Source organism: Rhipicephalus microplus, chromosome 10, assembly GCF_043290135.1.
Source record: "Rhipicephalus microplus isolate Deutch F79 chromosome 10, USDA_Rmic, whole genome shotgun sequence".
Lineage (NCBI taxonomy): Eukaryota > Metazoa > Arthropoda > Arachnida > Ixodida > Ixodidae > Rhipicephalus > Rhipicephalus microplus.
This window is the reverse complement of record NC_134709.1, coordinates 52654047-52707047: the sequence shown is the minus strand read 5'-3', so window position 1 is coordinate 52707047 and position 53001 is coordinate 52654047. Positions and strand designations below refer to the sequence as shown.

At 45.4% G+C, this 53001-nt stretch overlaps 3 protein-coding genes across 4 annotated transcripts; 1 reads left to right on the top strand and 2 right to left on the bottom strand.

Moving 5' to 3' along the window:
- Nucleotides 1-6078: 6078 nt before the first annotated feature.
- LOC119180865 (RNA-binding region-containing protein 3) lies at nt 6079-9055 on the bottom strand. Its single transcript, XM_037432004.2, has one exon. It carries the CDS (start codon nt 8396-8398, stop codon nt 6953-6955), a length of 1446 nt encoding a protein of 481 aa, XP_037287901.2. The 5' UTR covers nt 8399-9055; the 3' UTR covers nt 6079-6952.
- A 94-nt stretch (nt 9056-9149) lies between these two features.
- LOC119181415 (E3 ubiquitin-protein ligase Topors) lies at nt 9150-33934 on the top strand. Of its 2 annotated transcripts, none has more exons than XM_075875655.1 (4): nt 9150-9305; nt 12777-13057; nt 15651-15955; nt 30538-33934. In XM_075875655.1, exons 2-4 carry the CDS (start codon nt 12794-12796, stop codon nt 31700-31702), a joined length of 1734 nt encoding a protein of 577 aa, XP_075731770.1. In that variant the 5' UTR covers nt 9150-9305; nt 12777-12793; the 3' UTR covers nt 31703-33934. The 2 variants fall into 2 exon arrangements, with proteins under 2 accessions (XP_075731770.1, XP_037288543.2); XM_037432646.2 differs by having other exon boundaries at nt 9151-9305; nt 12773-13057.
- Nucleotides 33935-38331: 4397 nt separating this feature from the next.
- LOC119180629 (protein LZIC-like) lies at nt 38332-45360 on the bottom strand. The gene is made up of 2 exons (XM_037431740.2): nt 44842-45360; nt 38332-42207 (listed from the first exon to the last, which is right to left on the bottom strand). Exons 1-2 carry the CDS (start codon nt 45085-45087, stop codon nt 41878-41880), a joined length of 576 nt encoding a protein of 191 aa, XP_037287637.2. The 5' UTR covers nt 45088-45360; the 3' UTR covers nt 38332-41877.
- Nucleotides 45361-53001: the final 7641 nt, after the last annotated feature.

Below are 53001 nucleotides of genomic sequence, written 5' to 3'. Positions count from 1 at the left end.
AAGGAAAGTAAAGGGGAAGTTATTAGACCAAATTGTGATGTAAATCTGAAAAATAAAAGTGGGTGAAAAGATAACTTGCCGTGGGCAGGAACCGAACCTGCGACCTATATCTCGGCTGACGAGTGAGGTAAGCTAGCCCCCCCCCCCCCCCCCCCCACTCGCAAAAGAGTTGGTACGCCACTGGCAACTGCACTCCTATCTCAGGTGAAAATTCCTAACTGGGGATCCAACTGGTTTCAACTGGTCCCAGTTCAACTAGGAACACATTTCCAGTTGCGAATGCATTCCCAGCTAGCAACTGTGACCGGTTGCCAATGCCGAGCTGGCTACTGGGACTTGGGAATGAATTAAAATATTCCGAGTTGGCAGCACATCAGCCTATAGCATGATTACAAGATTCGGTTCGAATGCCGATGCCGGACCACTCGTTAAAACGCGTGATGAAGGAATCATTAAAAAAAGGTCTGGGGTGCGGCCTAACTGCAGACTACCTGCCAGTAATCCGCTGCCTCACCACAGCAGGATTAGTTACCCTGGTGCAGTACTCGGCCGCTACCTCCCATAAAGACGTACCAATTAACGCTCGGCCCTCAGCGGCTGTGAATCAACTGTCCACGGTGGTGGTCAGACGCGGAGGGTGCATGCTAAGAATCCCCGGGTCCAGACAGTCTGCCATTGGAATGTGAACTTGGGTATACGCTCAACGCTAGAACGCTATCTAGTGATGCTAGTCTAGCTGTGCTGTTCGAGGAATTAGAGGTTGTTAACTTGGACGTCATAGGGCTCAGCCGAATGTGAGGCTTATATGCTGAAGAATGGACACGTTATATGCTATCACGGATTATTTGACAGAAAAAAAAAAAAACTAGGGGTCGGGTTTCTCATACACAAGAATGTCGCTCCATGGCAACATAGAGTAATACTATAGCATCAGTGAATGGGTAGCAAGTATCATAATTAAGTTTAACAAAAGGTACAAGATGAAGGTGGTACAGGCCTACGTGCCTACATCGAGCCATGATGATCATGTGGACAGTTCTGTGAAGGCATAAAGTCAGCGATTAATAAAGTAAAGACACAATATATATTATTACGAAGGGTGACTTTAATGCCAAAGTAGGCAAGAAACAGGCCGGAGATCATGTAGTGGGGGAATGTCATCGGCTCCAAAGGTGCCAGAGGGCAGTTTTTTATTAGTAGTGGAGCTTGCAGAACGTAATAATTTACGGATCTTGAATACCTTCTTCAGAAAACAGACTAACCGTAAGTGGACGTGTTGAAGTCTTAATGGCGAAACAAACAAAAAAAAAAAGAAATAGACTTCATTCTGTTTGCACACCCAGACATTGTACAGGATTTATAAGTAGTTGGCAAGGTCCAATGCAGTGAGCATAAAATGGTAAGAGCTCGTATTCACCTACATTTAAAAAAAGCAATGGCATAAACTGATAGCCAATAAGCTAATTATTGAGCTAGTGGTGAAAGTGAAAGTATAGCAAATTACAGTTTCACTTCAGAATAGATTCACAACTCGCAAGGTAACCAACGTTAGGGTTGACACAACGAACAATAATCTTACTAGTATCATCAAAGAGTGCAATGGAAGTTGGAGGTACAGTCACTAGACAGGACACTGGCAAACTATCTCAGGCCACGATAGATTTGCCAGTCTCATTAAGAGATGAAAAAAATCTCATTAAGAGATGACAAACCATGAACGCCTTAAATGCAACCAACAAAATTGAGCTAGTGCAGCTTTAAAAGTTAATCAATAGGTGTAACGTGACTGACATCAGATGGTATAACATGAATAGAATTGAGCAGGCAGTAAAAAGCTGCAAAAGTCTTAGAATGCCGACATCATATTAATTCATAAGAAAAGGGATGTCAAGGACTTGAAAAATTACAGGCTGATCAGCTTACTCTCTGCTCTCTACAAGCTATTTACAAAAATAATAGCGAATAGAATTAAGGCGGCATTAGAGTTCAATCACCCAAAGGATGAAGGAGGATTTCATACACGCTACTCCACAAATAGATCATATTCATACTATTGATCAGGTAATAGAGAAATTCACGGAATACAACCAACCCCTTTACATAGCCTTCATAGATTATGAGAAGCTGTTTGACTCAGTCGATACATCACCAGTAATGCAGGCACTACGGAATCAGGGCATCGACGAACCCTACATAAACATACTGGAATAAATCCACAGTGGCTCCACAGCCACCACAGTTCTCCGTAAAGAAAGCGACAGAATTGCAGTAAAGAAGGGAGTAAGGCAGGGAGACACGATCTCTCTAATGTTATTCACCTCGTGAGTACAGGAAGTTTTCAGGGCCCTAAATTGGGAAGAGTTAGGGATAATAGTCAACGGAGAGTATCTTAGTAACCTGCGATTCGCTGATGGCATAGTCTTGATGAGTAACTAAGAGGACAAATTACAACTCATGATTACTGAACTGGACAGCAAAAGTAGAAGAGTAGGCCTGAAAATTATTATGCACAAAACTAAGGTAATGAGAGTCTTGGCAAAAAACAACACTTCGGGGAGAAACACTGGAAGTTGTAAACTATTATGCCTACTTAGAACAGGTAGTAACTGCAGAGACGTACTATGATAGTGAAATAACTAGAAGAGTAAGGATGGGGTGGATCACATTAGGCAAGCGTTCTCGAATCATGAATGGTAATTTCGACTGATTTATCGGCGCAAAAAAGACGGTACTTTTAGAAAAGACACTTACACTGCGCTGTGTGTGTGTGTCTTTTCTGAAAGTTCCGTCTTTTTTGCACTGATAAATCTGTCTAAATAATCATGAATAAACTCGCCCAAGCAGCAGTTTCAATGAATGGTACTCTGTTACTAACCTTCAAGAAAAAGGTATATAGCAGCTGCATTTTGCCGGTGCTTACCTACAGAGCGGAAACCTGGAGGGTTCAGCGCAGCAAACGATGGAAAAAAAAAAAATTATAGGTGTAACTTTGATAATATGTCGGGTTTAACATCCTAAAACCACCATATCATTATGAGAGACACCGTAGTGGAGGGCTCTTGAAATTTCAACCACCTGGGGTTCTTTAACGTGCGCCCAAATCTGAGCACACGGGCCTACAGCGTTTTGCCTCCATCGAAAATGCAGCCGCCGCAGCCGGGATTCGATCCCGCGACCTGCAGGTCAGCAGCTGAGTACCTCAGCCGCTAAACCACCGCGACGGGGCCGTAGGTGTAACTTTAATAGACAAGAAAACAGCAGAGTGGGTCAAGGAACAAACCGGGGTTAAGGATATTATAGTTGAAATCAAGAGGAAGATATGGATATGGGCCAGGCACATAATACGTATAGGCAGGATAACCGCTGGTCATTAAGGGCAACCGACAGGATTCCCAGAGAAGGCAAGCGGGTTAGGGGGAGACAGAAAGTTAGATGGGCAGATGAGATTAAGAAGTTTGCGGGTATAAAGTGGCAGCAGCAAGCACAGGACCGAGTTGACTAGCGGAATATGGGAGAGGCCTTTGTCCTGCAGTGGACGTAGTCAGGCTGATCATGATGAATCAAACAGGGCTAACAGAGAGCACATACAGTGTCTTTGCTTCAGCATATTTTAAATCCCTTATTTGTAATCCCTCCTATGTTAGCTTACGCTGTACCAACCATATTTGGTAGTCAACGTTCATGTAGTTCAGGCTTCACTAGAGACTCTAATAAACAAATGGCTCCCTGGTTATTGAACGTATTGAGCAACCCAATCAACCAAATGTATTGAGGTTAGTATAGCAACTAAGCAAAACAATAGGCTTCAGGTATACCTAATCGTCATCTGCATGCCTGCTGATGAACCACTATCACATATCTGTAAACAAGCTATCACAAGCTTTCATAGAATCGATTAGATTAAGGTGCTAGGGATGCTCATAATTGTCAGTTAGAAAATGTGGTATAAATATATTAGCATTTTAAGACTATCTATCTATGATAATCAAGGATGGAACTGCATTGTGGCAGGTGAAATGTTTTTTGGACGTCTTGATCAATCCCACTGTCAGTGACAGAAGCGACTTTTTAACAATTGGTGCAGATTTTGGAACAGAAAAAGTTCTGTTTAGTAGTGCCACAAATGTATTGGACATTTTTACTGCAGGAAAAATTAAAATTTAAAGCTGCTATTGGCATTTTAGGAGCAGATGGCAAAATATGCTGTGCAAGTTTTGAAGTCCAAGGCGTTGACAAAGTGACATTCATTAGGAAAAGTACTTTGTAATATATAAATTACAGGACGAGTACCCTGTGAATTGAACTATATAAAGCAGCAGTTTGTAAACAAACTGATGTCAAAGCAATGTCGGTTGTTTTCATATTTCACCTAGTCAATTAGATTGATTGATATGTGGGGTATAACGTCCCAAAACCACTATATGATTATGAGAGACGCCGTAGTGGAGGGCTCCAGAAATTTAGACCACCTGGGGTTCTTTAACGTGCACCCAAATCTGAGCACACGGTCCTACAACCTACTTAATTAGCATTCATGTCAAGTTGAAAAAATTAAAAAATCTAAATGAGCTATATGATTGATACGTTAAGTTCTTGTATAAATGGGATCAAAACGCCATTAAGTTACATCCAAGTAGTGTATTAGGATGATCGTGCATGCATTGTTTTTGGTTTTGTTAGGGCTTGTGAGCTGGCCACATAGTTAACTTTCTTCATATTCTCAGTACTGTTTCGGAGAAGTTCTCAACAAAAATCACAGTTTGAAGCGGCATTTGTCTGTTGGAGCACCACAGCCCTCACTGTAGTCTACAAAACTAGGGGTGCGCAAGTGTTCAAAAAGTTCGAGTAACAAATGGAATAGCGTATTTGTTCAATTCAGTACTCGAATAGAGTAGCACATATTCAAAATGCCAAAAATTTTTTGAATGATGAGCAAGGACAAAAAAGCTCAAAGAATTAAGGCAAAGAAACAGCAAGGGGCAACTTTCCTGTTTTCATCATTGAATTAACCCAGATGCATGCATGCAGCCCATGTACTTTCGGTGTTCTGTACTTATGGTGTTCGAATCAGCTTTGGTTGAAACTCTATTGTCAGCGAAGCAACAGTGTCAACAATCAACTATTTTTGCTACCGAATTCATGGTAATTTTAAGTTAACTCATGAAAATTGCTTGCCATTTAAATATTAGTTGCATTTAAAAGCTGTTGACAAATGACCACCTTGAATATCGTTCTCACTCTTATATTTCAGCCAGCAGTTAGAAAATATTGCAAAAGCTCTAGTTGCTACTCACTTTGAATAATTGTAGTAATTTTGTCAATTAATAGTAATGGTAATGTGCATTAATAAAGCTTGTGCATATTTGCGTCAAATAAAATTACGAGGAGTTCTTGCGATGTTTTGAAAATTATCATCTTACCAGTATAGGACTATTTCAAAAATTGTTGCTTTAGTATTAGAAAATTATTTGAATAGTATTCAATTCGGTCATCGTAATTTGTTTCGTATTTCATATGATTCTAAAATTCACAGCTCGCACACCCCTATGCAATACTAGTCTTTTTCAGAGATGGAGTCTTCTGGTGTTATTTGCGCCCACAGCGTTCATAGCAATGCAACTTTAGTAAATTATTTCCAAAAGAAAATACTTCTCATACAGAGCAACCTTGTGAAATTAAGTTGACTTACAAGAAAAAAATGCGTACTAACAAAGACTTCAATTGGCATCTTGCAGGAAGTGATCCGAGTAAGGTCTATCTAATTAGGCTTCATTATATATATCCTTCAGCCTAGCATTATATAAATTTTTTTTCTTTCTTCATCAAAGCCATTATGTACAGTACCTGTCCATGCAATGATGACCCTAGTTCTACGACTCCTTTTCCTGGATTTGTTTCTTGCTCATTGTGACGACTTGGAAGATATATAAATTTTTTAAAAGTCTTGCTGGGAGAATGTTTTAAACAACACTGGGGACTGGCACTGCACAGTGGTGGTGGGACAAAGCAATGGAAAAGGCAGTCAGAGGCATATACCGAAGGCTCGTAAGTACCCATGCAAAAAAGCAGGAGAACCGATTTTTCGGTATAGTACTTTTTATTAAGTTTGCATTTTAAATATCTGGGCCACTGACATAATCATCCCAACTTTTGAAAGGCATTAGCTGTGTTATCAACAGAATTTCATAGGTGCAGTAGTGTTTTTATTGCCAAAATTACTTCAAAATAGAAAAATACTTTCACAATGAAGGTGGATACACCTTTAAAAGGACGCTAAAGAGCAAAACCATTTTTTATCGTACTAGTAAAATGGCTCTTTCACGATACCCAAAACACCACGCTTGTGGTGAGAAGGTGGTGGCAAGAGAGAAAGTGCGCAAAAAGAAAATGTGGATGATGATGCCACCTGGAAGCTTCCACACCATTCGCTGTGACACCACATATTTTGACAGTGCCTACAGAGGCCTTCATAGTTCATAACTGGTAAAAACAGAGTGCAGTGTCCTCTGAGGCAGCAATAGACTTGAAATACCAAGCTTGAATGAATTCTGTGCAGGCAATGACGCCAAATTACGATATATACACTTTGTAATCCTCTGCGTTACGCATGGACATTTCGGCGCAAAATTTTAAAACGAAGCTTTGAACTTCACTTTTCTCTCAACTACTAAACTTATGATGGTAAAATTAACGACATTAGAGTTGTCCAAGTACCATTTATTAATCTAAAATAATTCATTGTTTCTTTTTATTGTCCCTGCAGATACTACTGCCGGCATACTTTGCTTATAGCTGACACAGACCTGATGCAGTATTCACACTTCCACAGAGGACCCAACTGTGTTTTGCAGAAATTTTGAACATATTCAGTTTATACATTGCATCATGAACGCCTATTTACATGAGCCCACACGAACAGATTTCAGGAGGTAGAACGTTGAGGTAGACAAAATCAATACGTGGCCAGCTTCTTCGCTTTGGCAGACCTTGCAAACTGTACAACAAGCGGCTTTCCCTTGAGGAGGTAACCATTGGAGTCTCGACGGGCTCTGTCTGCCTGGGATTCACTAGCAAGCGTCAAGAATGCCTGTCCCTTCATGCGGCCCTCCTTCATTAGCCTTATGTCGAAAGCGTTGCGCTGTTCCTCGGAGTCGACGTCGATGTAGCCTCCGTAGATTCGGAACAGGTCCTCGACAGTCGCAGACTTAGCCACGTTCTTTATGTACAGCCTGGACGCCACGTCTCCCGCTTCGTAGTTCTTGAACACCGACGCTCTGTTCATCTCGTCGCTGGAGATGCGCCCCGACCGGACTTCCTCTCTTTGCAGGAACTGCGTGCCGCTCCAGTCATAGTTGTCATCGCTGGCATTTGTCTCCGCCGTTTCCACCGGCTTGGGCGCGGCGGGTAGGATGCCAAAGCCACCTTGCTCTACGACTTCTTCCGTCTCTTTCTCCTGCACCTCAGTGTCGACTTCGTGTCGAATGTTGATGGCTATGGCTTTTGGCGTCTTGTCTTCGACGACTGGCTCGAATACGTCCGACATTTTGGGCCCGTGCTCCTGAACCGGCTGGGGCGGCAGAAGCTTTTGTAGCTTGGGCCTCCTGAGCTGTGTCTTGGGTTTGCGTTTCCTCGGAATCATGGCCTGCGGTTGCTGGACTCTTTGAGAGACGTCCTCTTCGTCACTTTCCATTTCTGATTCCTCTGGGCTCGACTCCTGATTGTCGCCTGCCACTTCTGCTGACGTTACCAGTTCAGCCGAGGTTGTAGACTGGTGTTGAACCGCTACAACACCAAAGGCCTGTTGCATCGTGGGCGGATGCGGCATCGGAGGTCCGAACGGCGCTGGCAGGTTCATCTTGTTCATCAAGTGCAGCACCTGCGTGTAGAACTTGGGAACCGACATCAACATGGCCGCTATGTTCGCCACGATGGTGGGAGACGCTGGCGGATAGGCGTACGTTAGCATCGGGTTGAGCACGTAGTCGAGACCCAGGTCCGCGGACATCGCGTGCAGTTTGACGGCGAACGCCTCCATCTTGGACTTGTACTCGTCTTTTGACGCCGCCACCGCTTGATCGTCGGCGCTTTCTGCCGCGGCGTTCGCGGACTCCGGGAACTGCTCGCTCTTGCTCGGAAAGTAGCGGTCCGCCTGCTTGCCGAGCGCGTACTCCACGACCAGGCGACTTCCCATGAGTTCGCACTGGTGCAGGCGTTCGAGGGCGCAGTCCGCGGCGTCCTGAGTGGGGAACGTCGCGAACGCGGCGTTCTTCAGCTTGCCCGTCGACCGCATGCATCGCACACTGTCGGCGCCGAAGTGCTTTAGCAGGTCGGTCTTTTCGGCCTCGCTCAGCGAGGAAGGCAAATGCCGGACGAGCAATGTTTCGCACTTGCTGCGCATGTTACCAGGTGTTATCGCGCTGCCTGATAAACAGTCAAGTCGCGCGCACACTACGGGACGCGAGCCCTCTGGCGAAATCGCACAAGCCCGGGCACCGTCGGCTTGCGTATCTTCGCAACGAGGCGGAGAGTAGCGTCGATTAGCGCACTAACCACTTGGACACCGATACGTGTGACTCGGACATAGCCACAAAATAAAGTCCAACATCAAAAGGAGTAACTGCCAAATTATTAGAAAGGCCGGCTGCGCAACACTGCACGCACACAAACATCATGGCACACATGTATCACAACGCCAAGTAGACCGCTCGTTCGTTTCACACCACAGTCGGTTTCGGTTCGTCTACGACAGGCCAGTTTCATCGGGGTTTTTGGCAAAATTTCGTACAAACGCGTTGCAAACGTGCAAATTGCTACAAGCATAGAGTTTCCTAATATTAATATTAGGAAACTCTATGGCTACAAGTTCTACAGGTAGTGTTCTATAGGCACTCAGTTTCTCCAAAATAAACCCTATGGCTACAGGCTTATTGAAAGGGCTGTAAATTATGGCAGGAAGCTGCGTGGGCCGTTTGCATTTCCAGCGAGTGGTGCATTCCCAAAGACTCGGAAGAGAATGAAAATTTAGAGGAGAGAAAAAAAAAGATTACTGCGTGCACGTCATCTTTCATTCTGTCTCTTAAGCGCTGAATGTCTCAGGATTTTCGCAAGAAAGCGCTTTCTCCGCACGCCGCCACGGCGCTGCGAGCGCCCATGCTGCCCATGCGCAGACGGAACAAGCGCTGCTGCTGTGGTAGGAATGAGGTAGGAATGATGGTCGGTTGTGAGTGTGTGGGCTCTACGTCTTCGTCCAATTAACACAAAAAAAATCGACATTACACCTCAGAATACAAGTCGTCTGACGTGAGGTGAGTCACTTCGCTTCCCGTTTCGTGACACCTATACGTCAAAACGTGTGTCGAAGCGACGTGGCATTGTAAAAAGAAGAACGACGCCTGACAGCGTTGCCTCGCAGAGGAAAAGTGGTCGTTATTTAATAGCCGAAGGCCTAGCGAGTTCGTGCGTTCGCTCATTTTCTACGATACCACCTCTGGGTAGGTGACTAGTCTCTCTTTAGGAATGTTACAGGAGCCTGAAAGGGCCCGATGCAGCCCTTTTGACGCGAACACGAGATCACGCGAAGGCGTAACAGCAGCGGAAAGTTTTGGTGCCTACCGAAGCCCTGTCATGGAGAGGTCACGCTGTGACCCTCGTAACAGCTTCACCAAAGCAGTTCGCGGTATTCGATCCGCTCCGTTCTCTAACGAACTGTGGAAACTAGAATGCTACGGTACGCAAGCTAGTTCTAATTACGAAAGCAGATGTGACGAATTACGAAAGCAATGTTGTCTTGCCGTTTTGCGTATGTGAAGTCCGTGTTTTGTACGAAGCGCAGCCCCGTGTAACCACAAGCTGTAGTTTAATTTGTCCAACACCGACACTGCGAACGCTCCAACCGCGTAAACTACGTCGCTTTGTGTCATTCAGCTCTTGGGGGCCTTAAGAGCGGTCGGCATTCCCCGTGGCATTTTCACGGACGGCAGGTCACGTCTGTTCTTTTATCAGGGCGGTTGATGGAAGCCGTGCAGGGGCTATCAAACAACGGTGCGTTGTACTTCTGCCAGGTCTTGTCGCTATCCTCTCGGACTGTCACATGTGGCCAGTTCGCGTGTTAACGCTGCGGAGGGCTAGGGCTCTCCGAATAAAGAAATCTTTGTTTCGTTTCTTTTTTTTTTATTGATGTGTCGTCTTTCTCTTTAAATTCCAATTCAAGCTTGATCTTTCTTTTCGAATCCGAAACGAGGGGAATACTATTATGCGGGTGGGAGACACGGAATCGTTGGCGGTGCATCCAAGTTCTGCAGACGTGACGATTGGTTGGGTAAGTGTAGTCGTTTTTATAACGAACTTGGGTTATTCGCGCGGTCGTTTGTCGGCAGTACGTCAGACAGCGAGCCGACGCAACTTCTAAGCGGCCGCGGTGGTCTAGTGGCATTTTGATCGATAGTTTCTATATCTCAAGAAAATGAAAATTCAGGGGCTGTCATAAAAAAATAACTGACCGAAAATCAACACCATTGTAACACTACAGTTGCCCTCAGAAAGTGTGTTAAAGGAATTTTCCTAGAGATTACGAAGACTTAGGTAAAAAATAAAAATATATGTATATCAGTGCCTTGAACCGCCGTGGTGGTCTAGTGGCTAAGGTACTCGGCTGCTGAACCGCAGGTTGCGGGATCGAATCCCAGCTGCGGCGGCCTCATTTTCGGTGGAGGCGAAAATGCTGTAGGCCCGTGTGGTCAAATTTGGGTGCATGGGTAAAGAATCCCAGGAGGTCGAGATTTCCGGAGTCCTCTACGGCGTCTCTCATAATCATATGGTGGTTTTGGGACGTTAAATACCACAAATCAGTCAACTTCTAAGCGGCCGTCTGACCAGTTGTCGGAAATGCGTAGCTGCGACTGTGCTGTAGAGCCTTCATAGGCGTCTTCGGAACTGTCATAGGGAATTGTAGAGCCGTCGCAGGCATCTGTAAAAGCGCCATAGGCACATTTAAATGGGAAGCATTTCTTAGCGAACTTCGGCGACTTAGAGCGTATCTATCTAGCCGCTTGTGACTTTTAGCTCTCCTGGCCGTTTCGATAATGGTATCAATACCAAACTTGGTATGGCATAACATGACTATATGAAGAACATATTTGATTAGTCATACCATGAGAATCATGACATGAATGTCATGATTTACATTTCATGGTCCTGCAGCTCTTGCGGTGATTTTGTTCACATGGCATGTTCCAAAACTGGTACGGTATGACATAATTACATGGCGAACAAAAGCGACAGACCGTAACATAAAAATCATGACTATATGCCACGCTCTGGATGCGCTTACGGCCGTTTCCCTTGCGTCACATATACCAAATTTGGTATTACGGTACGTGAATGGATGACAATTGTATGTGACTGGTGCAAACATGATAATAATGAGATGCCTGTCATGTAACAACATGACTACATGCCACGCTCATGATGCACTAGCAGCCGTTTTGCTAGCTTCACTTCTGCCAAATTTGGTATAACGGGACATGAATGAATGACAAAGGTATGGTATTGGTGCAAACATGATAAACATGAGATGCGTGTCATGTAACAACATGACTACGCTCATGATGCACTCGCGGCCATCTCGCTAGCTTCACATGTACCAAACTCGGTATTGCACGACGCGAACGGATGACATAGCTAAATGACACATGCAAACATGATAATCACGGCATGTGTGTCATGTAACAACATGACTCCATGCCACACTCATGCGCTCTCGGCCGTTTTGCTAGCTTCACACATGCCAAAATTGGTATTACGTGATGTCAATGAATGACGAAATATAGGACTGGTGCAAACATGATCATCCTGACACACACGTCATGTAAGAACATGACAACATACCATGCTCGTAGCGTGCTCGCGGCCGTTTCGCTAGCTCCACATATACTAAATTTAGTATCACGTGACGTGAATAGAAGATGAAGGTAAACGACACATCCAAACATGATAATCATGACACGGGAGTCATGTACGGCATCATTTACCTCCACCTCGTAACGTTGTGCTGATTTTAAAGTGGCATATCAACATTTCTCATTCATTCTTCGCATATCATCGATTCCCACTGTACGTGGGATCTGCCACATTTTTTAGGCAGTGTTTGTAAGAATGGCCGGCCTTTATAAAACATGCATTGCAGTCGTAGTGGAAGCTAGGGGAATGGCCCTTTCAGAGCCTGTTGAAAACTCTGGAGGTAACTACAGCTGCAAAGTGCCTACTACACCATAAAACATAATTTTGCGAAGTGGGTTAGCACTCGCTATGTCATTACTCATGATTTTGCGGAAAGGCTAGGTACACACCACACTCTTCTGGGGGGCATTATTGGTGCTTTGCTGATAATGTGGCTGTTGACGATAAATAAATATGGCAGGACCTTTTTGCAATGCACGGGAAGCTCTAAACCACCACTTGGTACACTTTGTGCGACGACTGGTGTTGGTTCAGCCTTCTACCATGCAGTATTACGTCTTTTAACATGATTCCTTGCCCAAGATGACACCTGTGTATGGTCTATGTTGCAGTGGAGTTTCAAGCACCAGTGTGGCTCTGCAGTAGAATACTCATCTGTCTTGCGAAAGTGCTAATCCCGTTCAATCTGGATTTTTTTCTCACTGTGTGCCGGTGCTGGTGGATAACTGCATCATTAAAATCTGGCTCTTCTTCCCTCATAACAGCTTTCATTTTAATACCAATTGTGAACGCCTGCCTTTTTTGTTGTCTCAAGGCAGAGGTGAAGTGAGTTCGCATGGCTACCAGAGAGGTGGCAATGCCGTCTGCTCGCACCAGCAGCGCTGGTGCGGCAGCCAGTGATGCGCCCACCGTCAAGCCCGAAGCTGCGAAAGGGAACAGTGATGCTCCACCTTCCCAACCGCCATTGACCAAGTCGCCGGAGCGGCCGACATCGCCCGAGCAGAGCTGTGCCATCTGCCTGGGCCCACCTGAGAACAAGTCGTTCACAGACAGCTGCTTCCACACGTTCTGCTTTTCATGCCTCCTTGAGTGGTCAAAGGTCAGTCAAATGTTTGCTGAGGAGTCAGTATGACAGAAAATAATTATTGTTATTAAGCTTGTTTGAAAGGTTTGTTTGGCGTGGTTAGACATAGAAAAAATTGGCCGTGTATGTGCGTTGTTCACTCCAAATGTCGTTGAAAGACCACAAGCTTCTGTCTGGAGGCGCTGTGCGAGTTATGCACGCTATCTGGCAGTAATGCCAAGAAACAGAAGCGTGTGTAGAATGCGTAGCCACTGGTAGGCTGCAGCACCATGTCGTCTCGGCGAAACGTAGGAAACACTCACTTTCTCATTCGTAGCGTCCCATTGTCGGCGCAGTTGTAAGAAAAGATATCGTTTTTGGAATTTTTTACAGATGAATTTTCTATTATAGAAACACACCGCCTAATACTGATGTATTGATGCTGCACCTCAGGTATGCGTAATATTTGGTTTTTGAGCGACAGTGCTCACAAGTATGAATGCAGCCACCAGATCAGATTTCTGGGCGTTGAGCAAGGGCTTAAACTTTCGCTGGGTGGCTGAATGGCACGACAGACACATACAGACCAAACTTTTTTGCGTTGAAGTATCCCAAGAAAGACTGTCATCTTAAAAAACAAAAAACAATGGCGCCTTTGAGTTATTGGTGCCAAGCCTCAAGAAACTGCGAGCTGGGCGGCCTGCTTTCTTGCTCTTTTTTTTTTAAATTTTCCTCGGTCTGTATCTCTTTTTTTGCCTATGTTTATTACTATATCTGTATATCTATATCTGTAACAGCGTTCTCGGAAGTTGCACTTGGGGATATTATTACAATGCTTAATTAGCCAAGCAAGATCAAATTCTTTTGTATGTCTTTTCAGGCATACATACAAGCAGTGACGATCGCACTGAAATGACAGGACAAACCACCCTTTGAGAACATGCATGACGTGCACACACCTAGAAACGAGACTTGCCTAGCAGATGACGCACGGAGCAATCAACACTTGCGCGCTTCAGCCAATTGCCGTCAGGCGGTGAGGTTGCTCGATCTCGCGGCCAATATCCACGTCTCCTATAAAGAGGTTCAACTCGACTGCTACTTGACATGGCCGCGCAACTCGCAGTGAGGTTTTCTGTGACTTCGCATGGCTCATGCCTTGAGAGAGTATTGACAACGGGACAAGCGATCCATGACACAAGCGCATCAACCTTCGGCGCAGGCGCACAGAATGCGGTACAAATACAGGGAAGCTTTTTAAAGCCACATCATCTGTAATGGCTTGTTATTTTAAAAAGTGGCTGCAAAGCTCAGAATAAACCTGGTTAAGCATAGTTACAGGAACTGCTGCAAAAGCAGAACGACAGCTTGCACAAGTCGCTAGAAGGGCCACTGGCGTTGCTTTAAAGTACACAGCGTTGCTGGACAAAAAGGGACATCTGTGTTCAGAGCCCTTCAGATGGAAAAATACTGCTTGTAAAATAACTGCGTGCTTTTGAGATTCTACTGCAGACACAAACCTACGAATGGTAAGCTTTTTGTTGTGCCTGAAAAAAAAAAAAAAAAAAACGGGTTGAAAAAAATTGCTTGTCAGTGTCCCTTTAATCTTATCGATTAAGGACTACATAAGGCCTAGTGGATTCTGTAAGAATGTGACACCATGGCGTTTGAGACAGTAATTTCAAGGTTGCGCCTTTATCCTGATGTTCCTTTTGTGCGCGTTTTCGAGCTTACCAAGAATTTTCTCCGGTCAAGCGTGGGAATATTTAAGTTGTGAAAAATTTATTTATTGCACTTGAATCTAATTATCGAAATTGCATTTTACAAGAAAATAACTTTGCTATATCCAAAAATACGTTATAAAGGTTATTTCTGAGACTGTATCTATTGCAAGACTATTTTTCATTTACTTTGTTAGAACTGATACTTCATTTTGTTTGTGTTCGTTATATAGAGGTTTGAGTGTAACAGAAAAAAAAACAGTCTTCTTTTAATGCAGGGGTGCAACAGCTGTGCCAATTTGATACAATTCCTCATTTGTGGGCCGAGCTGCGCCAAAACCATGAAATTTGCCGAAATCGGGCCACACTGTGCCAAAATGCCCGACCAGCCTCAAAATTTTCTCAGTTGCCCTAATTTGAGCAAGAAATGGAGGCCATTTTGGCCACCTGTACTAGTTCGGGTCATCAATCAATCCATGCGGGCAGACCCTAACTCTAAATCTGGGTGTAAGATAGTTGTTGATTAGGCCAAGGCACTGGCAAAACGCCATCGACCAGACAACTCCGCGCACCTGTCGGTCCGCTGACCGCAGCCGATATCTATCTACTGGCGGGACAGCGCAACTTCAAGACAAAAATGTTTTGCCGTAGCCAGCAACACGTCGCGGGAAATGTGAATTTCCTAGTTGGCAAGTGCGGTCATGGCATGTCAAGAACAAAAGCTGGAAGCGTACAGACTCGCAGTACCTCGAGTATGTATGCTTCCAGCTTTAGTTCATGCCATAACCACATCAGTTGCCATAGCAACGCCACATGCGATAGATATCCGGTGCCGTCGCCAGGCCCACAGGCGTGCCCCTTTGTTACTTTATCTGCTTAAATGCGCCTTGTTTCCCTTTTTGTTGCAGGTAAAGGCTGAGTGTCCGCTGTGCAAGCAGCGCTTCAAGAGCATCGTGCACAATGTGCGCTCCTTCGAAGACTACGACCAGTACTTCGTGCACGACTCTTCCCAGACCGCAGCCGCGGTGGCGATGGCTGCAGCATCCTCGCAGACCTCAGCGTTGGGCAGCGCTCTGCTCCTTGCCCACCACTTAGTCTACTCGCCGATGCTGCTGGCATTCCGCTCGACAAGGAGGCCCAGGCCACGGCCCCGCCAGCGCTCGAACCTGCACCGCACGTCGAGGATCCCCCGCAGCGGCGGCAGGCGGACCAGGTCAGTTTGCATATATTAACACTGTAATGCCTTAATTATGAAACTGCTGGTCAAAATATAAATTATTTTCATTTTCGAGCTTTAAATGGCAACATTTAAATGATTCCGCAGATAAATTATCTGAATTGAAATGTTAATGCATACTTTAATGTGTGTAGCAAATTCTCCATATGCCAGTGAAGGGAGGACCTTGAAGCAAGAAACGTATTTCAAGTCATCGTTACATGTTGCGTGGCGCCTCATGGGTGCATATGCATTGAATAAACAAAGTTATTGAAGGTACAACTTGTGTAACACAGGCAAGGAGGAACGAAATGAGAGCTGTTGCACGTTCTGCCTGCTCTTCCTCATTATCTTGGATCACATCCACCCGATATCTCTTCACAACAACAGGATATCATGCTACATCTAGCGGAATGAACTATTCCCATGTACTAATATGTTAGGTTTGGCGTCCTTGGTTTCTACGCAAGATGTCATTTTCCTGCTCAAAACACAGATAACTAAAGCAAAGATGTAAATAGTGTCCTCGCACTGGACCTCTCTGAAGCTGTCAATACTGTCAGACGCGACTATATTCTCAAGAAGGTATCAGTTGTGAACCTGGGAACTAAATTCTTCTCCTTTGTTGGATCTTTTCTCGAGAGCAGGATGGCTGCCATAAAATTGGGGCAATCAGTTTCGGAGCCTTTTAAAATTGGATGAAGTGATAGTTATGTCCCCATTCTATTCAACACAGCCATGTTCAAGCTGTCTAAAAGCCTTTGGAAAATTCTTAATGTGCGTCACGCGTTGTATGCTGTTGCGTTTGGCCCGGCAATTCGTATGAGCAGACGCCCTTGTGCGTAAACCGGTCTGCTAGGATGCTTTCAATCCCATCGGCGCCCAGTCTACAAGACACTGTCCCGTAGATGTTCCAGGAATCGGTCGGGCCACAACGAAAGCTTCGTGAGACAAACCTTTCGTTGAATGCGCTCGAACACCGTGGGATGGCGCTACTGTGGCTGGTCTCATTATGTCAACCTCTCGACTCTGCTATTGTCGTCGATGACGCGAGATCGTCACAAAAGCACCATCAGTCCTGAAGTGTGGGAAGACGTCGAAGAAGCCGTCCCCAGGATCGAGCGTTTGAACTGCCATGTTCGAGAGAGTTCTAAAAGTTTGTAGCTGAAAGCAGCTGTGGACCGCTGCTGACGTTTGGGTCAGCGGCCATCTCCCCAGAGGAGCTCAACCTTCCCTCCCGGGACTCTACCTCCTCGCCCTGCGGTGCCTTCAAGGCGGGGGCCGGGTGCGTCATTGTGTGGTGCGCTCGTGCTACCATTGGACCGTTTTGTCTAGCCGAGTGGTGCAATATCTGCTCCCTTTCTGGTGGGGGACTATTGACTCTTCGTCACCTGATTTGTGGTGAAAGTGCTCACCGCCTTCTTCGGACCTCCGTGTAAAAAGACGGCGGGCTATAAAAGCCGAAGCATTTTTGTAAATGCTGAATCATGTGCTGAATCATGAGCTGAATCAGGGACTGAATCTGTTGTATATAATGTGGGATCTTCTGAATACCTATACAGTTTCTATCTTTCATCTATCATGTAAATAAACCTTCGTTCTATCCCTACCAACACGTCTCCTCACTGGCAAAGATCAGCTATGCGGATGACGGCGGGGAGCCGGCTACCCTAAAGAAAACCCGCCGCAACTACCATCGGTCTCGAGCCATTTACAACTGGTTGCCATCATCATGCCTGGTTGCCACTGGTTGCCATCATCTATTCCATCATCAACTTCCTACCCTTTACAACTGGTTGGCAGTTGTGTGATAGACCACGCAACATGGCGCTGTGTTGCCGTGAGTACTTGGTCTTCGCTTTGGCTTTCCAGGCTTCATTTTGTGAGTGTGAGTTGATTAGAAGCTGGATTGTGTGTGAGTTAGCGAGATCACCTATCTGTGAGTGTTCAGTGAGTTAGAGCGATCACCTAATTATGCGTGAAATGCTGGCCCAATGTGCAACGGCAATCATGGAGGTGAAGATACTGCTAAAAGGTGGTCTTTTGTACATTTGCGAAGACCTGGGTATTAAGGTTAAGGAAGGAATGGGCAGGTCACAAATTTTGGAGATGATTTTGCAAAATGCCTGTGAGGAGGGTATTAGATACGCGTTAAAAGCTTTAAAAAAGGTTGGAGGAGATCAAAAACGCCGTAGAAACTTTCGAGAAAAAGAAAGAGATGAGAAGGATAAGGAAAGAGAGAAGCAGAGGGAACAGAAAGCCGAGGCAATGTGGTGGAAGCTTCAGCCATCCGCAACTGTAGCGCACGTGCGATGATCAAATGAGTGAGGTGCAGTTCGAAGCCGTAGAGAACGCTAGCACGTATAAAGCCAGCAGCAGGTTCGTAGACAAACCGGATTTGAGTGCTGCGAATGATGTTGAGTTGAGTGGAGAGGCCGATGAAGGCCAGAGCGAATGCGAAGAGGTGCTGTGCCCATTGAATGCTAGCGAAACAGCGAGGATAGCTGTAGAAAAGCTGGTACAGACCTCAACTGTGGTTGTCGCAACGGTGGATCTTGCAAATGAGGTCAAAGTGATCACGAACACTGGAGAAAGCTCAGGAGAATCAGTGAATGCAGAGAGTGAGGAAAGCAGTACGGTTGTGGACTGCTCACAGCCAGGCGAGCTAGATTGTTTGAAGGAAAACAGCCGCATTGTTCCTAAGTGCGTTAACCTGTCCGCCAGTCTAGAGTGCAAGAATAAAGATGATATAGTCGAAAATCATTTAGACTGCCCGCGAGAGAGACAGCTGACCAAAGCTGTGAGAGAGTTGACGAGCTTGAGATGAAATCGGGAGGCTTGGAAACAAACCGCAGGAAGCGGCGCAGGCGATAGCGACGTTGGAAAGTTGTGAGGGAGACAAAAAGACACTACGGTTGTAAAGAAATGCTCTGCACGTTTGAGCGTAGTGAACAGAACTAGGGGTTCTGCATCGGCGTCAAACTCGGTTTGTATGTGTCAGAGCCGCCGGACGAAAAGTAAAAAGAAAGCGGATTCGCAAATGGAATCTCGTGTAAAGCACCAGTCTTCCGATTCCATCCACAGCGAGTTTCATGGTGCGCCGTTGAGCTGTAAAACCATTGATGACTCAACCTGCGACAAATTTCAAAGCAGTGCGGGACAGGTCAGTTGCAAACATCGCCGTAAAAGAGGGAAGCCTACGCGAGCGAGAAATTGAACGGATAAAAGAGATAGCAATCAGCCGGGCGAACGATGGAAGAGTAAGTTATCGGCCAGTCCGACGAAGAGGCCTTTGTGGCGTGAAGTAAGGCGCCAGCGGCGAAAGGGTAGGCCACAGTGCGCATCCGCGCGACGGAATGCACGCTGGAGATTTAAAGCTTTGCGGGGACGGGAGTGTCAAAGGGATCCTAGAAGAAAAGCCACAGTAGCTAAATACCGCACGGGAGCGAGCCCAAAGAGGGTATGGCCACTCTTTTCCACGCATTGCTCGGGTCCCCTCCGCGAACCTGACAGAGGCAGGCTGAAATCGCGAAAGATGCGTGACTGTGCAGTTTAGCTGGTAGCACGTGCACCCGTGTAGTCTCAGGCTTCATGAATATCCGCCAAGACCACGACCGTCGCGGGAACAATTGCAGAGTGAGGGACAGCTGTAAGCTGGAGAACGCAGAATACAGGAATTTTCTTAGAAGCGTATATTTGTTTGCTTATTTTTGGTTTTAAGGTAGTATTCCTGTGTCATCTGCATTGCTTGTTTGTTTAGTTAGATTTTCACTTCAATACTGTTTTGTAAAATTTATATGAATTTCGAGTCAAGTTGTTCAGCATTATGCGGATGCAGTGACCCGCATCAGTCAACCGACTGCGTGCAATGACTTTTTCTTTCATGTAAGAGCACGTTAGTCGTGAATGAAGATTTGTACGCCTGCCAATTTTGAAAGCGTGGTAACATTCTCGAGAGGAGCTGAAGTTTGCTTCGTGCCCTTTAGTGTAGCGGGAGGTTTTCTACAGTCTTTAGAAAGTAAATGAGCATTGTTAAAGGAGGTTTTAGAACAAAACCAAAAGCAATTGTCGAAATGCTCATGTTTGAGAATCATTTGATACAGGGTTTTTGGCACAAAACTTGCGGAGATTTTGTTAGGCGCTCATGACGTGTAGGACATCTAGCGCTATTTTTCATTGTTTGCTGTTCCTTGTGAACATTTACGTTCAGATGCGTGTTTAGTGGTGCCTAAGTTATAAAGATATGTCCTATGGTTAGGTGTGTGTTGGTATGCTAGCGATCTTTGAATGCAAGTATGATGTCGTGCTAGGGCGCATAGCAAAGTCCTGTGTGTTCTTTAAAAACATGAGCTGACATGAGGCTACATTCAGCAAATGAGCGTGTTAGTATACGAGGTTGTCCCGTTGCGGTGGTCTAGTGGCTAAGGTACTCTGCTGCTGACCCGCAGGTCGCGGGTTTGAATCTCGGCTGCGGTGGCTGCATTTCCAATGGAGGATGAAATGTTGTAGGCCCGTGTGCTCAGATTCGGGTTCACGTTAAAGAACCCCAGGTGGTCGAAATTTCCGGAGCCCTCCACTACGACGTCTCTCATAATCATATGGTGGTTTTGGGACAATAAACCCCACATATCAATCAGTATACAAGGTTTATTTTCTTTCGTTGTTTTAGTGAGTGCTTAGGGATCATGTGATCTCTTGAGCTTAGCTTTGCTCTTTACCGAACGATAAGGTTAGGAATACGTTTTAAGGATTTATAAGACACAGTTCGATCTATTGTGACAATCTATTGTGGGAGTTTCCGTTGGCTCCGGGGTGTCCTACAAGTAGATACTCGCGACTACGCCTTGAAAGTATGTATTGAGAGAATGAAGAGTGCGCACAGATACCTTGTGTATAGGGTCTGGCAGCATTCGTGTGAAACCATTGTAGTTTGTTGTGTTTCATGAAGTCAGCAAATGTAAGTTACAACTTAGTAGTGCGGATGGTAGGAGAAAGCTAGTGAGAGTGTAGTCATGAAGTTAGCAAATGTAAGTTACAACTTAGTAGTACGGATGGTAGGAGAAAGCTAGTTAGAGTGTGAATATGGTTATCTGGGGCCAAATTGTATTTGCCTTCGTGTGCTTTCCACGCACGTTAAAGTGTTCCATCTTTTGTAAGCATCTCCACTTCCATGAATGTTGTAACTTTGGCAGCACAAAATTGTGTCAAAATTTTAGCGTACAGGTTTTTCTTTTGTTTGTGTTTTTTGAGAAGCCTGGAAGGTTTTAAGAGAGTCCAATGTACTTGACTGCGGCATGGTATTGGGTTGTGTGGTTCTTTTTGCTGTTGTCAGTCATTGTGAGGTAGTTTGGGAGTTAGTTGCAAGTTCGCAGCTGGAGGTTCCAAGCCAGGCCATCGACCTCGTCACCAGCCATTCTCTTCGTGCCCAGCGGTTGGGAGTGCTGGCCAGCCGAGATTTTCCGGGCGACGGAGGAGCTGTTACGTTTGGCCCGGCAATTCGTCTGGGCAGACGCCCTTGTGCGTAAGCCTGTCTGCTAGGATGCTTTCAACCCCATCGGCGCCCAGTTTGCAAGACGCTGTCCCATAGACGTTCCAGGAATTGGTCGGGCCACAACGAAAGCTTCGCTAGACAAGCCTTTTGTTGAACGGGCTCGAACAGCGTGGGACGGTGCTACTGTGGCTAGCCTCTCGACTCTGCTATTGTCGTAGATGACGCGAGATCGTCACAAAAGCACCATCAGTCCTGAAGCATGGGAAGATGTTGAAGAAGCCGTCCCCAGGATTGAGCGTTTGGACTGCCATGTTCGAGAGAGTTCTGGAAGCCTGTAGCTGAAAGCAGCCATGGACCGCTGCTGACGTTAAAGTCAGCGGCCATCTCCCGGAGGAGCTCAACCTTCCCTCCCGGGACTCTACCTCCTCGCCCTGCGGTGCCTTCAAGGCGGGGGCCGGGTGCGTCATTGTGTGGTGCGCTCGTGCTACTATTGGACTGTTTTGCCTAGCCGAGTGGTGCAATATCTGCACCCTTTCTGGTGGGTGAACCATTGAGACTTCGTCACCTGATTTGTGGCGAGAGTGCTCACCGCCTCCTTCGGACGGCGGTGACGGCGGGCTATAAAAAGCTGAAGCATTTTTGTAAATAATGCGGAATCATGAGCTGAATCATGGACTGAATCTTTGTTGTACATAATTCGAGTCCTTCTGAATCCTTGTACAGTTCCTATCTTTCATCTATCATGTAAATAAACCTTCGTTCTATCTCTACAAACACGTGTCCTCACTGGCGAAGATCAGCTATGGGGACGACGGAGGGGAGCCAGCTACCCTAAAGAAAACCCGCCGTAATTACCATCGGTCTCGAGCCCTTTACAATGCTGTGGCAGCGGTCGGATGCCATCATCAACTTCCTACACTTTACAATGCTGACGACATTGTAATCTGGTGTGCCGAAGGATCGGAGGCGGCAGTTGAACAAGCCTTACAGGAGGATCTGGACATCACGGAGTCTTTCCCGGAAGGTACGGGACGGTAGCATTGACCGGAAAAGTCAGAGCTCCCGCTGTTCAGACAGGCTCAACGAGGTGCCAAGGGACTCGCCCCACTCGATCAGGTGCCCATTAGAGTTTTTACCAAGGACAGTCGCACAGTTCCCAGAGTAGGCTCTGTTAAAATTGTGGCACTTTTATTAGACTTTAAGGGCTAGAACACGAGGAACAAGGAGTCTAGCTCATCTCTTGACAAAAACAGAGAACATTGTGAGATTAATTATGCGAGTGTCCAACAACAGGGGCGCGGTATAGGCGAGGATATCCTCCTTGGGGCTCACACTTTTCTCAGGAGCCATATCATTAACGTAAATGCGGCTCTTAATCGGATAGAAATAGAGAGGGATAAATTGGACACACTCATGGGTTAAAAGTGTCAAAAAGCTGCTCGGTGTCTCATTGACGACTAGCACAGAGAAGCTCACGAAGTTGGGAGTGTATAACACCCCTTCTGAAATAGTAGAACCTAAAGGTCGGCACAAATAATTTGGTTATCAAATTTCAATTATTGAGACAACTGCCAGATGAGGCAAGCCTTCGTTCTATCTTTAATCGGGGAGAAACCTTGCAACTTGTTTGCCTGACGAGGTTTTTATTGCTGGCCCTTTTCCAAGGAATGTCCATCTCAAATACAATAAACGTCGTAGATTAGCGAGGGCTAAGGCTTTTATACAGAACCTCTTTTGAATGGAAACATTCCAGAGCAGTCGTTGAAGCGTTTGCATCAAGATTGATAGTATCAGAGGCAGCCAGGATTGTCCGTGGCAAACCTCCCTTTAACATTCTTCGTCACATAGTCTGGTTTTCAGCTCACGTGGGACCAAACATACTGCTGGGTCACCTCAACCCAAATGAGATAGCCTACAACCATGTGCGAGGTTTCACCTACCGCAACGGGCTGGTGTCTCTCGGGAGTTTGGGAGAGCTCATCCACAGTGATCCTTTTGTTACTTTTCACGAGATAACATCTCATTACTGAGAAGAGCGACAGACTTGTCTCTTTCCTCATTAGGAGCTCCTAACATAGCAAGTATCACGCCATGCTTCAGACAGGGTCCTGCTTCATCCGGAAGTTGATCCACTTTGCCCACATTGTGGTGAATGTTGTTCTTTGAGTCATTCATGCTCTGCTTACAAGACGTTAAAAGAGAAGAAAACTTGACAACGGCAATTGCAGATCCCAGACAAAAGGTTCTGCTTCAGACTGTCCTAGAGCACGTGGACGAGCGGAGAGGCATGGCATGGGTGGGGACCCACATAATTGGCCCGTTTCCTCGCTTCTCAGGATCAAAGTAATGTTGTTTGTCTGTCTGTATAGCGGTGCGGCCTCACCGGTAACCACCGCCGGGAACGCACTCCCTCACCAGAGAAGGATTGGCCACCCTGGTGCAGTATATGGCAACTACCTCCCACATGCATACGCCAAATAACTCACGGCCCTCAGTCCTCAGCAGCTGCGAAGCAACCGACTACGGCGGCGGTCAGATCTGCAACGCAGCAGAGGGTGCTAAGAATCTCTGGACTACAGGCCGCCATTGGAACCTGAACTTGGCAACGTTTAACGCTAGAACCTTATCTAGTGAGGGAAGTCTAGCTGTACTATTTGAGGAGCTAGAGGGTGTTAAATGGGATATAATAGGGCTCAGTGAGGTTTGGAGGACAGATGAGGCCTATACGGTGCTACAGAATGGGCATGTCCTTTGCTATCGGGGCTTGGCAGACAGAAGAGAACTAGGAGTGGGGTTCCTAATTCACAGAAACATAGCTGGCAACATAGAGGAATATTATAGCATTAATGAAAGGGTGGTAGGTATTGTAATTAAACTGAATAAAAGATACAAGATGAAGGTAGTAAAGGCTTACGCGCCTACATCCAGCCATGATGACGCTTCAGTTGAAAGCTTCTATGAAGACGTGAAATCGGCAATGAGTAAGGTAAAAACACAGTATACTATAGTGATACTGCAAAGGTAGGGAACTTTAATAGGCGACTAGGCGAAGGTAGGCGACTTTAATGCAAAGGTAGGGAAGAAGCAGGCTGGAGACCAGGCAGTGGGAGATTATGGCATCGGCACTAGAAACACCAGAGGAGAGCTACTAGTAGAATTCGCAGAACGCAATAATTTGCGGATTTTGAATACCTTCTACCGAAAACGAGAAAACCGCAAGTGGACATGGAGGAGCCCTAATGGCGAAAATAAGAACGAAATAGACTTTATAATGACTGCGCACCCAGGAATCGTGCAGGATGTGGAAGTGGTTGGCAAGGTACGATGCAGTGACCATAGAATGGTACGGTCTCGAATTCGCCTAGACTTGAGAAAGGAACGACAGCAACTGATATGCAAGAAGCCAATCAATGAGCTAGCACTGAGAGGGAAAGTACAGGAATTCAGAGTGTCGCTGCAGAACAGGTACTCGGCTCTTAGTGAGGAAACCAACCTTAGCGTAGATACAAGGAATGATAATCTGACGAGTACCATTACGGAGTGTGCAGTGGAAGTTGGAGGCAGGGTAGTTGGACAGGACACTGGCAAGCTTTCCCAGGAAACGAAGAACCTAATTAAGAAGCGTCAAATCATGAAAGTGTCGAGTATAACAGACGAAATAGAACTGGCAGAGCTTTCGAAGTTGAATAATAGACGTAAAGTATGCGATGTAAGAAGGTTTAACATGAAGAGAATTGAACACGCTCTGAAAAACGGAGGAGGCTTCAAAGCAGTGAAGAGGAAACTTGGGATAGGCAAAAGTCGGATATATGCACTAAAGGACAAAGAAGGCAAAATAACTACCAATATGGATAGGATAGTTAAAATAGGGGAGGAGTTTACAGAAATCTGTACAGTAGCCGAGACAAGCACGACCTTAATACTATAAGAACTAGCAGTAACCCAGATGACACCCCACCAGTAATGATAGAAGAAGTCAGAAAAGCTCTGGAGAGCATGCAAAGAGGCAAAGCTGCTGGTGAGGATCAGGTAACATCAGATCTGCTGAAAGATGGAGGACAGATTGTGTTAGAAAAACTAGCCACCCTGTTTACGAGGTGTCTCCTGACGGGAAGGGTACCAGAGTCTTGGAAGAACGCTAACATAATCTTAATACATAAGCAAGGAGATGACAAGGACTTGAATTACAGGCCGATCAGCTTGCTCTCTGTAGTGTACAAGCTATTTACAAAGGTAATTGCTAACAGAGTAAAGAAAACATTAGAATTCAATCAACCAAAGGAACTAGCAGGATTTCGAACAGGCTACTCAACAATTGACCACATTCATACTATCAATCAGGTAATAGAGAAATGCTCAGAGTATAACCAACCACTATACATAGCCTTCATAGATTACGAGAAGGCATTTGATTCAATAGAAATATCAGCCGTCATGCAGACACTGCGGAATCAGGGCGTAGATGAAGTATATATAAACATTCTGGAAGAAATCTACAGGGGACCAACTGCTACCATAGTGCTTCATAAAGAAAGAAACAGAATACCAATCAAGAAGGGTGTAAGGCAGGGGGACACAATCTCCCCAATGCTGATTACCGCGTGCTTACAGGAGGTTTTCAGAAGCCTAGAATGGGAACAGTTAGGGATAAGAGTTAATGGAGAATACCTTAGTAACCTGCGCTTCGCCGATGACATTGCATTGCTGAGTAACTCAGGGGACGAATTGCAACTCATGATTACGGAGTTACACAAGGAGAGCAGAAAGGTGGGTCTTAAAATTAATCTGCAGAAAACAAAAGTAATGTACAACAACCTCGGAAAGGAACAGCGTTTCGAGATAGGTAATAGTGCACTTGAAGTTGTAAAGGACTATGTCTACTTAGGGCAGGTAAAAACCGCAGAGCCTAACCACGAGATTGAAGTAACTAGAAGAATAAGAATGGGGTGGAGCACATTCGGCAAGCACTCTCAAATTATGACAGGTAGACTGCCATTATCCCTTAAGAGGAAGGTATATAACAGCTGTATCTTGCCGGTACTTAGCTACGAAGCAGAAACCTGGAGACTCACAAAGAGGGTTCAGCTTAAATTGAGGACGACGCAGCAAGCAATGGAAAGAAAAATGGTAGGTGTAACCTTGAGAGACAAGAAGAGAGCGGAGTGGATTAGGGGACAAACGGGGGTTAAGGATATCATAGTTGAAATAAAGAAGAGGAAATGGACATGGGCCGGGCATGTAGCACGTAGACAGGATAACCACTGGTCATTAAGAGTAACTAACTGGATTCCCAGAGAAGGAAAGTGGGTTAGGGGGAGACAGAAGGTTAGGTGGGCAGATGAAATTAAGAAGTTTGCGGGTATAAATTGGCAGCAGCAAGCACAGGACCACGTTAACTGGCGGAACATGGGAGAGGCCTTTGTCCCGCAGTGAATGTAGCCAGGCTGATGATGATGATGATGATGATAGCATAAAATACCTTAGACGAGACCATGCTAGATTTTTCATGCTGAAAGCTACGTTGCTCGAGACTGCTTGACAGCTGGCATTAAAGGCGACATATATTTTCTGACTTGCTTGCCTAAAGCTTTTCGGTGTGCCGCGAGTTTGTGGCACTCGGCAGTAGAGGGTTAAGTGCCTTCTGTGATGTCCGTGTGCTGTGTCGATTATTGAAGCGCAAAGGGCAACTTCCAACTTGAACGTATTCACGGGGGCTGATTCAGACTTGCGTTTTTGTAAAAAAAAGCAACATAGGGGTTGCAAAATTTGTTAGACTCTGTCCTGAACGCCTTGTCGGGGATCACACACAGCAGCGGCATGCGGACCAAGTCAGTTTGCGCGTTAGGTGCCTTCTGTGAATTTGGATGCATGTGCTGCGCCGTTGTTTATCGAAGTGCAGAAAGCAACTTGTGAGGATTCCAACTTGAACGCTGTCCCAGGGGCTGATTCAGGCTTGCGTCATTCTGAAAAAGCATGGGTGGAAGGGTTGCGAAATTAGATACTTTTTGTTCACTGAGAGCATTTTTTTTCTTATTGCTCTTATTTTGGTCGGTGTTATGGCGAAAAATTGTTCGGGGCACATTCTGTTCACTGCTTGTGGGCTAGGAGTGTATTTTTCCTTTTTTTAATGGCATATTCGGTTGGCCGCATCGGTCCTGTGACTCAGAGTCACCAGACGCCAAGACAGCTCACAATCTGAGCAAGAGAGGCAGTGTACCAACCGAATATGTCGGCGATCTCAGAGCAGTGCCCCTGTAGTGCCACGGTGCAGCCAGTGCTGGAAGCTGCCAGGTAAACATCCTTGCGCCGCTTTGTCATATGGCTCCAGACAGCTCAGCAGACATCTCCGACATGTTTGGACGCGGCGACAGCTTTTGGAGCTCAGCATATAAATCTGGCAATCGTCATCGTCTGAGCCGCTATTTTCAAGGCAAATTGTGTGGCTGTGTGTGAGCTGCTGTGATGACAGCATTGATGTTTCCTCTCTCTTTCGTACCAACTCTTTTGAGAGTAGGGGTGGGTGGGGGGGGGGGGGGGGGACAACCTACCCCACTCTTCAGGTGGGATACATATATATCAGCTTTTCGATGGTTGCGTTTCCGATGGAGGCGAAAATGCTGTAGGCCCGTGTGCTCAGATTTGGGTGCACGTGATAGAACCCCAGGTGGTTGAAATTTCCAATCTTCCACGACGGCGTCTCTTATAATTATGTGGTGGTTTTGGGACGTTAAACCCCACATATCAATCAATCAACTTATGACCACTCAGTCAGCATGCGCGTACTTTAACCACTACAACGCACCACGCCACAGAACCGTCTGAAATGAAACATGCTTGTGTAGACACCGATGAGTCGTTTGCACACGGCACGAACATACCTGCAGTTACCCCAAAGTACGGGTGCTTTCCTCTACAAGGAGGAAACCGCCCCTTCTTGCAGGGCCGTGTGCAATCTTTTGCGCACATTTCGTCGTTTGGAGGAGCAAAGAGCTCTTTTCCCGGTAACTGCGCAGTTACTCCGGAAAACTTTTTAGAGTGTATGTGCGTGTGTACATCTCTATGAGCTCATCCTTGCTGAGAGAGAGAGAGAACTAAGCAGCACTTTGCATGTGAGCTTATTTTCTGTCATAGTTGTATTTTGAGTTGTAAAAGACAACTAGGGTTGGATGAAGACTAACTAGCACGGCTCCAATTAGGCCTCCATAGTGCACTTAGGCCTCCATCGTGGACCGCGTGTGACAAGATCTGGCTGGCTAAACTATGTGGTTATTCTGTTAAATAAAGATGTACCGTTCATAAGTGCTTCACTTTCTTTTCTTCTTCAATGCTGCTTGCACTTCGAACCCAACGGAAGGGTGGTTCCAGAAATTTTTAGCATTTCAGGTTCTTTAACATGCACATACAATCGGCGACAGATTTTGGGACTCCGAAAATTCGGACTTGTTGGATATTTTGCACTTCACAAATGCACTGTCAAGGTTCCCATTGCAGTAATGCATTTTTGCGACAGATTTTTTTTGATGAATTTATGTACCAAAGTTCAATTTTAAAAGCTGCCATATTGGATTTTTTCGTTGTATTGGTCGAGCTTAGCTTGCGGTGACTAGTTTAGCCTCCGAGATCAGAAGCATGAAAAACTTTTCTTTTTCAGTGAGCCTTATCATCATCATTAATATGCCAGCAGGCTGATTTTATTTTCTGGGCATTTGTTTTTCTCATTGTCATTGCGCACGTGGTCGTGTCATTGGTGTGCTCTTGTGCATGTCACATGCTCCCTGCTGTTCACAATTACTCAGAAACACTGCGTGGTCACGGTGCTCCTAAAACACGTGGGTTCGATCGCGGCTGCGGCATTCTGATAGTGGCGAAATGCTGAAGGCCCACATACTGTGTGATGCCGGCACATGTAAAAGAAGCCCCGACCGCGTTGTTAAATTTCACCAAACAGGCACGAAGAAGTTGCATGCATCTTTTTTGCGATTGGCATCGAGTTTTGTCTTGCGTGGTTACATGGAGCCACCAACATTGCCGCTCGCAACGATTGGCCGCAGCACCAATGCGATTACTAGCGACGTTACCGTAGCCCCAATAAAACCAACGTTGCTTGTCCCCAAGAACAGCATAGAGCATGGCATTATTGGGAATTTTGGGGGGATTTTTCTAATCTCGGTAAACTTCATTTTTACGGCTTGACCATTTTTTCGGATTTTTCGATTTTTCGGGCTATTCCGCGTTCCCCGTCTGGTCCGAAAAATCGCTCAGAGACTCTAAATCTACCTAAGTACTACACAGGTCTTAAGCATTTTCGCCTTTGTCGAAAATGTGGTCGCTGAGGCCGGGATTCGATTCCTCGCCCTATCGGTCAGCTGTTAAGCACCATGACTAGACCCCTGTGGCGAGCAAGAAAAATAAACTGTTCTTCTTTTGGTCCTATAATGAAGGCCGCTAGTTCTGTGCGGTGGAAGGCAAGAGGAGACACCTAGGTAAGCCTAAAAAACTCGTCCTAAATAGACCTTTTTACCATTTATATGGTATGCAACCCTTTGTACTCATTTTGGTAATAAAGGAACTTCAGCCTGAAACACAAGCCAAAATGCTGGTCAAAGCTAACTCTGCAAAAATGTTAATTTTTAAGGGCCTGATATATGTGCTCCGACGTAACGTTGACGCGTGCGCGTGCTGGGTGCAACGGTGCTACGCTAGCGAAACCCGAGCATTCTACAGTCTGACAACAGGCGCGACCGACGCGACCAGCGTCTGTCAGTGCGGCCCGGCTGCAGCGGGCACGAAATGAAGCATGTTGCATTTCGCGCCGACTACGTTACCTAGACAGCACCGCATCTGCATCTATTCGTGACGGAGGGATGCTAGGCACGCTCAAACGCGAGTGCCTCAAGGCAACGTAGCGCGACGCGCGCTGCAAGTATATGTCAGGCAGATCTGTGCCTGGCGTGGCATCGCCAGCGTGACACGATGAAACAAACGCTGGCACACGCGCGCAATCAAATAGCGGAGTGTAACAGAGCCTTTAGTGCCACGACCTTTGCCGGGAGCATCTTCTGAGATACATTTTTTTTCTCCCACTCAGGTCGGGTCGTTCGACATCCCGCAATGCTCCAGCCACCATCACCCACGCAGGTCCCCTGCCCACATCGAGCACCGAACGCCGTAGCCTGTACGAGCTGGACCTGTGGGTGTGCCCGCCAAACAACCGGCGCTCGGCACGCCACTTCTCACCGGCATTCTTCCGCGAAAACCCTGCGTGTACGCACCGTCTCATCCCGTGGCTCAACCGTGAACTCGTGGCTCTCCTAGGCAGTGGTGAGGCACAGATCACGTTCACTACTGAACTCGTGCTCGCGCTCATCACCCGCTATGAGGTGTGCTGCCTTGAGTTTGCTGAGCACGTGCGGCCCTTCTTTGGCACTCGAACGGCACACTTTCTGCACGAGCTGGCCGCATTTGTTGCGTCCCCACTCGACATGGTCGCCTACGATCGAGTGGCCGTGTACGACACGCGGGCAAACGTCGTTGCGCGCGGCACGCCCGCTGCGCAGTTTTTGCAGTCGCCCGACTCTTCGTCCGAGGACACCACTCCTCTCGTCAACAGTCTGTCACCTTTGAGGATTTCAGCGCGCCGGGACTTGAGCCTTCCAGGCCCCAGTGGCCTTCACAATACAACAGTCACCTTGGTAGAGACGGATTCGGATGACTCGGACTGCATGATAGTGAGCACGGTCGGGCCTGCTGTGCCGGTACCTGCTGTACAAATTCGCCCGAGGACGCCAATCTTCATCGAGTTGTCTTCGTCGGACGAAGGCGATGGCCGATCTGGAGTGCCACCCACGGTTGCGCCACCTTCAGCGATGGCACCCTCACAGCCCCCCGCCACCAGGAAATGCAGACCTGTGCCTCGGAAGAAGCGTCTGCTCCAGTTCTGGTCAAGTGACTCTGGCACGTCGACTGCGAGTGACACAGACTCTGACAACGCCGGTGTCGACAGGGCGACACAGCGTCTGCAGCGGAGGATGGCCATGATGCGACGGAAACGGGCAAGGGCACCGGCAGCCCAAAGCTCAGCAGCGGTGACGGCTAAAGCAGCGAGCGGCACCTCTTCTTTACCCACCCAACCTGTCGCAGCTGCTGTCCAAGACCAACCTAGTACATCTTCGTCGGGCCATAATTTGTGGTTGAGAAGCAAACGGACATTCACGGTGACGTGGGATGAGAATTCTACAGACGAAGCAGACTAAGCCTTTGGTTGCACCTTGTGTGGTTGGCTACGAGGACAACAAAAAGTGTGATAATGTGCAGATGACTCTTGTTGCGCTGACTGAGCCCAGCGCGTGAATTGTCCTTTTATCTTGCAGGTCTTTCTTTTTTTTGTCCACTGCACATATGTCTCGATTGACTGAAGCTTGCTCACATGTGAAGCAGTGTTCTTAGAAGTTATACCTCAGTAGTCTCATGTACGACCTTGCAAGGCCAGCTTTTTGGAGCCATCATTGTAAATTTTTCCTGTGGTTTACAGCTTAGAACAGACCATGGATGTCTCGGTGCATTTTCCACTTAGCACCCGCTGTCGTTCCGAATGCACGAGATCCAAGTGAAACCTCGAAGGCCTTTCAGGCCCCAACATTCCCGATACTCTGCCACATTACACGCGACATCTTTCTTTTTAAGTTCCTGTTGCACAAGTTTCCAGGAGGCTCAGTATCGCATGATGGGGGGGGGGGGGGGGGTGCTTGTGAGCATTCTTTTTTTGTGGCAGTGCGCATTGATGCATTGATTGCTTAGGAATTAATAAACCATGCAATGGTGCGACGGTGTACAGAAGGGCCCATTTGTATTTTACTGCCAGCTTCAGTGTGCGTCACAGTAACTTGAGAGTCACTATCATTTCTGTTGCATTTTTTAGTTAAGTTATCTCTTTCGTTTTGTTCTTCTACAGCACCTTCACCCCTGCCGTCTGCTCATTGTAGCGAGAACAAAAGATCAGCAAGGATTTTACAGTTATGTTTCGGTTTTGCAGTTCTTGCTAATTCCCATGCATATGAGGTTCCAACAAGTCTTCACTGATGTTCACATGATCTAACGTGTTGGTTTTAATATTTATGCAATAGGCATCAAACGCTCTGGTATGGAACAACGGGTAGTTTTTAAAGGGCTTTTTTCTGTAGTTATACCTTGCGTAAAGGGTATGCTCGCGTATGGATGTCTTTCCCCCGGCTGGCTAGTTTTGTAGCAGGCTCTCTGTAAGTGGAAGTTGGTCCAATAACTTGGTTCGGGACTAGAGCTGGTGCAGTTCATGTTGACAGCGTTGTGGGTTTTTTTCCGCATCTGAGAGTTGTCGCCACTTTTGCGGACTGCGATGAACGCAGGTGCGTTAACGTGCATTTGGAAGTGCAGTGCGTCGTGCTTCAACAGTTGAAACTGACCCCATTATTATTCTGCACAGTGTAAAGGGAAAGACGCTGCGCAAAATTGTGCACGAGCTTTGTGTATACAATGCGTGAACTATCGCTGCAATGTGAGCTCCAATGTTGGCCCTTTCATGCGGCGTTGAAGTTGTCCCTTCCCCCACCCTTTTTATTTTCTTCGAACAGCAATGTACAGGAGTCTTGCAAACTTAACATGTTCGAAAGGCAACCAGTGTGCTTTCTTGTGACAACAGGTGTTTGGCACATTACCTAGGAAATGTTTTTAAATTCTTGTTGAGAGGCAAACAGTAGTGCGCGCCTTGAAGCATTGATGTTAGCGAGGCACAAGTGGTTGGATTTGTTTGCATTTTGCGGCTGTGTTAAGCTCTTTGCTATGCAACAACTCTCATGCTATTTAGTAGAGCTTTGTTTTTATCCCGAAGCCCGGGTTTTTTATTTTTGAAGTGTGCAACATCAAAGGTGGGCCTTTCAGGAAACTAGCATTTGGCATGTTTCAGTTTGGCGCAAATAAAAGTCCCACCGTGTACTATAACTAATGCAGCTAGCTTTATGTCGCTTTTGTGGTTTCTGTAAATCTGTTTGAAGAGCCTGTTTAGAGAGAGTACTTGCAGCTTTTTTTTTTCTAGCTTAATATAATAAGTGCGTATTTCAGATTTATTAGCATATATTTAATTGAAAATGGTGTTAACTGCTGGATTTCTGCAGAATGGAAATTTCATAACCTTAGTTTTTCAAAACTACAATGTGACAATTTGCATTGAAACTGCAATTCAGATCATAGATTAAAAGCAGTTAATAAATAAAACTTGGCTATATCGTTTTACAGCAAATTGATATGTAATAATGTATCTGGTATTGTTATCTTCTTTCTGTCTTTTTTAAAGTATTCCAGTGATGTGATTCAGTTCCAATATCTGACGTGGTGTACTTGACAAGCCTGTCCTGTTGAAATTTGTAATCCAGCCAAAAAAATGCAGTGGCTATAGTTGAACATGTTTTGTCAATGCCTTGCCATGGGAATAAAAAGTGTTCAACCATACACAAGTGTAAAAAATAAAATAAAATAAAAATGCTAGGCCTGCATGGAACAAGCAGCGCAGTCACAGTGTAAACTGAACGAGCGGCTTTTCAAGAGCGTTTTGTAAACTCTGTGGGGGCAACTTACACAAGTGCACCTGCATGGCACACTCTACACCATAGATTGTCAAAGTGTTTGCGAAGTAGAAAAGCACCCACTGTGCCAATATTTGCGATTCTGCAAAGCAGCAATGTACCTGCTACACAGCTGTAAGATATTACGTGCACTTCGTATGCTGAGGCTAATCACGAGAAATTATGGCCAAGCTCTTTGTAATGGGTTCGAAGCGTTCGTCGGCCCGCTCATTGCACAATTCGCATTGTGCGACGGCTAATTGTTATTTTACTATTTTACCACGCTGTATTGCATATGTTAATGCGGTGACATGAATTACACATTGTGGTTTACATAGAGGCCCAGGTTTGAAGTCTCGTAGTCTCCTGAACATTTTTTTTTTTTTAAATTTCGTTTCGTATTTCGAGCAGTGGCAGTTAGGGACACCCCCGGTGTAGTGGTCAACTGCATCACTGTTGCCATCTTGTAACTGCTTTTGCTCTAAAAAGCGCCAGGCCTGGGCAGAACATGCAGCACAGTCACAGTAAAAGACTAAATACTGGTAGCTTATCTAGAACCTGTTGTAAAATTCTTTTGGAGCAACTACTGTCCGTACACTAGCAAGGTATTCACTTTGTCACAAACCGTAATTATTTTGAGATAGAGAAGCTGCCACAATGCCGTTATTCGTCATGCTGCAGAGTAGCAAGGTAGCAGCTACTCATCTGTAAGGCATTTTTGCAGTTTGTTAATTGTGTGGCTGATAACAAAGTATGGCAGAGTTCTTTTTAATGGGTTTGAAGCACAATCGACTCATTCATTTTGGAGTTGACATTCTGCGATGTTTGGCTATTATTTTACTCTTCTACAACACTATATTACGTGTAAATGTCATTACTTACCCTGCTCATGATAGGGTCTTTCTGAGGGAAATTTTCAAGCAGTGGTGTGGCTCTGCGGTAGCATACTTATCTGCCACGCAGATTTCCCAGCTACAAATCCCTTCCAGTCCGGAACATTTTCTTTCCCCCTAATTTTGGACGATAATGGTTGCAGACACCGGCAGCAGCAGTGGCATCCGTAATACAACAGCAATCGAAATTGGCTGTTTTTGTCTCATACCAGCTTTTGCTGTAAGAAACCACCAGGCCTGCGCTGAACGCGCAGCATTGTCACAGTGAAAACTAGAAGAGCAGCCTTTCAAGAGCCTTTTTTTAACACTCTTTGGGTAGATGCTGCAAGCACGTTTGCAGTACGCCATCATTCATTGTGTAGTAGGCAGGCATTCACTATGCCATCCTTTGTCATTCTTTGGAGGGGCGTGGTACTCGCTTCAGACTAGCCCTTACGGCCCTGGCGGTGTCAATTGACACCACCGCACAAATTTTCCCCTAGTATCTCGGAAACGTTACCAGTACTGCTCATTCTTGGGGGCATAGTTTTTCAATGATCCCCACTGCAATTGACACCAATATTGCGGTACGTTTGTGGTGGTAGCAGCCACAAAGAAAAAGAAACGTGACCGAAGTCTTCCGTGAAGCCGAGGCGCGCAAGTCAAGGCGGGTAAGCGCCATTTTCGGGACGACGTACCGAAGCTGTTTTAGTGAGAATTAGGCTGAAAAGTAAGACGTTGGTTTCCATTTTGCGTGCATCATTGATTGGCAGAAAAAAATAAGCCACTTTTTTCATTTTCCAATCACAGGACACGAATTATCTAATTTGTGCCACGTTAATTAATCCAAAAATGCTTGTACCAGTGGCTCAATTTTTTGTTTGTGGTCTTCTGAGATCCTAACTATGAGAAAAACGCGCACTAAAAGTGTATCTGACCAAAATAAAAAATCCAGGGCTGAAAGGGCTAGCAAGGGATTTTGTGCAATTTTTTTTTTCATGCTTTGGCTTATAATGAAGAATTACGCATGAAGCCTTTGTAATCCGGCACCATTTCCCACAGTGGGTATGCACCGTAGTTAATAGGTGAACAAGATCAAGCTCTTGTAATGAGTTGGAGCATTTGACAACCCACTCGTTGTGTAATTTGCAGTACCTGACACTTGGTTGTTCCTTTGCTGTTCTATAACCAGTTATTGCTCATATTAACGAGACTCCTTTTCTGACATCGAGCCTGCCCCAAGGCCAGTTTGCACAGGCGTCTCAAGAACTTCCATGACACAGTGATAGATTACTGGGCTGGCACGCAGGAGACCATAGTTCGAATCCCATTGCGTCCTTGGAGATTTTTATTTAGTTTTTTTTTTTCATATTTCCGACAATAGTCGTTACAGGCATCGCCGGCGGCAGACAACTACGGCGCACACGATCCTTGTTGCGATCTCATAACAGCTTTCGCTGTTCAAGGGAAGGCCAAATTCGTTGCACCTTTTCCTGTGAGCCTGGAATCTTGGGTTGACTTGGGATAGTGCAATGGTGAAGCATGCCGTGGTGTATTGGCTGCTGGAGCGGTGCAGTTGAGGTCGCAGGAATAGTGTTGGTTGCCGTGGCTGTACTCTGATGGGAGCGTAATGCAGCAACATGTGTGCAGTGCACTGGGTGCACATAGAAAAAATGAAGTACATTATGTTCCTTTGCATCTCTCTGTAAAGCAGTCTTCGACGGTGCGCAACAAACGTTTAGTTGTGCAAGCACATTTACGTGGGAAAGTGAATTGTGAGGTGCCGACGTGGTGCAGACCATATGTTTCGTCTGCATTACATACGCTTTACATCTCCAAGTTTAAAAGGTCGTGGACTACACACAGTTCATTAATTTTTGTATAAACACTCCTTACCTTGCACAGATGTAGCAGACGCGTGAAAGTTGGGTCATTGGAGAGGGAGGCACTGTCACTAAGCAGGTGGCTTCAATGGCACGAGTAGAAAAGATTCAGAGCTGCTGTACTGCCGTGCTGTATTTGTGGGCCGTATTTCTGTAACTTGGTTAGACTGTAATCTGGAGTTCGTAGTATGGTCTCACAACAGTGCGGTTCTGGGGCATGAAATGCCAAAATTGAATTTAATTAGCATACGCCATAGTTCAAGGTAAAGTTTTCGTAAAGACACAAAAGGAAAATGTTCTGCTGTAAAGGTGATTTGTCATACATATGGAGTACAGAGATTGCATTAGAAAATCAAATTAGAATTAGGAGTAACGCCATCTGGGTATTTCCGCTGGAGAAAGAATTATAAAAATCAAGTGACGTGGAGTTTTTCAGAAGCATAGACACGTTTTCGAAAATCACTTAGTGGTGATAACTGTTTGGTGCCTTGCATGGCCTACACGAGTGGCTACATAGTTGCCCGCTTCTTTAGAAATGTCGAGATTGTCAATGGGGGAGGCTGTTTTCAATCTGTCAAACTGCAGCTTTGCTTCTCCGGTCTTTCACATATCGAGTCCTTTGGCGGCTAAAACACGTGTTTAGGTGGCAAGCCCTCTCTTGAGCTACGTTACTTATTTTAAGCTGGTACTTGCTATGACTTCTTTCAGCTCTAAGGCTGCTTGTTCTTCCACCACGCAAGAAAAAATAGCCTGAAAAATGTCTCACACTTCTATTGTGAACTTTTGGTGTGTACTTGAGCTTCTGGGCAGCTTCATAATGGAAATTCCGTTATCTGTACTGTATTAAATACCAGTTATGCGTTTCATTCATATGTGCAGTCACAGAGGAATGAGACAACAGATTAGGGTTATCTAGAACATGTCGCTTCATTGATGTTACTGTAAGGAAGCATAATATTGACATGATATGTGCTTGCAAGCTTAAACTGAGGCCTAACCTTTTAGTCTATGGCAACCGCATAACTAGGGGTGCCAAATGGCACTCTATAAAGTTATCATTTGCAAAACGAAGTTTCTTTCTCACATTTTGTTTGTGACTTCATTTAGTAAGATTAGGTCCAGAGCTGAAAAATATCTAGGCCAAACCACAGCAATGTTTCCACCTTGTAAAAAGCCTACTTCACAGATAGTGCAGATGTTCAGCGTGTTCTGTGCAAGAACAAATTCCAAAAAAAGAAAAAAAAAAGTGTGCTTCTAACAAACATTGAAGTTAATTTCAGGAAACAGCCACTTTCTGGAAACGATGCAAAAGTTAATGTTGGCAACTAGTTCAGTGCACCACTACCGTCAGCATGTTAGGAATTGTAGGAGGTCACGGTGCATGCGTGAAGTACGAGATGTTTGTCCTGGAAAATGATCTTGATGCACGCCTCCCACCCCTCCCATGTGTTGTAAGTGCACTCTTCTAGATCTGTGATGAGGATTCCCACTCCAAAAGAGGTTGCAGCGGCAGTCTTGGAGAAGTGTACATGCCTCCTTGGAACAAGACGTTTATTTGCAACTTATGACACAAGTATGTTGAAGCCTGACAGAATAATGGGTGTTCACAAGGCCTGCAACTCGAACAAAACGAAGTCCATAGTCCTTGCACAGTGCTACCGAACCTTTTGAAACTCGCAGCAAACGACTAATTAGTAGAGATGCACAAACGTACTCATTTCCGAAACTGATGCTGTACAGCCCATATACGATTGTAATTGAACTTGATATGGACTGCGGTCCACGGCACAGTGGTTGTGGTGCTCAGTTGCTGACCCGCAGGTTGCGGGTTCATCCCTGGTTGCGGTGGTCCCATCTCGATGGAGCCCGAATGGTTGAGGCCTGTGTACTGTGCGAGCCAGCGCACCAGATGGTCGAAATTTCCGGAGCTCTCCATAACGATGTCTCTCATAATCATATCGTGTTTTTTGAATGAAAAACCTCGGATGTCATTGATACGGACTAAATTTTTCAAACGTCTTTGCTCTCTGCAGAAATGAGCCAGTAGTGGTAAAAAATGCAATCCGAAATTAGGTTGATTGCAATAAAACCAAGGATTGTACTATACTTGTATAACACTTCTTGAGTACTGCCAGGACAAAGAAAAAAAAATCACCTTTTGAATTGCTCTTCATATAAAAAAATAGACCCATCATTAACACAAAATCATCTTCACATGTTCATATGCTACAAATCTTGTGTTGTAACATTCACAATACCTTTATTAAAAGCTTAATGAAATAAGGAATTCAGAAGATTGGTGTAGATTGGAGTAGGAAACAGGCATGGTTTAAAAGAGCACCTACACGAAGATTTCGTATCTTGTTACTTCTGTTGCAGTGAGTAGCTAACGAACCACTTATCACTCGAAACACCGTTTGCTCTAGTGCACAGCGATCAATTATTTGGGAAAGTTATTGTAGTGTCTACTTGCGGTTCTGGTTTTTGGGAGTGCTGAGAGATGTAGGACTGAGTGTCTAGTTTTTTTGTTTTTTTTTCTAAAAACAGCTGGAAACATGAGCACACAAAAGAGTGATGCACATAACACATGCACATGCAACTGATGACTATGGTAGACAGCACGTGCAGGGAGCATAGCAAACAACGCAAACATGTCACATACGTCGTTTACGTCAAAACCAAGCTGACAATGATGTGGTGAGGTGCTCGGTTTTCACTCATTTGCATAGAATACACATTAAAGCCAATTTTAAGTACCCTCTTGAATAAATTTACTATTCATATCTTGCAGAGGATGGCAGGCGTGTTGATTAGAAAATTTTATGTCAGTACTTCATGAACAAGCGGAGCTCTTTCAGCAGTTACACAGCTTCTCGTAGTCGTAGTTTCTGTACTGAAATTTCCAGGATGAAATATTTTTGCACCTTTCGTAACTTTTGTTTTATTGTGTGAACCAAGTAAATTGAAAGCAATTTGAGAAATATTCCAGTTAATATATACTGATTAGTTGATACAAAGGCAAGAAATCATAGCATTATTCGAATAATAATTTGAAAATTTTTTAATATTGGCGCATCTCTACTAAGAAGTTTTCTTGCCAAAAACATTCTGGCCTAAGCTACTCTCCAGTTATTCGAAAGCAATTTGAGAAATATTCCAGTTAATATATGCTGATTAGCTGATACAAAGGCAAGAAATTGTAGCATTATTCGAATAACAATTTGAAAATTTTTTATTATTGGTGCATCTCTACTAAGAAGTTTTCTTGCCAAAAACATTCTGGCCTAAGCTACTCTCCAGTAAAAAACTTACTGTGTATATCTTTGGTGATGTGCTATGCATAGCACTGTAAGAAAAAAAAAGCGATTCATACATTTCTGTGAAGCTTGGTCGGACATGACTGTACCCTAGTGACTATGATCAAGCATGGCTGATTCAACAGTTGCATCTTTTTGCATGGACATGTGACATGATAAACTTTTGTTTACGCAATGGTGAAGCTTGAACGGGATGGGACGGACGTAACACTGGCCTTAACAACCCTGAAAGACTCAAAGCCAACCAGAAGTGGAGTGCTAATTGTCTACAGGTGGCACAAGCGTAATGGTTTATACAATGTGGGAACAGTGAACAGAACACAGACTCTTTGAAAGTTTGTCATACGACTTCATACCAATTGCAGTCAATAAAATGCAAGTGTCCATTGTATGCGTTTTATGTATTGTATGCATCTAGGCCAAAACAAAGCAAAACTTCGACAATAGGACGAACCTCCATAGGACTCTTCATTTGCACGTTTGGTGACTGATGCCAGATCTCCCTCCAGTAATATTAAGAAACTCCGTGGTAAATGGAAATAAGTGAAATCATCACCTCACATCCTGACAAAACCGAAGAGGCAAAAGATGTGGAACGTATTACACACCCGCGCAACCACATTAGGGCATTCCGCTATGTTATACACAACACCATATTTGAATGAGACAGGTATATTGCACTGTTTAGTCTTGATACTCCATCTTTACAAGCTGCTCAAAAGCTGCAATCAATGCACCGGACTGGACCATGCATTGGAAGCAAACATTTAAGAGGGTTGAGACATGACAAGAACGGCAGTCTCCGATGTACGGTGCATTTGGAAAACTTTCATAGATACTAAACACACTGCAGATACTAAACACACTGCAAGACAGCTGCAGTTCCTAGCGTTGGCACTCGCTGTGCCAAGACACTTATTACCAGCACATCGAAAGTTGCAATAATACGCAACAGACCAATAGACAAGCAGTCTAGAAGGACAAACTGCAATGGCACATGATGTGGAATAGTCGCAATGCTTAGCCCTGATGCTAGCTTCGTTGAGATATGCATTGTCGTTACGAGCACCTCGAAAGTTGCAAAATATGCAACAATCCAATACACAAACCAAGAGCAGTGTTTTAAGGGCAGTGTTTTTTTTTGTGTTTAAGTGCACTGCACGTGCACTTAAACACACAGTCTAGAAGGACAAACTTCAATGCCACGTGATGCGAGACAGCTGCAATGCTTAGCCATGGAGTTTGCTTTGCCAAGGGTGTGTCATACTTACCTGCACCTCGAAACTTGCAAAAATACGCAACAGTAGGGAACAAAACATTATAGAAGGGACGCACCACGACAAGCATGAAAGTCGCCCCTGTATAGTGGCCTGCAAAACACGAACATGCGGAGCATTTAAAAATTTCCTTATATATACTAAACGCTACACCACGTGATACGAGACAGCCCCAATGCTTAGTCTCAGTGTTTCTTTTTTTTTGCCAATAGGCACACCGTCATTACCAGCGCCTCAGAGGTTGAAAAAATATTAATTTGAACGCAAACACGATAATTCGCGTTCAGGCACACCTAGGCATCAAACACGCACTGCACTGAGTGCCTGGGTGTGTGTGTGTGCGTGAATGTATTGTGTGTTTGAACTCAAATTAATATTTTGAAATCATCTACAAACTAACCCAACAACAAGTTCGTTTGCAAAAATATGCATGAGGCGGGGGCGAACAGGTCAGTTGATGAGGACAAAATGTGGTGAACACGAAAGTCACCGCTGTGCGGCGGCCTTGACTTGGGAGCCGGCCACATCAAGCAGTCGGCTCGCATCTGCAGCGTCCTCGCCGACCTGGTCGAAGTCGAGCAGCGCCTTGCTAGCGTGCTTCTCGAGGTAGTGCTCCTCTTCGGGAAGCAGGCTGGCCTTGAGCTTCTTGAGGGCGGCAAGGATTTCGAGCTTCTGCGGCGCCAACTCGTCCTCGCTGAGACGGCCGATCTTGGCGTCCCGCTGCAGCTGCGAAAGGCGCTCGCGAAGTTGGTCAGGCTGCTTCTTTGCGAACATCCGAATCACCTCGGGCGTCCGGAATGCGTCGCTGATGGCTGCCTGCGAAAAGTTATTGCAGCAAAATGTACAGTTTGTAATGACGGATGCTAAATTAACGAACGCAACACTCGCAGTACAGCACATGAGGAATACACAATGAAACCGACATACAAAAACATTATTTGTAGCCTCTACCTGTAATGTGGTAACTAGGGCATAAATGTAAAGAAATTAAAGAGGACGAAAATACAACTTGCCACCGGAACGACTGAACATACGACCTTTGGACAATTCATCCGATGCTCTACCGAGTGAGCTACAGTGGTGGTCGTCATCCTGTTTACTTTATTGGTGCTTCTGAGGTAGAGCACCAGACACATTACCCAAAGCAAGTTGTCCTTTCATCCACTATAGTTCCTCTATATTCGCATCATAATTATGAGATTGCAGTCAAACACCACGAATTTCCCTACACTTTCCTTGGCCTCATTGTCCGTTCATTTCGTGACGTACAGAACAAAGAAAATGAGCGCTCAATTGATTTCCCAGTCTTCGTTATTATGCGATGCACAGACATGCAATAAGGATTATAACTGAAGAGCAAATCTGTACCACCAAGAAAAGAAAAAAAAAAACGATTAACAGAATCATTGAGGTTATGCATGAGGCAAAGTTTGGGCTGCTCATTACACGTTGGGAGCCCAGGACGAGGATGACAGTGCGAGATTTTTCTGAAGTTATCGTAGCTATGTGCCAAAAACACTGGAATTTGCCTAATGAGCCTAATGCCAAGAAGAATCGTGAGCTGCGCTAGTTGGTCAACATTCATAGTAAAACAAATCGCAGTGAAACCGACTTGGAAAATGGACTGTACTTGGTACTTCCGTCCTCCTCTTCTAATTGCTGCCTTCTGCATTGCACTCTGAATTATTCTTCGAGGAGTGTTATGCCACATTCAATGATTGAACAGCGAAATGCAGACCTGATCAAATGAATATGACACGTATTAACATAGAAGTGAGACTAAATATGTAGATATAAATCTTAAAAAGTAAAGAGGGTGAAAAAATGGCGGTAAGTTATTTTTTTATCCTTTGAACTTTTTCACATTTGTATCATCATTACTGCAAGTAACGTCTTTTATACTTTTTTTGGCATTATTGCCCGCTATTTCTCATTAAAAAGCAAACAAGGCAATCCAGCTGTTACGGAAGCAAACATCAAGACGTGTATTTTGTTCTAATAGCTGTGTTATGCCTTCAACTTCGGCATATTTCTCTTGTGAATGCTGCTAGTATCGATTATCAGAAACCTTTATCACACCTGATGAGCTGATGACCTTTGGAGGGAAGCCAGAGAAATAGACGAGCCGTTTTTAATTCAGTTGTCGGGCAAATACTACCCCAGTGTGCTGTATATCAGTATCAGTGTGCTTGCTTTATATTATTATCTGTGACCTGCCATTTACACCTGTGCTGCGGTCCAACACTGACGTGGCCGTATACAATATACTGACAGCGGAGTTCATGTTGACAGTGCGGGTTAATCTTTCGTTTTGCTCTTCCCAAAAGTTAGGTATGACACGTGAGTTACCGTGCATCACACATGCCATTGTATTCATGATGGTGATGATGTTGTATAGTTGTCTACACAGTATTAAGTATTAGTGAACAGAACGTGAGCCTCACTCATTTGCTCACTTAAATTGCACTCATATTTCGTGCCTAAGAATTATTGGGCACACTGTGGAGTGACGCTATGCATGAATTTGCATCGCCTGCAGTTCTTTGACATGCACTGATTTCCAAGTACAAGTGCGTCCCTTGAAATATTGAACATACTGTTTACCCAGCGTGGCCTGAATCGTTCTTTACAAGAGTAATCAAGCTGCTGGTTCTGTGGCCTACACCTATACTAGCTACATTGCAGTAGCTGCTAGGTTCTGTACTGTGTTGAAACCATCTCGTAACTAGCAGTCGGGGGGGGGGGGGGGGGCTGTGGAGTTCTGACCTTCTTTCCCCCTCCCGAAAATTTTTTCGTGCTTACATTTTTGGGGTTATACTAAAATATTTACACACCTTCACAGAAACAACCAGTTGCCAAAGTTAGCCCTCCTAACCCCTCCCCCGAGAAAATATTCCTGAGTATAGCCCTGGTCAAAACCTAACAATAAGTACAAGCTCCAACCACAGCCACCGATACTGTTCCACCCAGAGAGAACTTGCATATACGTTCCATCCAATCACATTTGCCGATTTCCGTGACGTCAACATCGCTTGCGTGTTTCAGATGCTGTCGTCGCTGGTTCTAAGTCAAAACTTTGGCGTCCTGGAAAATTTTCTCAGATACTTTTAATATCACTTTTTAGCTAAAGGTCATATTTTGGATAGGAACGACGAACCTCTAGTGTAATATATGACTGATGTTTACATTAACCCAGAAAGATCGCTTACGGTTCGAAAGAAAAACATATTTCATATCACAGCACATATGAACCGAGCGTGCAGTTACGACCACGCACGGCGTCATCGCCGCGTCAACCTCCACATATTTTTCGCAAAAGGCGGCGGCCGAATCGACCGATTCGGCACTCGATTCAGAGTATGCGAAACCATAGGACCGGCATCTGTGACGGTCGTGCGTGGGCCGAGCGACCCACAAACGCTATCTCTCATCCGTTTCGAACGTGGTTACCTGTATGGCGAGCTGCATGCTGCTGAGTTGGTCTACCAGAGTCATGTCTCCCGACACGATCTTGGCCAGCGACTGCTGGAACTCGCGCAGCTGCTCCAACGTCTCGCGCTTCGTGTCCTCGTACTCGTCCTCGTCGAGTTCGGCTCGGCACTCCTCGAGATCGCCCAGCTGTGCCACGAGACGATCGAGTTGCTCTTCTAGACGCTCCTTCAGCTTGCCCGTTTCGGTTTGACCGCGCGACGCCATCGCCTTGTTGTTACGGCGAGGATGGGAAACCGGTGGGATGCGATGAAAAGTGCGTCGGCAATCCACGCGACTGAATCGAGACGTACTGCAGCACGCGGCTGTGAACCGATGTGTGAACCCTGGTCGCCGGCGTGTTCCAGCGAGAGAGGCGGAAGAGTGAGGGCGTGGCAGCAGCCGTTTAGTTAGCCCGCTTAATTTACCAACACAAATATAACGGGACCCAGGTCGACGCTCGCGAGCGGTCTGCGATAAAAATGGACTTCGACTGGATTGGACTTCGCCTTCATTTGGATGGTTTGATGTGTTAAGCCAGTAAACATGGCTGATGAAGTTAGGCGTAAAAGTATAGCCTCTGAGACAAACGTGATTCGCAAATGTTCTGTATTTTAGCTTTGTGGAGCGGATAGAATAAACACGTGATCAAAAATACTTGCGCAGCAACATCAAGTAAAAAAAAAACAGGCACACAAGAACACATTGGGCTGTGGCTAGCGTTGCGGCTTTGTTACGTATTTTGTGATCCTAGGCGGTACACTCAAACGTGAGTGCCGAATGAGTCGTTCAAAAGGTAAAATTATTAACTAAATGTTTTGTGTTATTTGTTAAACACACTGTTTGTCTTTCCGAAAGCTCTCAGTGACTCAACCCAAAAGAGCCGTCACAAATCATTAAAAGAACCTGCATTACACGCAGTGACGAGCCCCTACTTGAAAACTGCAAACCCTGATGAGCTGTGGCATAACAAGGTGCTTCCTTTGAAAGTCTTTGCATTCTGATCAATGCCGGTGAATGGTTTTGTTCCGTAGCCAGCAGCTCATGCTATCCAGGGATCTCAGCTTCTCTGGGCTTGGCATTAAAACTAAACAATTCTGAGCTGGTGAACCTTTCCTAAAATACTAATTTGCTCTGTTCAGCACATGGCGTCACACCTGTCATGACAAAATAGTGGTTTCTGGTGGTCTGGCTGTCTTAAAGCTTTATTGCCGGCAACGTCAGGGCTTATTTAGCACTAAAATACAATTTCACAATCCAATTTTGATATATGTGCAGGCACAATAGGCCTTTTACATCTGAAAACCGCGAATTGTTTGGTGACAGTGACATAGGCCCTTTCAGACAATTCAGAACAGGTTTTAAAACCGTACAATTTTAGACTCTGTTCACATGTGGTTGTGCTGACACATGTGGGCTTCTCATGGTCGACACTTCCGCCCAGTGGCTTGCCGGCTGCGGCATTGTGCCCATCAGAATTAGGACCTAGGCAATAGTGACTGCATTTAGCTGAGAGCGAAATGCAGACACCCGTGTGGTTGTAAAATTGGGTGCACATTAGGAACTCCACGTCCAACATGCATCTAATCTTGTCTAATTTTAGAAAATAGAGTCTTAAATTTTAATTTCAATTTGTAGACTACGAGGCATTTTGATGCAGTTTAGCAGAGAACACCTGGACCATGGACTGAACAAGGAACCTCGCAGAGGCGCACCGCCAGCGATTCATAAAGGACCGATGAAACGGCCATCATGCACTGCTGCGAGCGTCGTCAGTGGCACCGATTTGGCAGGTGACCCCATGATGGGCTGTCAAGGATGGAGAATGCTAGTACATTGCCACTCGTCATAGTCTCCTAACAGGGCCACACTTTTAAGTTTGCATGGCAAATTAAAGGAGCACTGACACAAAAATTTTGTGCCTTTTTGTTTCATTGCAATAATTAGCTTTTTATTGTCTATTCATCCTATACCCGACAGTGCGGAAAAGCGTTACAGCAATCGGATTACATCAATGAATGGAATACAACTTCTTTCAAACCTATAGTACAACGTCGTTCACTCATAAGTACATCTTCGTTCACATTACAGCATGGGGTTACGGCATATTATTGAATTTGTAGCTTAATCAACCACTTATCACGACTGGAAACTTTGTTTGCGTAAGTGCGCAATGGTTCTTTATTTTAATGCCTTGCTTTTAGAGAGCCGACCCGCATGTTCGATTTCAAAGAGCACCGATCTTGCTTTGCCATCAGAGCACAGTTCTGATGGCAAAGCAAACGCAGCTCGCCACGTGACCACGCAAAATTGTGACTTTTGAATTAGGTTTAACATGGTCACCCTCCTGCGGCGTCTTTATAGTCGGTATGCAATCCCTGCATCGTTCTCTAAACAGCTCGAAACTTTCATTCACAATTGTTCAAGCTTGTCAAGTTAAGAGTCCTGTTACCGTACCTTTCGTTCTTTCAATTCTTTTTACGCTGGAAATGCGCTGGTGGGTTCAATGCATTGCGTGGTGATGCATTGCGTGGTGATGCAAACCAGGATGTCATGGATTGCTACTTTTTCGAGTAACTGAATGCGCAGCGCCGAAGTGGACATGCACAATAGCTGGACCTATAGAAGATAGCTCCCCTGGAGACCGCCGTATGCTTACGGGACAAAAATTCCACCATGTAGCCGCGTTACGCCTTTTTGCTAATACGAGATTGTGTAAGTCCCAAGAGCTATCAAAGACTGAAAAGTCACCGTTCCCTGCCAGATCAGACATTTCACTTCGTCTTGTAGTGTTTCCCCCCAAACATGTTGCTATGTGATTTTGCCAAATGAGTCTGACAGACATTTAATCAAAATAAAGCATTAGAAACATTATATGTTTTCAATTGTTGGATAAGACAATCAGTGGACAAAATAAATGAATCAGTGTATGAAAAATCACCAATTTCATTATTGAGAAATGAACCGGCAACCTTCCTGTTACGTAGAAGTGTGGTAGCTTGGGCTAGTTGGTATGGCACGACGATAGTTATAGCGCGAGAACAAAACGATGACACAGAGCTATGAACAAAAGAAAAAACCAGAAGCTCACCTGTTGGTTAGGCGCTGCCAAATAAATAAATTAGCTGAAGGAAATCATGGGGACATGGTCTCTAACTATAGTGTAGCAATTATAGTGTAGCAATTATGTGACTAAAAAATGCGCCTCTTTCAGTGCATTTGAAAGCAACAACCTCTGAATATTGCATACAGTAGTCGACCAATTGCAGAATACAAGAAATTCCGTTCAATCGTCCATTTCTAGGCCAAGCCCTAATTTGGCATTGTCAAAAATTGCATCCCAACCAACCATGAACTTTCATTACTGCCCGTACCCTGGAAGTGTATCTGGAGACATATAATTGTGAAATCTTGGTGTTCTTACAGCTTTCCTGTTTCTGCTCCCATTCAGGCACATAGAGGTCTGTTTGATTCAAGGTACTACGCTCCTTATCGCATAAATTCGCTATACGTCAATGTCGTAGAAAGTCACTTTGTGTCCTTTCTGTGTAGAATGTGTGTCTGCGAATGACAATACTGGCTTCGCTTGGAGGTCGCTTAGGCAGGGGTATGTATAGCCGATAGCAAGTGAAATCTTGTTACTCTTTTGTCCTCTGACGCTAAGCCTAACGCATATTTGCGAACTTTTAGCATAAAGTGAAAAATGATAAAGTATATATACTGGCGATCGGCAATACATAGCCCCCACAAAGCGACCTCCAAGTGGTGCCGGTTTCAAGCCAGTGTACAGCAAACTTACGGAAAGAATATACAAGGTGTATGTTAACAGCCTAGCCGAAATTACACTCTACAATTATTAGCACTGTACCTTTATTCAAACAAACCTCCACATGACCCTTATCTTGATTAGTTTTTCTGCGTAAATATTTCCGGAGCGGACATGGAAGCGCGAAATTTAATGGAAGCGCGAAATTTAAACTCTTTTTTTTTTCGTTCAAAGGTCTCAGAAATGGGCAAAAAAAAACAAAAAAACTTCCCCACGGTCTGTATTGAGGAGAAGCCAACCGCTTGCAGCGTAACGCATTATGGGTGCGGGGGCGCGAAATTTTAAAATACCTTACACTTATCTAATATGTATTGCAACAAGAAGCCGAACCAAGTACGGGGTTTACTCCATGAACACATAGTGCACCTAAGACAAACGTTTAAGCTTATCGGGGCTGATAAGAGCGTCAACTGTTTCGACTTGTTTTCCACGTCCATTGCGGAGAAGACAACCAACCGGGGGAATCGCCAGCACAAAAGCGAGGTGTTTATGGCCATGACCTACTGCACTCTTGACCTGCGCAGACAGCCATTCTCCAGATCCCACGTCTAGTTCTTACCTTCTGCCGCTGGGGTCGTATCCTACGAGTGGTGTGGGGCTTGTCAACACTTGTTCGCCGACATCTCCCTCGGCGTTCGTGGTCATATTTCGGCCAACAGAGCTCTGATATTGCGTTATTATTATGCACAAACAAAAAAATCATTCGGATATATTTATATAAAAGTCATTCAGAAATAGTTTGCAATTGAATGGACGCGACGTCACATAGGCCGCTCTATACTAAGTAAATCTACGGGTTCCCACGTATGTCAACAAGTGCGCTATAAATTTTTAACCGCACTGAACAGCTTACTTGACTAGTCATCTAAGTGAAGAAATAGTCACATATAGGCCGGCCGTTCATCACAGAATGCAGCCGTTCTTATACTGTTGCCGTTCAAACTTCCCTAGATTAGCAGACGAACATGTTATAGGTAGCGCCACAAAGGGTTTGGTTAGCTTTTGCACAATAGCCATGGAAAACACGTCAAAAAAGTATGCTCTTATCAGAACTCCGCCCCCCCCCCCCCAAACATTTGTCTTAGGGCACACCATTCATGATGAAGTTAACCGCACACTTGGTTCGGCTTCTTGGTGGAGTACCTACAGGATAAGTGTAAAGTATCTTTAAATTTCGCCCCACCGCACCCATAATGCATTACACTGCAAGTGGTTGGCTTCTCCTCAATACAGACCATGGGAAAAGTCTTTTGCTCATTTTTGACGCCTTTAGACGAAAAATGAACAATATAGCGTCGTGCAGTTTGAATTTCGCGCGTCCATGTCCGCACAGCAAAAATATACACAGAAAAATTCATCAATATAAGGGCCATGTAAAGGTTCGTTGATTAAAGGTACAGTGCTCATAATTGTATACTATAATTACGGCTAGGCTATTGAGATACGCCCTGTATATACTTTGCGTAAGATTGCTGTACACTGGGTTGAACTGGCACCACTTCAATGTCGCTTTCTGACGCCTAAACATAGCCGACCGTAGTTGTATACTTTCTATCACTTTACACTTTATGCTAAAAAAATGGCAAAAGCGCGTTACGCTAGACATCAGAGGACGAAAGAGTGAAAAGGTTATACTCGCTATTCGCTATATATACCCCTGCCTAAGCGACCTCCAAGCCGGGCCGGTTGGGTCATTCGCGAACGTGAACATTACACAGATAGGACACAAAGTGTACGTCAACGGTGTCGGCGTAGCCAATCTATGCGATAACGAGTATAGTACCTTAAATTAAACAGACCTTTATGTGCCCCATTTTTTGGTGTTTCTGGAAAAGTGAGTAAACCAAAGTGCATAATCGTTGCCATAAACACGACCTACTGTAATCCTGACCTGCACAGATGGCGGGGCTCCTATGGGCGCGAGCGTCCCCGCTTTCGTTCCACCGCTCACCGTTGGTGGCGCTAGGTAGGGCCGCCATCGATGTTCAGTTCGGGCTGTCAAGGTGGATGGACGTGTTTTTTGAGCGCTCTGGATCGACTGCGCAAATAAGTGTTTTTGCATGTTTTGAGCTTGTCTTTATAATTACAAGGCAGCGGTTGAAATTTTCGTAGCACTTATTTTATGGTACGGCTTTTTCGGGGGCCAGTCACCAGGTATTTATTAGTTAGTGCGGGTGTGTGTGTGTGTGTGAATTTTTTTGTTGTTTTTTTTGTCACCCTGTGGGGGAGGTGCGCGTACATTGAACACGCAAATTTTTGTAGTAGAGCTTAGACTTTCTTTTTTTTTCGTAGTGCAGGGCTCGAGTTTAGTTTTATCGAGTATAGGGACGATTGGTGTCAGAAAGGCATGGTTAAAAAGACTGTAAAGTGTTCAGGATGTGGAGTGGGTTTGAAAGCGGACCCAAGCGTAGAAGCGGATGGAGAAGAGGCTGACGCGAAGTATAGGCAATGTGAGGTCGAGGAAAAAATGGAGAAAATGATGGTTGCCCAGAGTGAACTGCTGATGAGAATCGCCGAGTTCGAGACTGCGTTGGCGACAGAGCAAGAGAAAACGAGGGCAATGGGAGAAAGACTGAAGTCCGCCGAGGAAGCGCTAGCGAAGCTGAACAAAGAAGCGACCTACCGAGAGAACAGTAGGGAACCGGCAACCAGAACGGTGGAGAAGGAAAAGCAAGCAAGTTTGGAAAAAACAGGTTTAGCCGGTTCAACTGTCGCAAGGCCCAGCTTCAGCGAGGTAGTGGTGGGGCAGGGAGGGAACAAAGCAGCCGGCGTCACAGGTGCAAGTAGCCCCCCGGTGCAGAACGCTCCAGCTGAAAAGTCACAGCATGTGATAATCGCCGGGGACTCGAATTTAAATCGATGCACAGAAGCCATCAAAGAGAGGGTAAGAGGTGACAAGAGGGTTGCAGTAGGGGCGTTCCTAGGACGCAAGCTGGAAGCAGTCATGAGGCAAGCGAGCGCAAAGTTCAAAACGACAGCTGATAGACGAAACCTCGTGATAATTTCGGGTGGTTTAAACGATGTCCTAAATGAAGATGCAGCAGGACTAGCAGCCACACTGGCGAAAGGCGTCGATGACATGCGCGCCACTTCTCCTAAGGTACAGGTAGTGATATGCACGATACTGGAGGTACCGGTGCGTGATAGCAACCTGGAAAGAGCGGTGGTCAACGCAAACCAAGAGATATGGCAGATGAGTCGAGAGAAAGGCTTTGAGGTGGTGGAAATAAACAGACAGATGCATAGGTGGGGGGGGGGGGGGGTTCAACGAGACAGAATTCACTTCGATGGGCGGCTAGGTCATGAGGTGGGTTGGCGACTTGCAGGACGCGCAGTAGCTTTTTTGGGGGGCAAGCGAGCCCTTCGGGTGCAGGATAGCTTGTAACGAGGAAAACAACCAGGGAGACTCTTCGACAGGTGGTACGGACAGATGCGATTACAAAGTGGCACCAATATCTAAGATAGGTAGAGTCCGCGGCATAAATAGACGTAGCCACGAGCGCCGAGCCAATTCAGACATAGGGTATATTAACATGCAGGGTGGTAGGAACAGGCTGAAGTGGGAAGAGATAAAAGAACAGCTAAGGGAAGAGAGGCCGATGGTATACGGTTTTGTAGAAACACATCTCAGGGACATGGAACAACCTCCGAACAATCCGGACTACGCGTGGGAATATTGTAATAGAACAGAAGGCAGCAGAAAGGGGGGTGGTATTGGGGCATTTATTCATAAAAGTACAGACTGGCAAAGGGTCAAGCAGGAGTGCAAGGAACATTTATGGCTAAAAGGGAAAGTGGCAAGTCAAGTGACACTCCTTGGTTTCGTGTACTTGTGGACGGGAGCAAAGGCCCGATAGGAAAACTAGGCAATGGTAGAGTGTATATCAAAGGACATTCAGGAGTTAGGAAGAGAGTGCGAGATAATTATACTAGGAGACATGAATGCGCACATAGAAGATATAGATGGGTATACCGACCCGACAGGCAAAATGATCATGGATATGTGTGAAAGGCTGGATTTGATCATTTGCAACAGTACCGAGAATTGTGAAGGGCAAATAACATGGGAGGTAGGAAGGCTGCAGTCGACGATAGATTATGCACTGATGTCACATAGGATCTATGATAAGCTCAGGGGAATGCACATAGATGAAGGTGGCTCGAGAAGTCTGGGTAGTGATCACAAACGTATCAAGCTAAGTTTTGGAAGAGCAGTGAAAGTGGGAAAGAGACAAGATGAGCAACTACAGAAAAATTTTTATCCAGAAAGGCAAATTGAAATAGCCACTAAACAAATTGAGAAAGTAATCACGGAG

Bases quoted from the DNA above. Each gene is read 5' to 3' on its own strand.
- LOC119180865 (XM_037432004.2), bottom strand. From the start codon at position 8,398: ATGCGCAGCAAGTGCGAAACATTGCTCGTCCGGCATTTGCCTTCCTCG.
- LOC119181415 (XM_075875655.1), top strand. From the start codon at position 12,794: ATGGCTACCAGAGAGGTGGCAATGCCGTCTGCTCGCACCAGCAGCGCT. The intron at 13,058-15,650 runs GTCAGTCAAATG...TTTTTGTTGCAG, and splicing joins GCCTCCTTGAGTGGTCAAAG to GTAAAGGCTGAGTGTCCGCT. The intron at 15,956-30,537 runs GTCAGTTTGCAT...TCTCCCACTCAG, and splicing joins AGCGGCGGCAGGCGGACCAG to GTCGGGTCGTTCGACATCCC.
- LOC119180629 (XM_037431740.2), bottom strand. From the start codon at position 45,087: ATGGCGTCGCGCGGTCAAACCGAAACGGGCAAGCTGAAGGAGCGTCTA. The intron at 42,208-44,841 runs GTAACCACGTTC...AACTTTTCGCAG, and splicing joins GCATGCAGCTCGCCATACAG to GCAGCCATCAGCGACGCATT.